This window comes from Chenopodium album, chromosome 19, assembly GCF_948465745.1.
Source record: "Chenopodium album chromosome 19, dcCheAlbu1.1, whole genome shotgun sequence".
NCBI classification, from domain to species: domain Eukaryota; kingdom Viridiplantae; phylum Streptophyta; class Magnoliopsida; order Caryophyllales; family Amaranthaceae; genus Chenopodium; species Chenopodium album.
The window spans coordinates 25,432,754-25,504,842 of record NC_137852.1 but is presented as its reverse complement, the minus strand read 5'-3'; positions in this window follow the sequence as shown (position 1 = coordinate 25,504,842).

Genomic DNA, 72,089 nt, shown 5'->3' with positions numbered 1-72,089 from the left:
TCAAAGCTTTTTGAATCAAATTAAAGTCAAATGCATTCAACAAAGCTAATTGAGTCAAATGAAAGTCAAACACTTTCAACAAAGCTAATTGAGTCAAATGAAAGTCAAACACATTCAAACAAAGCTTTTTGATTCTAATGAAAGTCAAATGCATTCAACAAAGCTAATTGAGTTAAATGAAAGTCAAAAACTTTCAACAAAGCTTTTAGAATCAAACGAAAATCAAATGAATTCAACAAAGCTAATTGAGTCAAATGAAAATCAAACACTTTCATCAAAGCTTTTAGAATAAAATGAATGTTAAATACATTCAAACAAAGCTTTTTGAATCAAATCAAAGTCAATTGCATTCCACAATGCTAATTGAGTCAAATGAAAGTCAAACACATTCAACGAAGCTAATTGAGTCAAATGAAAGTCAAACACATTCAAACAAAGCTTTTTGAATCAAATGAATGTCAAATGCATTCAACAAAGCCAATTGAGTCATATCAAAGTCAAACACATTCAAATAAAGCTTCTTGATTCAAATGAAAGTCAAATGCATTCAACAAAGCTAATTGAGTCAAATGAAAGTCAAACACATTCAAACAAAGCTTTTTGAATCAAATGAAAGTCAAATGCATTCAACAAAGCTAATTGAGTCAAATGAAACTCAAACACTTTCAACAAAGCGTTTAGAATCAAATGAAAGTCAAATACATTCAATCAAAGCTTTTTGAATCAAATAAAAGTCAATTGCATTCCACAAAGCTAATTAAGTCAAATGAAAGTCAAACACATTCAACAAAGCTAATTGAGTCAAAAGAAAGTCAAACACATTCAAACAAAGCTTTTTGAATCAAATGAAAGTCAAATGCATTCAACAAAGCTAATTGAGTCAAATGAAAGTCAAACACTTTAAACAAAGCTAATTGAGTCAAATGAAAGTCAAACACATTCAAACAAAGCTTTTTGAATCAAATGAAAGTCAAATCAACAAAGCTAATTGAATCAAATGAAAGTCAAACACTTTCAACAAAGCTAATTGAGTCAAATGAAAGTCAAACACATTCAAACAAAGCTTTTTTATTCTAATGAAAGTCAAATGCATTAAACAAAGCTAATTGATTTAAATGAAAGTCAAAAACTTTCAACAAAGCTTTTAGAATCAAACGAAAATCAAATGAATTCAACAAAGCTAATTAAGTCAAACGAAAGTCAAACACTTTCAACAAAGCTAATTGAGTCAAATGAAAGTCAAACACATTCAAACAAAGCTTTTTGATTCTAATGAAAGTCAAATGCATAAAACAAAGCTTATTGATTTAAATGAAAGTCAAAAACTTTCAACAAAGCTTTTAGAATCAAACGAAAATCAAATGAATTCAACAAAGCAAATTAAGTCAAATGAAAGTCAAACACTTTCATCAAAGCTTTTAGAATAAAATGAAAGTCAAATACATTCAAACAAAGCTTTTTGAATCAAATCGAAGTCAATTGCATTCCGCAAAGCTAATTGAGTCAAATGAAAGTCAAACACATTCAACAAAGCTAATTGAGTCAAATGAAAGTCAAACCCATTCAAACTAAGCTTTTTGAATCAAATGAAAGTCAAATGCATTCAACAAAGGTAATTGAGTCAAATGAAAGTCAAACACATTCAAATAAAGCTTCTTGATTCAAATGAAAGTCAAATGCATTCAACAAAGCTAATTGAGTCAAATGAAAGTCAAACACTTTCAACAAAGCGTTTAGAATCAAATGAAAGTCAAATACATTCAATCAAAGCTTTTTGAATCAATTGAAAGTCAATTGCATTCCACAATGCTAATTGAGTCAAATGAAAGTCAAACACATTCAACAAAGCTAATTGAGTCTAAATAAAGTCAAACACATTCAAACAAAGCTTTTTGAATCAAATGAAAGTAAAATGCATTCAACAAAGCTAATTGAGTCAAATGAAAGTCAAACACTTTCAACAAAGCTAACTGAGTCAAATGAAAGTCAAAACACATTCAAACAAAGCTTTTTGATTCAAATGAAAGTCAAATGCATTCAACAAAGCTAATTGAGTTAAATGAAAGTCAAACACTTTCAACAAAGCTTTTAGAATCAAATGAATGTCAAATACATTCAAACAAAGCTTTTTGAATCAAACGAAAATCAAATGAATTCAACAAAGCAAATTGAGTCAAATGAAAGTCAAACACTTTCATCAAAGCTTTTAGAATAAAATGAAAGTCAAATACATTCAAACATAGCTTTTTGAATCAAATCGAAGTCAATTGCGTTCCGCAAAGCTAATTGAGTCAAATGAAAGTCAAACACATTCAACGAAGCTAATTGAGTCAAATGAAAGTCAAACACATTCAAACAAAGCTTTTTGAATCAAATGAAAGTCAAATGCATTCAACATACCCAATTGAGTCAAATCAAAGTCAATTACATTCAAATAAAGCTTCTTGATTCAAATGAAAGTCAAATGCATTCAACAAAGCTAATTGAGTTAAATGAAAGTCAAAAACATTCAAACAAAGCTTTTTGAATTAAATGAAAGTCAAACACATTCAAACAAAGCTGTTTGAATCAAATGAAAATCAAATGAATTCAACAAAGCTAATTGAGTAAAATGAAAGTCGAACACTTTCAACAAAGCTAATTGAGTCAAATGAAAGTTAAACACGTTCAAACAAAGCTTTTTTATTCTAAAGAAAGTCAAATGCATTCAACAAAGCTAATTGAGTTAAATGAAAGTCAAAAACTTTCAACAAAGCTTTTAGAATCAAACGAAAATCAAATGAATTCAACAAAGCAAATTAAGTCAAATGAAAGTCAAACACTTTCATCAAAGCTTTTAGAATAAAATGAAAGTCAAATACATTCAAACAAAGCTTTTTGAATCAAATCGAAGTCAATTGCATTCCGCAAAGCTAATTGAGTCAAATGAAAGTCAAACACATTCAACAAAGCTAATTGAGTCAAATGAAAGTCAAACACATTCAAACTAAGCTTTTTGAATCAAATGAAAGTCAAATGCATTCAACAAAGGTAATTGAGTCAAATGAAAGTCAAACACATTCAAATAAAGCTTCTTGATTCAAATGAAAGTCAAATGCATTCAACAAAGCTAATTGTGTCAAATGAAAGTCAAACACTTTCAACAAAGCTTTTAGAATCAAATGAAAGTCAAACACATTCAAACAAAGCTGTTTGAATCAAATGAAAATCAAACCAATTCAACAAAGCTAATTGAGTCAAATGAAAGTCAAACACTTTCAACAAAGCGTTTAGAATCAAATGAAAGTCAAATACATTCAATCAAAGCTTTTTGAATCAATTGAAAGTCAATTGCATTCCACAATGCTAATTGAGTCAAATGAAAGTCAAACACATTCAACAAAGCTAATTGAGTCTAAATAAAGTCAAACACATTCAAACAAAGCTTTTTGAATCAAATGAAAGTAAAATGCATTCAACAAAGCTAATTGAGTCAAATGAAAGTCAAACACTTTCAACAAAGCTAACTGAGTCAAATGAAAGTCAAAACACATTCAAACAAAGCTTTTTGATTCAAATGAAAGTCAAATGCATTCAACAAAGCTAATTGAGTTAAATGAAAGTCAAACACTTTCAACAAAGCTTTTAGAATCAAATGAATGTCAAATACATTCAAACAAAGCTTTTTGAATCAAACGAAAATCAAATGAATTCAACAAAGTTAATTGAGTCAAATGAAAGTCAAACACTTTCATCAAAGCTTTTAGAATAAAATGAAAGTCCAATACGTTCAAACAAAGCTTTTTGAATCAAATTGAAGTCAATTGCATTCCACAATGCTAATTGAGTCAAATGAAGGTCAAACACATTCAACAAAGCTAATTGAGTCAAATGAAAGTCAAACACATTCAAACAAAGCTTTTTGAATAAAATGAAAGTCAAATGCATTCAACAAAGCTAATTCAGTCAAATGAAAGTCAAACACTTTCAAACAAAGCTTTTTGAATCAAATGAAAGTCAAATGCATTCAACAAATCCAATTGAGTCAAATGAAAGTCAAACACTTTCAAACAATGCTTTTTGATTCAAATGAAAGTCAAATGCATTCAACAAAGCTAATTGAGTCAAATGAAAGTCAAACACTTTAAACAAAGCGTTTTGAATCAAATGAAAGTAAAAAACATTCAATCAAAGCTTTTTGAATCAAATTAAAGTCAAATGCATTCAACAAAGCTAATTGAGTCAAATGAAAGTCAAACACTTTCAACAAAGCTAATTGAGTCAAATGAAAGTCAAACACATTCAAACAAAGCTTTTTGATTCTAATGAAAGTCAAATGCATTCAACAAAGCTAATTGAGTTAAATGAAAGTCAAAAACTTTCAACAAAGCTTTTAGAATCAAACGAAAATCAAATGAATTCAACAAAGCTAATTGAGTCAAATGAAAATCAAACACTTTCATCAAAGCTTTTAGAATAAAATGAATGTTAAATACATTCAAACAAAGCTTTTTGAATCAAATCAAAGTCAATTGCATTCCACAATGCTAATTGAGTCAAATGAAAGTCAAACACATTCAACGAAGCTAATTGAGTCAAATGAAAGTCAAACACATTCAAACAAAGCTTTTTGAATCAAATGAATGTCAAATGCATTCAACAAAGCCAATTGAGTCATATCAAAGTCAAACACATTCAAATAAAGCTTCTTGATTCAAATGAAAGTCAAATGCATTCAACAAAGCTAATTGAGTCAAATGAAAGTCAAACACATTCAAACAAAGCTTTTTGAATCAAATGAAAGTCAAATGCATTCAACAAAGCTAATTGAGTCAAATGAAACTCAAACACTTTCAACAAAGCGTTTAGAATCAAATGAAAGTCAAATACATTCAATCAAAGCTTTTTGAATCAAATAAAAGTCAATTGCATTCCACAAAGCTAATTAAGTCAAATGAAAGTCAAACACATTCAACAAAGCTAATTGAGTCAAAAGAAAGTCAAACACATTCAAACAAAGCTTTTTGAATCAAATGAAAGTCAAATGCATTCAACAAAGCTAATTGAGTCAAATGAAAGTCAAACACTTTAAACAAAGCTAATTGAGTCAAATGAAAGTCAAACACATTCAAACAAAGCTTTTTGAATCAAATGAAAGTCAAATCAACAAAGCTAATTGAATCAAATGAAAGTCAAACACTTTCAACAAAGCTAATTGAGTCAAATGAAAGTCAAACACATTCAAACAAAGCTTTTTTATTCTAATGAAAGTCAAATGCATTAAACAAAGCTAATTGATTTAAATGAAAGTCAAAAACTTTCAACAAAGCTTTTAGAATCAAACGAAAATCAAATGAATTCAACAAAGCTAATTAAGTCAAACGAAAGTCAAACACTTTCAACAAAGCTAATTGAGTCAAATGAAAGTCAAACACATTCAAACAAAGCTTTTTGATTCTAATGAAAGTCAAATGCATAAAACAAAGCTTATTGATTTAAATGAAAGTCAAAAACTTTCAACAAAGCTTTTAGAATCAAACGAAAATCAAATGAATTCAACAAAGCTAATTGAGTCAAATGAAAGTCAAACACTTTCATCAAAGCTTTTAGAATAAAATGAAAGTCAAATACATTCAAACAAAGCTTTTTGAATCAAATCGAAGTCAATTGCATTCCACAATGCTAATTGAGTCAAATGAAAGTCAAACACATTCAACGAAGCTAATTGAGTCAAATGAAACTCAAACACATTCAAACAAAGCTTTTTGAATCAAATGAAAATCAAATGAATTCAACAAAGCTAATTGAGTCAAATGAAAGTCAAACACTTTCGTCAAAGCTTTTAGAATCAAATTAAAGTCAAATATATTCAAACAAAGCTTTTTGAATCAAATGAAAGTCAATTGCATTCCACAATGCTAATTGAGTCAAATGAAGGTCAAACACATTCAACGAAGCTAATTGAGTCAAAAGAAAGCCAAACACATTCAAACAAAGCTTTTTGAATCAAATGAAAGTCAAATGCATTCAACAAAGCCAATTGAGTCAAATGAAAGTCAAACACTTTCGACAAAGTTAATTGAGTCAAATGAAAGTCAAACACATTCAAACAAAGCTTTTAGAATCAAACGAAAATCAAATGAATTCAACAAAGCTAATTGAGTCAAATGAAAGTCAAACACTTTCATCAAAGCTTTTAGAATAAAATGAAAGTCAAATACATTCAAACAAAGCTTTTTGAATCAAATCGAAGTCAATTGCATTCCACAATGCTAATTGAGTCAAATGAAAGTCAAACACATTCAACGAAGCTAATTGAGTCAAATGAAACTCAAACACATTCAAACAAAGCTTTTTGAATCAAACGAAAATCAAATGAATTCAACAAAGCTAATTAAGTCAAATGAAAGTCAAACACTTTCAACAAAGCTAATTGAGTCAAATGAAAGTCAAACACATTCAAACAAAGCTTTTTGATTCTAATGAAAGTCAAATACATTAAACAAAGCTAATTGATTTAAATGAATGTCAAAAACTTTCAACAAAGCTTTTAGAATCAAACGAAAATCAAATGAATTCAACAAAGCTAATTGAGTCAAATGAAAGTCAAACACTTTCATCAAAGCTTTTAGAATAAAATGAAAGTCAAATACATTCAAACAAAGCTTTTTGAATCAAATCGAAGTCAATTGCATTCCACAATGCTAATTGAGTCAAATGAAAGTCAAACACATTCAACGAAGCTAATTGAGTCAAATGAAAGTCAAACACATTCAAACAAAGCTTTTTGAATCAAATGAATGTCAAAAGCATTCAACAAAGCCAATTGAGTCATATCAAAGTCAAACACATTCAAATAAAGCTTCTTGATTCAAATGAAAGTCAAATGCATTCAACAAAGCTAATTGAGTCAAATGAAAGTCAAACACATTCAAACAAAGCTTTTTGAATCAAATGAAAGTCAAATGCATTCAACAAAGCTAATTGAGTCAAATGAAACTCAAACACTTTCAACAAAGCGTTTAGAATCAAATGAAAGTCAAATACATTCAATCAAAGCTTTTTGAATCAAATAAAAGTCAATTGCATTCCACAAAGCTAATTAAGTCAAATGAAAGTCAAACACATTCAACAAAGCTAATTGAGTCAAAAGAAAGTCAAACACATTCAAACAAAGCTTTTTGAATCAAATGAAAGTCAAATGCATTCAACAAAGCTAATTGAGTCAAATGAAAGTCAAACACTTTAAACAAAGATAATTGAGTCAAATGAAAGTCAAACACATTCAAACAAAGCTTTTTGAATCAAATGAAAGTCAAATCAACAAAGCTAATTGAATCAAATGAAAGTCAAACACTTTCAACAAAGCTAATTGAGTCAAATGAAAGTCAAACACATTCAAACAAAGCTTTTTTATTCTAATGAAAGTCAAATGCATTAAACAAAGCTAATTGATTTAAATGAAAGTCAAAAACTTTCAACAAAGCTTTTAGAATCAAACGAAAATCAAATGAATTCAACAAAGCTAATTAAGTCAAACGAAAGTCAAACACTTTCAACAAAGCTAATTGAGTCAAATGAAAGTCAAACACATTCAAACAAAGCTTTTTGATTCTAATGAAAGTCAAATGCATAAAACAAAGCTTATTGATTTAAATGAAAGTCAAAAACTTTCAACAAAGCTTTTAGAATCAAACGAAAATCAAATGAATTCAACAAAGCTAATTGAGTCAAATGAAAGTCAAACACTTTCATCAAAGCTTTTAGAATAAAATGAAAGTCAAATACATTCAAACAAAGCTTTTTGAATCAAATCGAAGTCAATTGCATTCCACAATGCTAATTGAGTCAAATGAAAGTCAAACACATTCAACGAAGCTAATTGAGTCAAATGAAACTCAAACACATTCAAACAAAGCTTTTTGAATCAAATGAAAATCAAATGAATTCAACAAAGCTAATTGAGTCAAATGAAAGTCAAACACTTTCGTCAAAGCTTTTAGAATCAAATTAAAGTCAAATATATTCAAACAAAGCTTTTTGAATCAAATGAAAGTCAATTGCATTCCACAATGCTAATTGAGTCAAATGAAGGTCAAACACATTCAACGAAGCTAATTGAGTCAAAAGAAAGCCAAACACATTCAAACAAAGCTTTTTGAATCAAATGAAAGTCAAATGCATTCAACAAAGCCAATTGAGTCAAATGAAAGTCAAACACTTTCAACAAAGTTAATTGAGTCAAATGAAAGTCAAACACATTCAAACAAAGCTTTTTGATTCTAATGAAAGTCAAATTCATTAAACAAAGCTAATTGATTTAAATGAATGTCAAAAACTTTCAACAAAGCTTTTAGAATCAAACGAAAATCAAATGAATTCAACAAAGCTAATTGAGTCAAATGAAAGTCAAACACTTTCATCAAAGCTTTTAGAATAAAATTAAAGTCAAATATATTCAAACAAAGCTTTTTGAATCAAATGAAAGTCAATTGCATTCCACAATGCTAATTGAGTCAAATGAAGGTCAAACACATTCAACGAAGCTAATTGAGTCAAAAGAAAGCCAAACACATTCAAACAAAGCTTTTTGAATCAAATGAAAGTCAAATGCATTCAACAAAGCCAATTGAGTCAAATGAAAGTCAAACACTTTCGACAAAGTTAATTGAGTCAAATGAAAGTCAAACACATTCAAACAAAGCTTTTTGATTCTAATGAAAGTCAAATTCATTAAACAAAGCTAATTGATTTAAATGAATGTCAAAAACTTTCAACAAAGCTTTTAGAATCAAACGAAAATCAAATGAATTCAACAAAGCTAATTGAGTCAAATGAAAGTCAAACACTTTCATCAAAGCTTTTAGAATAAAATGAAAGTCAAATACATTCAAACAAAGCTTTTTGAATCAAATCGAAGTCAATTGCATTCCACAATGCTAATTGAGTCAAATGAAAGTCAAACACATTCAACGAAGCTAATTGAGTCAAATGAAACTCAAACACATTCAAACAAAGCTTTTTGAATCAAACGAAAATCAAATGAATTCAACAAAGCTAATTAAGTCAAATGAAAGTCAAACACTTTCAACAAAGCTAATTGAGTCAAATGAAAGTCAAACACATTCAAACAAAGCTTTTTGATTCTAATGAAAGTCAAATACATTAAACAAAGCTAATTGATTTAAATGAATGTCAAAAACTTTCAACAAAGCTTTTAGAATCAAACGAAAATCAAATGAATTCAACAAAGCTAATTGAGTCAAATGAAAGTCAAACACTTTCATCAAAGCTTTTAGAATAAAATGAAAGTCAAATACATTCAAACAAAGCTTTTTGAATCAAATCGAAGTCAATTGCATTCCACAATGCTAATTGAGTCAAATGAAAGTCAAACACATTCAACGAAGCTAATTGAGTCAAATGAAAGTCAAACACATTCAAACAAAGCTTTTTGAATCAAATGAATGTCAAATGCATTCAACAAAGCCAATTGAGTCATATCAAAGTCAAACACATTCAAATAAAGCTTCTTGATTCAAATGAAAGTCAAATGCATTCAACAAAGCTAATTGAGTCAAATGAAAGTCAAACACATTCAAACAAAGCTTTTTGAATCAAATGAAAGTCAAATGCATTCAACAAAGCTAATTGAGTCAAATGAAACTCAAACACTTTCAACAAAGCGTTTAGAATCAAATGAAAGTCAAATACATTCAATCAAAGCTTTTTGAATCAAATAAAAGTCAATTGCATTCCACAAAGCTAATTAAGTCAAATGAAAGTCAAACACATTCAACAAAGCTAATTGAGTCAAAAGAAAGTCAAACACATTCAAACAAAGCTTTTTGAATCAAATGAAAGTCAAATGCATTCAACAAAGCTAATTGAGTCAAATGAAAGTCAAACACTTTAAACAAAGCTAATTGAGTCAAATGAAAGTCAAACACATTCAAACAAAGCTTTTTGAATCAAATGAAAGTCAAATCAACAAAGCTAATTGAATCAAATGAAAGTCAAACACTTTCAACAAAGCTAATTGAGTCAAATGAAAGTCAAACACATTCAAACAAAGCTTTTTTATTCTAATGAAAGTCAAATGCATTAAACAAAGCTAATTGATTTAAATGAAAGTCAAAAACTTTCAACAAAGCTTTTAGAATCAAACGAAAATCAAATGAATTCAACAAAGCTAATTAAGTCAAACGAAAGTCAAACACTTTCAACAAAGCTAATTGAGTCAAATGAAAGTCAAACACATTCAAACAAAGCTTTTTGATTCTAATGAAAGTCAAATGCATAAAACAAAGCTTATTGATTTAAATGAAAGTCAAAAACTTTCAACAAAGCTTTTAGAATCAAACGAAAATCAAATGAATTCAACAAAGCTAATTGAGTCAAATGAAAGTCAAACACTTTCATCAAAGCTTTTAGAATAAAATGAAAGTCAAATACATTCAAACAAAGCTTTTTGAATCAAATCGAAGTCAATTGCATTCCACAATGCTAATTGAGTCAAATGAAAGTCAAACACATTCAACGAAGCTAATTGAGTCAAATGAAACTCAAACACATTCAAACAAAGCTTTTTGAATCAAATGAAAATCAAATGAATTCAACAAAGCTAATTGAGTCAAATGAAAGTCAAACACTTTCGTCAAAGCTTTTAGAATCAAATTAAAGTCAAATATATTCAAACAAAGCTTTTTGAATCAAATGAAAGTCAATTGCATTCCACAATGCTAATTGAGTCAAATGAAGGTCAAACACATTCAACGAAGCTAATTGAGTCAAAAGAAAGCCAAACACATTCAAACAAAGCTTTTTGAATCAAATGAAAGTCAAATGCATTCAACAAAGCCAATTGAGTCAAATGAAAGTCAAACACTTTCAACAAAGTTAATTGAGTCAAATGAAAGTCAAACACATTCAAACAAAGCTTTTTGATTCTAATGAAAGTCAAATTCATTAAACAAAGCTAATTGATTTAAATGAATGTCAAAAACTTTCAACAAAGCTTTTAGAATCAAACGAAAATCAAATGAATTCAACAAAGCTAATTGAGTCAAATGAAAGTCAAACACTTTCATCAAAGCTTTTAGAATAAAATGAAAGTCAAATACATTCAAACAAAGCTTTTTGAATCAAATCGAAGTCAATTGCATTCCACAATGCTAATTGAGTCAAATGAAAGTCAAACACATTCAACGAAGCTAATTGAGTCAAATGAAACTCAAACACATTCAAACAAAGCTTTTTGAATCAAACGAAAATCAAATGAATTCAACAAAGCTAATTAAGTCAAATGAAAGTCAAACACTTTCAACAAAGCTAATTGAGTCAAATGAAAGTCAAACACATTCAAACAAAGCTTTTTGATTCTAATGAAAGTCAAATACATTAAACAAAGCTAATTGATTTAAATGAATGTCAAAAACTTTCAACAAAGCTTTTAGAATCAAACGAAAATCAAATGAATTCAACAAAGCTAATTGAGTCAAATGAAAGTCAAACACTTTCATCAAAGCTTTTAGAATAAAATGAAAGTCAAATACATTCAAACAAAGCTTTTTGAATCAAATCGAAGTCAATTGCATTCCACAATGCTAATTGAGTCAAATGAAAGTCAAACACATTCAACGAAGCTAATTGAGTCAAATGAAACTCAAACACATTCAAACAAAGCTTTTTGAATCAAATGAAAATCAAATGAATTCAACAAAGCTAATTGAGTCAAATGAAAGTCAAACACTTTCGTCAAAGCTTTTAGAATCAAATTAAAGTCAAATATATTCAAACAAAGCTTTTTGAATCAAATGAAAGTCAATTGCATTCCACAATGCTAATTGAGTCAAATGAAGGTCAAACACATTCAACGAAGCTAATTGAGTCAAAAGAAAGCCAAACACATTCAAACAAAGCTTTTTGAATCAAATGAAAGTCAAATGCATTCAACAAAGCCAATTGAGTCAAATGAAAGTCAAACACTTTCGACAAAGTTAATTGAGTCAAATGAAAGTCAAACACATTCAAACAAAGCTTTTTGATTCTAATGAAAGTCAAATTCATTAAACAAAGCTAATTGATTTAAATGAATGTCAAAAACTTTCAACAAAGCTTTTAGAATCAAACGAAAATCAAATGAATTCAACAAAGCTAATTGAGTCAAATGAAAGTCAAACACTTTCATCAAAGCTTTTAGAATAAAATGAAAGTCAAATACATTCAAACAAAGCTTTTTGAATCAAATCGAAGTCAATTGCATTCCACAATGCTAATTGAGTCAAATGAAAGTCAAACACATTCAACGAAGCTAATTGAGTCAAATGAAACTCAAACACATTCAAACAAAGCTTTTTGAATCAAATGAAAATCAAATGAATTCAACAAAGCTAATTGAGTCAAATGAAAGTCAAACACTTTCAACAAAGCTAATTGAGTCAAATGAAAGTCAAACACATTCAAACAAAGCTTTTTGATTCTAATGAAAGTCAAATACATTAAACAAAGCTAATTGATTTAAATGAATGTCAAAAACTTTCAACAAAGCTTTTAGAATCAAACGAAAATCAAATGAATTCAACAAAGCTAATTGAGTCAAATGAAAGTCAAACACTTTCATCAAAGCTTTTAGAATAAAATGAAAGTCAAATACATTCAAACAAAGCTTTTTGAATCAAATCGAAGTCAATTGCATTCCACAATGCTAATTGAGTCAAATGAAAGTCAAACACATTCAACGAAGCTAATTGAGTCAAATGAAACTCAAACACATTCAAACAAAGCTTTTTGAATCAAATGAAAATCAAATGAATTCAACAAAGCTAATTGAGTCAAATGAAAGTCAAACACTTTCGTCAAAGCTTTTAGAATCAAATTAAAGTCAAATATATTCAAACAAAGCTTTTTGAATCAAATGAAAGTCAATTGCATTCCACAATGCTAATAGAGTCAAATGAAGGTCAAACACATTCAACGAAGCTAATTGAGTCAAAAGAAAGCCAAACACATTCAAACAAAGCTTTTTGAATCAAATGAAAGTCAAATGCATTCAACAAAGCCAATTGAGTCAAATGAAAGTCAAACACTTTCGACAAAGTTAATTGAGTCAAATGAAAGTCAAACACATTCAAACAAAGCTTTTTGATTCTAATGAAAGTCAAATTCATTAAACAAAGCTAATTGATTTAAATGAATGTCAAAAACTTTCAACAAAGCTTTTAGAATCAAACGAAAATCAAATGAATTCAACAAAGCTAATTGAGTCAAATGAAAGTCAAACACTTTCATCAAAGCTTTTAGAATAAAATGAAAGTCAAATACATTCAAACAAAGCTTTTTGAATCAAATCGAAGTCAATTGCATTCCACAATGCTAATTGAGTCAAATGAAAGTCAAACACATTCAACGAAGCTAATTGAGTCAAATGAAACTCAAACACATTCAAACAAAGCTTTTTGAATCAAATGAAAATCAAATGAATTCAACAAAGCTAATTGAGTCAAATGAAAGTCAAACACTTTCGTCAAAGCTTTTAGAATCAAATTAAAGTCAAATATATTCAAACAAAGCTTTTTGAATCAAATGAAAGTCAATTGCATTCCACAATGCTAATAGAGTCAAATGAAGGTCAAACACATTCAACGAAGCTAATTGAGTCAAAAGAAAGCCAAACACATTCAAACAAAGCTTTTTGAATCAAATGAAAGTCAAATGCATTCAACAAAGCCAATTGAGTCAAATGAAAGTCAAACACTTTCGACAAAGTTAATTGAGTCAAATGAAAGTCAAACACATTCAAACAAAGCTTTTTGATTCTAATGAAAGTCAAATACATTAAACAAAGCTAATTGATTTAAATGAATGTCAAAAACTTTCAACAAAGCTTTTGGAATCAAACGAAAATCAAATGAATTCAACAAAGCTAATTGAGTCAAATGAAAGTCAAACACTTTCATCAAAGCTTTTAGAATAAAATGAAAGTCAAATACATTCAAACAAAGCTTTTTGAATCAAATCGAAGTCAATTGCATTCCACAATGCTAATTGAGTCAAATGAAAGTCAAACACATTCAACGATGCTAATTGAGTCAAATGAAAGTCAAACACATTCAAACAAAGCTTTTTGAATCAAATGAAAGTCAAATGCATTCAACAAAGCTAATTGAATCAAATGAAAGTCAAACACTTTTAACAAAGCGTTTAGAATCAAATGAAAGTCAATTGCATTCCACAATGCTAATTGAGTCAAATGAAGGTCAAACACATTCAACGAAGCTAATTGAGTCAAATAAAATCAAACACATTCAAACAAAGCTTTTTGAATCAAATGAAAGTAAAATGCATTCAACAAAGCTAATTGAGTCAAATGAAAGTCAAACACTTTCAACAAAGGTAATTGAGTCAAATGAAAGTCAAACACATTCAAACAAAGCTAATTGAGTCAAATGAAAGTCAAACACTTTCAACAAAGCTAATTGAGTCAAATGAAAGTCAAACACTTTCGTCAACGCTTTTAGAATCAAATTAAAGTCAAATATATTCAAACAAAGCTTTTTGAATCAAATGAAAGTTAATTGCATTCCACAATGCTAATTGAGTCAAATGAAGGTCAAACACATTCAACGAAGCTAATTGAGTCAAATGAAAGTCAAACACATTCAAACAAAGCTTTTTGAATCAAATGAAAGTCAAATGCATTCAACAAAGCTAATTGAGTCAAATGAAAGTCAAACACATTCAAATAAAGCTTCTTGATTCAAATGAAAGACAAATGCATTCAAAAAAGCTAATTGAGTCAAATGAAAGTCAAACACATTGAAAGAAAGCTTTTTGAATCAAATGAAAGTCAAATGCATTCAACAAAGCTAATTGAATCAAATGAAAGTCAAACACTTTCAACAAAGCGTTTAGAATCAAATGAAAGTCAATTGCATTCCACAATGCTAATTGAGTCAAATGAAAGTCAAACACATTCAACAAAGCTAATTGAGTCAAAATAAAGTCAAACACATTCAAACAAAGCTTTTTGAATCAAGTGAAAGTAAAATACATTCAACAAAGCTAATTGAGTCAAATGAAAGTCAAACACTTTCAACAAAGCTAATTGAGTCAAATGAAAGTCAAACACATTCAAACAAAGCTAATTGAGTCAAATGAAAGTCAAACACTTTCAACAAAGCTAATTGAGTCAAATGAAAGTTAAACACTTTCAACAAAGCTTTTAGAATCAAATGAAAGTCAAACACATTCTAACAAAGCTTTTTGAATCAAATGAAAATCAAATGAATTCAACAAAGCTATTTAAGTCAAATGAAAGTCAAACACTTTCATCAAAGCTTTTAGAATAAAATGAAAGTCAAATACATTCAAACAAAGCTTTTTGAATCAATGAAAGTTAATTGCATTCCACAATGCTAATTGAGTCAAATGAAGGTCAAACACATTCAACGAAGCTAATTTAGTCAAATGAAAGTCAAACACATTCAAACAAAGCTTTTTGAATCAAATGAAAGTCAAATGCATTCAACAAAGCCAATTGAGTCAAATGAAAGTCAAACACATTCAAATAAAGCTTCTTGATTCAAATGAAAGACAAATGCATTCAACAAAGCTAATTGAGTCAAATGAAAGTCAAACACATTGAAACAAAGCTTTTTGAATCAAATGAAAGTCAAATGCATTCAACAAAGCTAATTGAATCAAATGAAAGTCAAACACTTTCAACAAAGCGTTTAGAATCAAATGAAAGTCAATTGCATTCCACTATGCTAATTGAGTCAAATGAAAGTCAAACACATTCAACAAAGCTAATTGAGTCAAAATAAAGTCAAACACATTCAAACAAAGCTTTTTGAATCAAATGAAAGTAAAATACATTCAACAAAGCTAATTGAGTCAAATGAAAGTCAAACACTTTCAACAAAGCTAATTGAGTCAAATGAAAGTCAAACACATTCAAACAAAGCTAATTGAGTCAAATGAAAGTCAAACACTTTAAACAAAGCTAATTGAGTCAAATGAAAGTTAAACACTTTCAACAAAGCTTTTAGAATCAAATGAAAGTCAAACACATTCTCACAAAGCTTTTTGAATCAAATGAAAATCAAATGAATTCAACAAAGCTAATTGAGTCAAATGAAAGTCAAACACTTTCAACAAATCTTTTAGAATCAAATGAAAGTAAAACACATTCAAACAAAGCTTTTTGAATCAAATGAATGTCAAATGCGTTCAACAAAGCTAATTGAGTTAATGAAAGTCAAACACATTCAACAAAGCTAATTGAGGTAAAAGAAAGTCAAACACATTCAAACAAAGCATTTTGAATCAAATGAAAGTCAAATGCATTCAACAAAGCCAATTGAGTCAAATGAAAGTCAAACACATTCAAATAAAGCTTCTTGATTCAAATGAAAGTGAAATGCATTCAACAAAGCTAATTGAGTGAATGAAAGTCAAATGCATTCAACAAAGCCAATTGAGTCAAATGAAAGTCAACCACATTCAAATAAAGCTTCTTGATTCAAATGAAAGTCAAATGCATTCAACAAAGCTTTTAGAATGGAACAAAGCTAATTGAGTCATTCAGGGTTTTGCTTGCGTTGACTTTCTGTTGACTTTCTCTCTAGGCGATTTCCATGGCGATTTGAGCAGCTAGGTAGGGATCTTCATCTGGCTTCTTCACCATCATGGCACGAAAGAAGAAAACTTCAACTCCACTCCCGCAAAACCCTAATCATGCTCCTTCTGATAAAATCTTAAATACCCAAAAGAAATCTGGGATTTCTTCAACTGGTTCGATTCCTGAAGATGATGAAATGGTAACCCCTCCTGCATATTTGGTGCATCCAACTGCTGGTAAGGTTTCCAGAAAGGATTTGAGGATGCTAGAGAGTATTCATAGGAGTTCGATTGCTCAATCTCAAGCTCAATCCAATAGAACAGTAACTAGGGTTTCTGCGGTTACTGTTCCATTGGTTACAGAGGAAAATCAGGCTTCGATGATTACTCCTAATGGTAATCGTGAAACCTTTAAGGTTTCTGATGATCCAAATTGTGTTTCTGGAGCTTCTGCTGAAGAATGGAAGGATCTATTCAAGGGGAAACTGAATGCAAAAGGAACCTCTCTGTCTTTCATTGCTCCCGAGATAAAGGATGGTAAATCAATTGCTAAACTTAGTTCTGCTGATATTCTTGAAGGCAATAAGAAATGGGGTAATTCTCTCATCTTCTTGTAGTTGGTTACTCACCTACTATTTCTGCGGTTCATAAGTTCATTGCTGATAATTGGAATTTTATAGCTAAACCAGACATTTTTTGGCATGATGAGGGATATTTCATTGTTAATTTGAAATCTGTAGATGATAAGAATGTTGTATTATGTTCTGGTCCCCATATGTTCTTTGGTAAGCCTGCAATTGTGAAAGCTTGGTCTGATAAGTTTGACTTTCATGCTGAAATTTTGAGAGTTATACCTCTATGGATTAGGCTACCTAATCTGCCTTTGAATTGTTGGGGTGATGAAACTCTAAGTAGAATTGGTAGCCTTCTGGGTGTTCCTGTATGTGCTGATGAATGTACATCTAGGCAACTTAGGGTCTCTTTTGCTAGGCTCCTTGTGGAAATTGATATCACTAAACCTCTGCCCAGTTCTGTCTGGGTTGAAAGTCCTGCTGGAGAATTAATTGAAATTAAAGTTTTGTTTGAATGGACACCACCATTCTGCAAAAAATGCAACAAAGTGGGGCATGACTGTACTGTACCTAGGAAGCAAAAACAAAATGATGCTCAGAAAACTGCTCCAGCTCAAGGTAAAAAAGTTTGGGTGCCTAAGAAAGCCAATCCTGCTGATGCAAGTAAAGCTGCTGAACCTGTTAAGGAAGTCTTAGTTCCTCAAGTTCAGAAACCTGAAGAATGGCAGATTCCTGGTAAAACATCCAAGAAAAGAGCTAACAGGCAAATCTCTTTCCCTGCTACTGCTACAAACTCAAACTCTTACCTTCCTTTGGCTAATGATGATGATGCTGTGGTTAATATTGATGAGGAAGCTGGTGATCCTAACGGGGGTGATGGTAATCCCTCTTTAGAAACATGTTAATGTTGTCTTGGAACATAAGGGGTCTTAATGACCCTAGGAAGATAGCTTCTGTCAAGAGGCTACATTCAGAGCAAAATTGTGATGTTGTTTGTCTTCTAGAAACTAAAGTAAAACAGCAAAATAGTGTGAATATTCAGAAGAAATTTGGCTACTCTTGGACTTGGTATTGTAACTACTCTCACTCTCCTAAAGGTAGAATTTGGGTTGGGTGGAAGGCTGACTATCTTACTTTGGATGTCCTTTTTTCTACTGAACAGTTGGTCCATTGTTTACTTAGCACTAAGGATTTGCAGACTCAGATTATGGTTACCTTTGTTTATGGTCTGCACACTATTCATGACAGATTGCAACTATGGGATGGGCTCAAGGGTCTGCCTAGTACTCTCTTGCCTTGGTTATGTACTGGAGACTTCAACTCTATCTTGTCTGCTGATGATAGGTTAAATGGGGCTGCTGTCTCTGATTATGAGACTAGGGATTTTCAGCAGTGTATTGATGATTTAGCTCTTGTTGAAATCAAGAGTAAGGGCTCTTATTTCTCTTGGTGTAACAAAGCTCATGAAGGCCCTAGAACCTTTTCTAGGATTGATAGGGGATTTGTTAATCAAGAGTGGATTAATTGTTATGGTCAAGTTGAAGCTGTTTACTTACCTCCCCACCTTTCTGATCATAACCCTATGGCTTATGACATCTTTCATGCTTTACCTGGGAAAGGGAGACCTTTTAGGTTTCTCAATTATCTTGCTGAACATGATAGTTTCTTGTCTATAGTGGAAACTGCTTGGCAAAACACTGATTCTAATGCTGCCATAGATGACATTTGGTGTAAGCTTAAGCATGTTAAGGCTTCTCTGAAAAATTTGAACATTCAGAAGTTTGGTGATATCAGTGCAAGGCTTGATTCTGCTCAAAACTATCTTTCTGATATTCAACAACAGATCTCTAATGATGTTACTAATGCTGCTTTATATGCTCTAGAGATGGAAGCTATTGCAAATGTTAAATATTGGTTCAGTATCCAGGAAAGTGTTTATAGGCAGAAATCTAGGATTGACTGGATGAAGCTTGGTGATGGGAATAATCATTATTTTTTCTCAGTCATGAAGCAAAGACAAAGAAGGAATAGGATTGATACTATCTACAATGAGCATGGTGTTCTGCTGAAAACTCCTGCTGCTATTGAAAATGAAATTACATATTTCTACAAGAAACTGCTGGGTTCTAGAGCTCATGTTCTTCCTGGGGTTGATTTGAATATAATGAGAAAAGGTAGACAATTATCTAAGTCTGCTCAAGATTCCCTTATTGCTCCTGTTACTACTGCTGAGATTGATTTGGCTCTTAAGGGTATTGACAATACTAAGGCTCCTGGGATAGATGGGTTCAATTCCTTTTTCTTTAAAAAGGTCTGGAATATTGTGAAAGCTGATGTTTATGCTAGTGTTATGCTTTTCTTTAATACTGGTAATATGAGGAGGCACTGGAATTGCACTACTGTTACCTTAGTTCCTAAGGTGCAGAGCCCTTCCTATGCTAAGGATTACAGGCCAATTGCTTGCTGTACTGTCCTGTATAAGCTGGTTTCTAAGATTCTGACTGCTAGATTGGCTGCTGTTTTGCATGAGATTATTGATAATGCTCAAGCTGGGTTTATTCCTGGTAAGCATATAGGGGATAATATTTTGCTTGCAACTGAGTTAATTAAAGGTTACACTCACAAATACATCACCCCAAGGTGTATGCTCAAGGTTGACCTTAAAAAAGCTTATGATTCAGTTGAATGGAGTTTCCTTGAAATTGTTATGGCTCAGCTCAGTTTTCCTGCTCAGTTTATCAATTGGGTTAAAAGTTGTCTTTCTACTGTTACTTTCTCCATCTTGATCAATGGTGTTCCTGCCAAACCTTTTCCAGCTAGGAAGGGTCTTAGACAAGGTGACCCTATGTCCCCATTTCTTTTTGCAATTGGGATGGAATATCTGTCAAGATGTCTTTTTGAGCTGAATCAGGACCCTGACTTTAACTATCACCCCAGGTGTGAAAGAATGAACCTGACTCATCTCATGTTTGCTGATGATTTACTTATGTTCTGCAGAGCAGATGCTGGTTCTGTCTCTCTTCTTTTCCAGGCTTTCACCAAGTTCTCTGAAGCTTCAGGGCTTTCTGCAAATCTGGATAAGAGTGAGATCTATTTTGGTGGTTTAGCTGAGGATGATCAAGCTTATCTCAGATCTTTGGTGGGTGTTGCTCCTGGGGTCATCCCCTTTAGATACCTAGGGGTTCCTCTATCTTCAAAGAAACTCACAATTGGTCAATGTAAACCCTTGATAGATAAGGTGACTGCTAGAATCAATGGGTGGACTGCAAGGTTTCTCTCCTATGCTGGTAGGTTGCAACTAATCAAAAGTGTTCTTTTTGGTGTTCAAACCTATTGGGCTCAAATTTTTGTTCTTCCCAAGAAGATTCTAAAAGAAATTGAATCAAGATTTAGGGTCTTTCTTTGGACTGGGAAAGCCAATCCCTCAAAGAAATCCTTAGTCTCTTGGTCTCAAGTTTGTCTTTCTAAGGTCTGTGGAGGATGGAATGTCATTTCCCTTCCTGAGTGGAATCTTGCTGCTATTACTAAGCTTCTCTGGGATTTGGCTCATAAAGCTGACAGCCTTTGGGTCAAATGGGTTCACACTTATTATTTCAAAGAGAAGCCTTGGTGGGGCTTGCCTGCTCCCAAGAAATGTTCTTGGGTTCTCAAAAGAATTCTCAAATGCAGGAATATTATTGATAATATTGGTAATTGGGATTCTATTATGCATGGTGGCAAGGTTAAGATCAAGAAGATTTACCAGTGCATTACCAGTCAGGTCCAAAAAGTGGCTTGGAGAAGGATTATTTGCAATAACATGGCTACTCCAAGAAGTTTGTTTATTACCTGGCTTGCTGTCAGGAATAGACTAATTACTAAAGATAGATTGCAAAGCTGGAACATTCAATGTGATCCTGTCTGCTTTTTGTGTAATCAGAGTTGGGAATCAGTGCAACACCTTTTCTTTGAGTGCTCTTTCAGCAGAAGTATTTGGGAACAAGTTCTTAATGTCTTTGGCTATGACAGACCTGCCAAACATTTTGATGGTGAATTGGAATGGATTTCAAGGATCTGCAGGAAACCTAGGCCTAAGAACAGGTTGCTGGGAATGTGTTTTGCTAAAGCTGTGTATCAGATTTGGCTGCAAAGAAATGCTGTGATGTTTACAGGAAGCTGCAAGACTATTGCTGGTGTTTTTAGAGAAGTTATTTTTTCTGTAGCCTGTAGATGTCCTGTCTCTGACAGACAGTTACTTGTACTTTAATTGCCTATTTTCTTTGGTTTTGTTGTTTTGGCCTTTTGTCTAGTCCAGTTGTTTGGTTTGTCCTGCAAACTGAGTCTAGGATGGGTTTGTTTGTTGTTCTCTGTCTGCTTTTTCTTGCACCCTTCATAGAAGGTGGCTGGGAAAGTATTGGCAGGGCCTGCTCCCTTTTTCCCTGGTGAACCCTTCCTAGAAGGTGGCACTATGGGATTTAGGGACAGCTTGGGGTTTGTTTGCCTGTTTCAGGCTAGTGCAGTTTGGGGTTACAACTTTGTTTTTGAAAGTTGTAATTTTCTTCTTTTGGTAATAATAATTTCCATTTACCAAAAAAAAAAGCTTTTAGAATGAAATGAAAGTCAAACACATTCAAACAAAGCTTTTTGAATCAAATGAAAATCAAATGAATTCTACAAAGCTAATGAGTCAAATGAAAGTCAAACACTTTCGTCAAAGCTTTTAGAATCAAATTAAAGTCAAATATATTCAAACAAAGCTTTTTGAATCAAATGAAAGTCAATTGCATTCCACAATGCTAATTGAGTCAAACGAAGGTCAAACACATTCAACGAAGCTAATTGAGTCAAATGAAAGTCAAACACATTCAAACAAAGCTTTTTGAATCAAATGAAAGTAAAATGCATTCAACAAAGCTAATTGAGTCAAATGAAAGTCAAACACTTTCAACAAAGCTAATTGAGTCAAATGAAAGTCAAACACATTCAAACAAAGCTAATTGAGTCAAATGAAAGTCAAACACATTCAACAAAGCTAATTGAGTCAAATGAAAGTCAAACACTTTCAACCAAGCTTTTAGAATCAAATGAAAGTCAAACACATTTTAACAAAGCTTTTTGAATCAAATGAAAATCAAATGAATTCAACAAAGCTAATTGAGTCAAATGAAAGTCAAACACTTTCATCAAAGCTTTTAAAATCAAATGAAAGTCAAATACATTCTAACAAAGCGTTTTGAATAAAATGAAAGTGAATTGCATTCCACAATGCTAATTGAGTCAAATGAATGTCAAACACATTCAAACAAAGCTTTTTGAATCAAATGAAATTCAAATGCATTCAACAAAGCCAATTGAGTCAAATGAAAGTCAAACACATTCAAACATAGCTTCTTGATTCAAATAAAAGTCAAATGCATTCAACAAAGCTAATTGAGTCAAATGAAAGTCAAACACTTTCAACAAAGCTTTTAGAATCAAATGAAAGTAAAACACATTCAAACAAAGCTTTTTGAATCAAATGAATGTCAAATGCATTCAACAAAGCTAATTGAGTCAAATGAAAGTCAAACACATTCAACAAAGATAATTGAGGTAAAAGAAAGTCAAACACATTCAAACAAAGCTTTTTGAATCAAATGAAAGTCAAATGCATTCAACAAAGCCAATTGAGTCAAATAAAAGTCAAACACATTCAAATAAAGCTTCTTGATTCAAATGAAAGTCAAATGCATTCAACAAAGCTAATTGAGTGAAATGAAAGTCAAATGCATTCAACAAAGCCAATTGAGTCAAATGAAAGTCAAACACATTCAAATAAAGCTTCTTGATTCAAATGAAAGTCAAATGCATTCAACAAAGGTAATTGAGTCAAATGAAAGTCAAACACTTTCAACAAAGCGTTTAGAATCAAATGAAAGTCAAATACATTCAATCAAAGCTTTTTGAATCAAATGTAAGTCAAATGCATTCAACAAAGCTAATTAAGTCAAACGAAAGTCAAACACTTTCAACAAAGCTAACTGAGTCAAATGAAAGTCAAACACTTTCAAACAAAGCTTTTTGATTCAAATGAAAGTCAAATGCATTCAACAAAGCTAAATGATTCAAATGAAAGTGGAACACTTTCAACAAAGCTTTAAGAATCAAATGAAAGTTAAACACATTCAAACAAAGCTTTTTGAATCAAATGAAAATCAAATGAATTCTACATAGCTAATGAGTCAAATGAAAGTCAAACACTTTCGTCAAAGCTTTTAGAATCAAATTAAAGTCAAATATATTCAAACAAAGCTTTTTGAATCAAATGAAAGTCAATTGCATTCAACAATGCTAATTGAGTCAAATGAAGATCAAACACATTCAACGAAGCTAATTGAGTCAAATGAAAGTCAAACACATTCAAACAAAGCTTTTTGAATCAAATGAAAGTCAAATGCATTTAACAAAGCTAATTGAGTCAAATGAAAGTCAAACACTTTCAACAAAGCTAATTGAGTCAAATGAAAGTCAAACACATTCAAACAAAGCTTTTTGATTCTAATGAAAGTCAAATGCATTAAACAATGCTAATTGAGTTAAATGAAAGTCAAAAACTTTCAAAAGCTTTTAGAATCAAACGAAAATCAAATGAATTCAACAAAGCTAATTGAGTCAAATGAAAGTCAAACACTTTCATCAAAGCTTTTAGAGTAAAATGAAAGTCAAATACATTCAAACAAAGCTTTTCAAATCAAATCGAAGTCAATTGCATTCCACAATGCTAATTGAGTCAAATGAAAGTCAAACACATTCAACGAAGCTAATTGAGTCAAATAAAAGTCAAACACATTCAAACAAAGCTTTTTGAATCAAATGAAAGTTAAATGAATTCAACAAAGCCAATTGAGTCAAATGAATGTTAAACACAGTCAAATAAAGCTTCTTGATTCAAATGAAACTCAAATGCATTCAACAAAGCTAATTGCGTCAAATGAAAGTTAAACACATTCAAACAAAGCTTTTTGAATTAAATGAAAGTCAAATGCATTCAACAAAGCTAATTGAATCAAATGAAAGTCAAATGCATTCAACAAAGCTAATTGAGTTAATGAAAGTCAAACACATTCAACAAAGCTAATAAAGGTAAAACAAAGCCAAACACATTCAAACAAAGCTTTTTGAATCAAATGAAAGTCAAATGCATTCAACAAAGCCAATTGAGTCAAATGAAAGTCAAACACATTCAAATAAAGGTTCTTGATTCAAATGAAAGTCAAATGCATTCAACAAAGCTAATTGAGTGAAATGAAAGTCAAATGCATTCAACAAAGCCAATTGAGTCAAATGAAAGTCAAACACATTCAAATAAAGCTTCTTGATTCAAATGAAAGTCAAATGCATTCAACAAAGCTAATTGAGTCAAATAAAAGTCAAACACTTTCAACAAAGCGTTTAGTATCAAATGAAAGTCAAATACATTCAATCAAAGCTTTTTGAATCAAATGAAAGTCAAATACATTCAACAAAGCTAATTAAGTCAAACGAAAGTCAAACACTTTCAACAAAGCTAACTGAGTCAAATGAAAGTTAAACACATTCAAACAAAGCTTTTTGATTCAAATGAAAGTCAAACGCATTCAACAAAGCTAATTGAATCAAATGAAAGTCAAACACTTTCAACAAAGCGTTTAGAATCAAATGAAAGTCAATTGCATTCCACAATGCTAATTGAGTCAAATGAAAGTCAAACACATTCAACAAAGCTAATTGAGTCAAAATAAAGTCAAACACATTCAAACAAAGCTTTTTGAATCAAATGAAAGTAAAATACATTCAACAAAGCTAATTGAGTCAAATGAAAGTCAAACACTTTCAACAAAGCTAATTGAGTCAAATGAAAGTCAAACACATTCAAACAAAGCTAATTGAGTCAAATGAAAGTCAAACCCTTTCAACAAAGCTAATTGAGTCAAATGAAAGTCAAACACTTTCAACAAAGCTTTTAGAATCAAATGAAAGTCAAACACATTCTAACAAAGCTTTTTGAATCAAATGAAAATCAAATGAATTCAACAAAGCTAATTGAGTCAAATAAAAGTCAAACACTTTCATCAAAGCTTTTAGAATCAAATGAAAATCAAATACATTCCAACAAAGCTTTTTGAATCAAATGAAAGTGAATTGCATTCCACAATGCTAATTGAGTCAAATGAAAGTCAAACACATTCAAACAAAGCTTTTTGAATCAAATGAAATTCAAATGCATTCAACAAAGCCAATTGAGTCAAATGAAAGTCAAACACATTCAAACATAGCTTCTTGATTCAAATAAAAGTCAAATGCAATCAACAAAGCTAATTGAGTCAAATGAAAGTCAAACACTTTCAACAAAGCTTTTAGAATCAAATGAAAGTAAAACACATTCAAACAAAGCTTTTTGAATCAAATGAATGTCAAATGCATTCAACAAAGCTAATTGAGTCAAATGAAAGTGAAACACATTCAACAAAGCTAAGTAAAGTAAAAGAAAGTCAAACACATTCAAACAAAGCTTTTTGAATCAAATGAAAGTCAAATGCATTCAACAAAGCCAATTGAGTCAAATGAAAGTCAAACACATTCAAATAAAGCTTCTTGATTCAAATGAAAGTCAAATGCATTCAACAAAGCTAATGGAGTGAAATGAAAGTCAAATGCATTCAACAAAGCCAATTGAGTCAAATGAAAGTCAAACACATTCAAATAAAGATTCTTGATTCAAACGAAAGTCAAATGCATTCAACAAAGCTAATTGAGTCAAATGAAAGTCAAACACTTTCAACAACGCGTTTAGAATCAAATTAAAGTCAAATATATTCAAACAAAGCTTTTTGAATCAAATGAAAGTCAATTGCATTCCACAATGCTAATTGAGTCAAATGAAGGTCAAACACATTCAACGAAGCTAACTGAGTCAAATGAAAGTCAAACATATTCAAACAAAGCTTTTTGAATCAAATGAAAGTAAAATGCATTCAACAAAGCTAATTGAGTCAAATGAAAGTCAAACACTTTCAACAAAGCTAATTGAGTCAAATGAAAGTCAAACACATTTTAACAAAGCTAATAGAGTCAAATGAAAGTCAAACACTTTCAACAAAGCTAATTGAGTCAAATGAAAGTCAAACACTTTCAACAAAGCTTTTAGAATCAAATGAAAGTCAAACACATACTAACAAAGCTTTTTGAATCAAATGAAAATCAAATGAAATTCAAATGCATTCAACAAAGCCAATTGAGTCAAATGAAAGTCAAACACATTCAAACATAGCTTCTTGATTCAAATAAAAGTCAAATGCATTCAACAAAGCTAATTGAGTCAAATGAAAGTCAAACACTTTCAACAAAGCTTTTAGAATCAAATTGATTTGGGTAAAAATACCCAAGGCCAGTTGGCCCACTCAGAGTCCGCCACGTGTCACTGAAAGGGGCGCCGCCATGGACCAATCAGGGAAAGACACGTGGCAGACAGATAAAAGGATCTGGGATTGGCGGCTTTTAGGCCCAAATCCTGAGGTCTGCTAAGCTGCACGAAACCCTAGTAAGTGCACGTTTTTCGAGAAGCCTATAAGTAGGGGTTGACCTCCTCATTTAAGGGGTTCGGATACACACACACCTTTTTTACCCGTTGACGTTGACATTGACGTTTTACACTTTATACTCAGTGATTACCAATCATTGTTAGAACTGTCACCCCCAAGGGTACAGTACACTTGAGCTCGGAATCCGAGCAGACATCCTTTACGTTCCGCACCTTATTCTTCGAACTTTGACTAACTTAAGCTTCGGAGGCGGACCACCGACCATTCGGTGCTCCGTTGTTTTGCAGGTACAGGCATCCAAGTGAGCGACCAGTCTTAGTGTTGTAACTCTCCCGAGGGACTCAAAAAACCCCGAAACATTTGGCGCCGTCTGTGGGGAGAGTACCTCTAAGATGGTCACTTCGGAAACTGTACCAATTGATGTAACCAATCGGCCTCCGGAAACCAATCGGCCTCCGGAGACCAAACAGCTACCAGAGACCAATCGGTCCCTGGACGAAGTGTTGGTCCAGACGGACCATGATTCAGGTGACGACGGTGACGTCGAAACTTATACTGCTAGAGATGGGTCTCTCATCTCCAGGCGCATCCGCAGCAAAGAAAAGCGGGAACGCCCTCACTCTCAGAATGCTCCGGGCAAACCAGTCGGACATTCAAAAAAGCCGTCTGATTCTACCCATGCGGAAGGGTCAGACCCAGTAACTAGAGATGAGCTCATGAAGCTTGTGAGCACTCTCCGTGGTGAGATAAAACAACTCACCAACAAGAAGTCGGCTACTCCTTCCAAGGAGCAGTCGGCCAAGAAGTCAGCCCAATTGGGCAAGCACAAGTCGATCAGGGACCGACAGCCGACTCCTCATCCCAAGGACACGGCTCGGCCTCAGTTTGACCTTTCGAGACTCCGTTTCCCAGAAACAGTTGCAAGAAAAGCCATTCGGCATGTTCAGACGGATGGTAACAAGAAAACATTCTCTGATGCTCGGCATTACATCGAGCAGAAAAGAAATGAGCTTTCAGAGTCGGCCTCAACATCGACTTATCACGAAAGCACTCAGCATACCTCATTAAGGTATTCACAATCTGTGCATGAGACTCCAATAAGCAGCCCCCTGGTTCAAGTTGGACCTCATGTCATCCAGCCGGCCCAGTACATGGCTCAGCCAATGTACCAATCGCCAGCTCAACCATACATTCGGCCTGCCTTTTATGGAGGACAGGCGGCATGCGGCTATCAGCCCATGGACTGGCAGCTTAGGCTGCAACTTCTTGGAGTCCAACCCACTGCTTTCTCCAAGGAAATTACCGACGCCGAACAGCCAGCCAAGGTTAAAAATGTGTTGGTAGGAGCCTATGATGGGACCACCAACCCTGAAGACCACCTGCTAGCATACACCCACCTCATGTATTTACAAGGGTTGGATGATGCCGCATGGTGTCGCTGCTTTCCAGCCACCCTGAAGGGTATAGCCTAGCAGTGGTTCGGCAACTTGCCGGCTGGTTGCGTCAATAGCTTCAAGACGCTTGCGTTCTTGTTTGCTTCCAACTTCTCCATGAATATCCCTGCCAAAAAGACAAGCCTTGATCTTGGCAATGTACAGCAGGGAGATAGAGAAGGTTTGCGTTCCTATGTCAGGCGGTTCAATTTGGTACGAATTCAGATCCATGGACTATCTGACGAGGTCGCCTTCATAGACTTTTTCAAGGGTCTGAAGGACGGTTCTACTTTCTAGTATGAACTGGTCCGAAAGCAAATTTTCACTCTGCAGGGAGCACTATAAGAGGCGGAAGCCTATATACAGGCAACCGAACTCTGCTCCTCCACCAAGCAGTCGGACTCTAAGAAGTTCGATCGACAGCAGGAGAGTCGGCCTGCTCAGTCGGCTCCCAAGACAGAAGAAAGCAAAAAGAAAAAACAAGTCTGGGTCGTTGATAACTCTGATCAGCCGGCCCAGAAGAAAAAGAAAGAGTGGAAACCGTATGTTCCAAGGTACGAATTCCACAAAGACTGTTGTTCCGTCTTCATGGAAATAAAGGACCGGCTGACTTTTGAGAAGCCGACTCCAATGAGTGGTTCCGTTGAACATCGGAACAAAAATAAACACTGCCATTTTCATGAGGACATCGGCCATGACACCAACGACTGTTTCGCTCTCAAACGAGAACTTGACCGTCTGGCCGACAAAGGACAACTAATGTCCTATGTGAAGTCCAAAGTGACTTCAAAGGCGAAGCAGGGGCAGTCCAAAAAGACAGCTCCCCAGCCGATTGTTAGTACCGACACCGATGAAGAATCCGGTATAAACTATAGCAGGCGGATTCGCCGGGGGTGGCCCGACCATTCGGGGCACAAAGGATCATCTGAAAAAGATGATCCATTCTGTTGAAGAGGGAGAGGCGGCAGGAACATCCGCCTTCCCTGAAGTCATCATCACCGAAAAGGACAGAGGCAAAGTCCGTCGGCCGCATGATGACCCTGTGGTCATTGAATGTAAAGTGGCCAACCAACTGGTTGGTCGAATATTGATCGACACATGCAGTTCCTCTGACCTCATCAGCCTCAAATGCTTGTCAAATCTCAAGTACAAGCCGGACAGTATGATGGAGGTTTCTCACACCCTTGTAGGGTTTGGGGGAGGACTTGTACACCCGGTCGGCCGAATAGATCTGCCCATCCGGCTGGGGCAAAAAGGAAACAGTCGGCATATGACCATCCGGTTCCTCGTGGTTGAAGAGCTTTCTGCCTACAACCTCATCTTTGGTCGACCTACTCTTAACGAATGCAAAGCCGTCATCATCCCTGCTCTCATGCTTGTAAAGTATGAAAGGGATGATGGCACAGTCGGTTCCCTTAATGGGGACCAAAAAACAGCCCGGGAATGTTATCTCTCGGACATTAAGCCCGCGGTCGCGGCAACCTTCCGGGGCAAACAAACAGTCGACCTTGATGATATCAGGGAAGACAAGGCGGCCCCACCAGCTGAGAAAAAGAGGAAAATGGCTCAGCTGGTGGCGGTCAAAAAAGAAAGGCAATAGCAGTCACTGACTGGGGAACGGCCGGATGATCTCCGTCCCCAGCCGGCTGGTGAACACATCGATATCCCCCTGGACGACGCTCGGCCAGAGCGGACTGTTAAAGTAGGGACGATTGCTTTTGCCAAGCTAGGTAACAGTTTGCACCAGCTCCTGAGAGAATTCAAAGACATCTTTGCCTTTGAAGTAGAAGAGATGCCTGGCATAAGCCCGGATCTTGCTGTTCACAAACTCTCCGTGGATCCCAAAAAGAAGCCCATGCGGCAAAAGAAAAGAAATCACGGCGAAGAAAGAAGTCAGGCGGCAGCCGCTGAAGTTCAAAAGCTGTTGAATGCTAAGTTCATTCGGCCATGCAATTTCCCTGATTGGGTAGCCAACGTTGTGTTGGTAAAAAAGCCGAATGGTACTTGGCGAATGTGTGTTGACTACACCGATTTGAGCAAGGCATGTCCGAAGGATAGTTATCCATTGCCAAAAATCGACAGTCTGGTCGATTCAACAGCCGGCCATGCCCTGATGAGCTTTATGGACGCCTATTCAGGCTTCCACCAGATACCCTTGTGGAAAAAAGATCAAGAGAAGACTGCTTTTGTCACTGATCAGGGGTTGTTTTGTTATACAGTGATGCCGTTTGGTTTGAAGAATGCGCCTGCTACCTTCCAACGAATGATTAACATAGTTTTCATTCGTCAGATTGGGAGAAATGTGGAAGCATACATTGACGACATGATAGTCAAATCCAAACTTCAGGCGGATCACCTTGCTGATCTCCGAGAAACATTCGCCACACTCAGGCGGCACAAGGTCATGCTAAATCCAAAAAAGTGCGTCTTTGGTGTTGAGTCTGGGAAGTTTCTCGGATTCCTGATTGATCAAAGAGGAATAGAGGCCAACCCGGAGAAAATACAGGCGGTCATCGACATGCAGTCGCCCCGTACTGTGAAAGAGGTTCAAAAGCTTACAGGTTGTCTGGCGGCCTTGGGGAGATTCCTCAGTCGGTCAGGCGATAAGTGTCTCTACTTTTTCCAAGCAATCAGGAAGAAGACTAACTTTGAATGGGGTGATGATGCAGAGGCGGCCTTCCAAAAGTTAAAAACTCACCTACACTCTTTGCCAAGGCTGGTTAGCCCTTTGCCCAAAGAGACGCTCTTCATGTATCTGGCTGTCTCCGATCATGCCCTCAGCGCTGTTCTCTTAGCTGAAAGAGACGGCACTCAGCTCCCGGTCTATTTCATCAGTCATGTTCTCAGGAACGCTGAGCTTCGGTATCCCATGGTTGAAAAGTGTGGTCTTGCTCTCTACATGGCCATCAAAAAGTTGAAACCTTACTTCTTGGCACATGCGGTAGTGGTCTATACTGACCAACCGATCAAGCGGCCTCTGACAACCTTGGAGTCTTCTGGCCGAATGCTCAAATGGGCAATTGAAATGCAAGGACTGGAAATCACTTACGAACCCAGAAAAGCAATAAAGGGGCAAGCATTCGCCGATTTTATTGTAGAAATGACAAGGCCGGTTGCTCCGGATGATACTAGTCAGGTTTGGAAAGTGTATGTGGACGGGAGCTCCACTGTGAACGGCTGTGGTGCAGGGATTATCTGTCAGTCTCCTGAAGGGGACAAATATGAATATGCACTACGCTTCAAGTTCCAGGTCTCTAATAATGAGGCCGAATATGAAGCCCTGCTTGCTGGCATTCGGTACTGTAAGGCAGCAGGGGCAAAGAAGGTTGACGCCTGCTCAGATTCTCAACTGGTCGTACTCCAAGTCAATGGAACGTACGAGGCCACACATCCGGCCATGATAAAATACCTGCAGGCGGTCAAGACTGAAGTTGGGACACTAGAAGAGTTTACTCTAAGTCAGGTGCCCAGGTCTTCCAACAATCAGGCGGATGCTCTGTCCAAATTGGCATCATCCGCCTCTTGTGAAACACCTCGGTCAGTCTTCTGGGAAGTCATGGAAAAGAGGAGTATCTCTGAAGAAGACCCCATTGGAGTTCTTGATCGAAGCACAACCTGGATGGACAGCATCCGGACTTACCTTACAGACGGTACGCTTCCTGATTCACCACAGGAGGCGGCTGTTTTGAAAAAACGAGCGGCTAACTTCGAGTTACGACAAGGAGAACTCTTCAGGGCTGGTTTTCTGAAGCCTCTGCTGAAGTGTGTTACCCCTGAGAAGGGTAAGGAAGTCCTCGAAGAGTTTCATGCAGGATTCTGGGCCTCTCATATAGGGGGCAGATCCCTTGCAGCCAAAGCCAGGCGGCTTTACTTCTGGCCTACACTGGAGTCGGATGCAATGGAATTGGTGAAAAAATGCGACAAGTGTCAGAAATTTGGCAAGCTCATTCATCGTCCGGCTACCGACCTGTCGGCCATCCACAGCCCAATACCCTTTGCCAAATGGGGCATGGACATTCTTGGGCCCTATACAGCCGCACCAGGCGGCAGGCGCTACATACTGGTGACTGTTGACTACTTTACTAAATGGGTAGAGGCGTAGGCAGTCAAAAACATTAAGACTAAAGATGTCATTTCCTTCATTTGGAAAAACATAATCACTCGGTTTGGGGTGCCCATGTCCATGGTGTTTGACAATGGTCCTCAATTCGAAACGCCTCAGCTCAAGGTTTGGCTGAGAGACCAAGGGATCTCCAGTTTCTTCGCATCAGTCGGCCGTCCCCAAGCAAACGCCCAGGTTGAGGCTTTTAACAAGTTAATCTCGGATGGGATTAAAAAGAAAATTGAGCGAACAGGTGGCCTTTGGGCGGATGAACTACCACACGTCCTCTGGTCCATCAGGACGACTGCTAAAGGGGCAACTGGAGAAACCCCATTTCTTATGGTGTATGGTGCGGAAGCTGTTTTGCCCATTGAGCACTATGAGCCGACTCTTCGAATCATGTTGTATGATGAGGAGGCGAATTGGGAGGCCATGCGTCTAGCATTGGACTCACTACCAGAGCGCAGGGGCAATGCTGCCCTGCGCCATGAGATATACCGTCTGAGAATGACTCGGGCTTACAACAAAAGAGTACACAAGCGTCCTCTCAAAGTGGGGGACTTTGTGCTACGAAAAATGGAAGTAGTCGGTAGGGCGAATGAGCAGGGAAAGCTAACCCCAAATTGGGAAGGCCCCTACCGAATCTACGAAGAAATAAGAGACGGCACCTACCGCCTGGAAGAACCAGACGGCAGGCGGCTGCCCAGAACTTGGAATGTAGACAACTTGAAAAAGTACTACTTCTAAGTACGAGTGTAAATACTCCAAATTTTGTTATCTATAAATTATTAATGAGAAGGTACTTCCCTTTTTCAAATTTGTTATTTTCATCACCGCCTGTACCGGTTACAGACGGCCATATATTTGTAAGGTGATTGTCTCAACAGCAGACGTCCCAACCAATTGAAGGATCCGATTGTTCTGAACAGTCGTTCCTATGAAAAACTTTGTTAAGTTTATACTTAATAAAGAATGAGGCCTAAGGCCAGATAAAAAGAGACCGAATGGTCACAGTCTACTCCAACATGAGTCAGATAACCGGCGACGTCCATTCGGGCGAATTCGTCGAGGAGAGCATCTCCCATTTGGGAGGCACATTTCTCTACTAAAACATCAAACAGCCCTACCGAATGCTGAGGCAGCACTCGCAGTTGTTTGACTTAATCTAAACATGAAATCTAAAAAGCATAAGTTTTCCAACTGTTCTAGTACGAATGGAAAACAGCTACTGTTTCGTGATTAGAGGCTAACGAGGCCAATGGCCGGATAATGAACTAAGTTGGATACTTAGTAGATAAACTAACGTCCCAGTGACGTGAGGCCAATGGCCGGATATTATTACCGAAAGGTCACAGTCTGCTCCAACATGAGTATGGCCGTCTGCTCCAACATGAGTCAGATAACCGGCGACGTCCATTCGGGCGAATTCGTCGAGGAGGGCATCTCCCATTTGGGTGGTACATTGCTCTACGAATATATCAAGCGGCCCTACCGAATGCTATGATAGCACTCGCAGTCGTTTGTTTTAATCGAAAGTGGAATCTAAAAGGCCAAAATTTTCTATCTGTTCAAACACAGTTCAGAAATGGTCACTGTTTAATAAGTAGAGGCTAACTGAGGCATCAAGCCGGATGCGCCTGTTTTAGCTCAAGGGTAAAACAGGCGGAACGATTTAATAAAATCCGTTAAGCTAATTACTTGGCCACTATTTGAGGCTATTAGCCGGATGCCGCCTGATCCTACCCTATGGGGCAAGACAGGCGGATGAATTGTTTTAAACGATAAAAAGTTAAGTCCCAAGACTTACCACTTTAATCTCAATGAGGCCAATGGCCGGATGCGCCTGCTTTTGCCTATGGGGCAGAACAGGCAGGGATTTTTCCTTAGCAAATCAGCTAAGTTGGAAATTTGAGTTCTGTTCAGCCAAATGGCCGAATGAACACTTACTGTTGCTCAACTCTGGATGGACGTCTGCCGCGTGGTTTGGGGCAATCACCATAGTGATTGATTGACTTAGAAACCATAAATACTCTTCTAAGTATCAATAATTTCCAAGTCAATCAATCTCATAAACCGAAACCACTCGACATCCGTCCAGGGGCAATAACATTCGCATGATATACAGGTTATAATACTTGGTAAAAAAAAAAAAAAAAAAAAAAAAAGAATCAAGTGTTAGAAACATGAGACATGTGAAGACAAGAAAAATAACATGTGGCATACTAAACAGACTGCCGACTACCTCTCGGCATCTCAGTGCTTAGCCCACAAGCGGCCAAGAATGTCCCTTCCTCAAACCATTTGTACAAAGGGAGATAGCTTTGGGGGGTGACTATTTTGTCCCCCTCATCATTCGTCCTCACGGACACGGTAAACAAACCCGCATCCATGATCTCCTCCTTTGCTCGTCTAGGAAGAGCTGGCAATGCACTCTTGCCTGCTAGGAGAGGTGGATCCTTGTTCCACCTGTTATACTTTTGGTTCAGGCGGCAGTCGGCAGCTTTGACTATAAAGAACTTAGTTCTCCAGTCTTTCCACTTGTTCTCTTTGCCGACAGCCATCATGTACCCCTTGCAAGTAGTCAAGGTGTACCAGCCCTCGCCACCCCTAGCAGGCGCCCTGCTAAGATAATGCATATGGGCGAATGCTTCAAAGCTCGCCTCTACCTCCAGCATCTCACAGGCGGCAACGTACCCCAGAATGTTTATCCAGGAATCGGGTACAAGTTGCCAGATACCAAATTGGTATCCATCCAAAATTCTCTCCACAGCCGGATGGAGAGGGAAGTGCAAGCCAGCCTGAAAGGCCGCCTCAAAACAACCGAATGCTCGGTCTTGGTAGCTGGCCATGCTCGGCCATGTAATAGTGTCCTCCTTGTTAGGGACACATAAAGTGAAGCCATGGCCCAGCACAACCTTGCGTCTAAAATTTGCAAGGCCGTTTGCCATGGTGTTCCGCCTGCTCTGCGGAACATGATGATAATAGGGGGCTTTCTCCAACCGCCTGGAAGCGCTCGGCTCGGCCCAAGATTCCCCCTTCTCAGCTGTCAGGGATTCCCTGGCATCATTTAATTTTGACCTTGCCTCCCCTGAAGAGGCAGGAGCGTTATCTGAAGAAGATGACGAGGCCGACCCGTCATCAGAATTGTCATCAGAGCTAAGGGACTGCCAAATAGGGCCGGCAGGGTCCTCCCTTAGACTCTCTTCCGGCGCCTGTCCAGAAGGCCCGGCTGCATAAGTTTCATCCGCCTCCTCCAGTATCCTATCACTAGGAGTACCGCTTGAAGTGGACGAATGGTAGTAGGTGGGGGTAGGGGGAAGATAAGAAGGGCTATCAGGGTGTTCTGACACCTCACTTCGAGGCACCCTCATGAAGCCGTCAGAATAAAGAGTTGATCCGTCCGACGGGAAAAAAGATCTGTCAGAGTCGGATAAATCTAGCTGTTCTTTTTGTTCTGGCCATTGTGTCCTGCACAGACACGAAACCAGTCGGATTCGGAGAAGTTCGCAAAGTACAGTCGCTGGCCAAGCAGTCGGCACTGCAAGTTCTAGATTCAGCCGTCCCCGGTGACTGGCTGATCACTATCCTATACTGTGCCGCATGCGATTGGGAAACCATTTTTTCGACAACAAAGAAAAAATGAAAAATAAAAGAAGAAACAGGCGTTACCTTTAGAAGAAGGGTAAGAGACGCTTGGTCGACTGAAGAACGGTCGGACAAGTAGGCCGAGTGTCGGATGCTTGAAAGATGAATACTTGGGGAATTTTGAGATTCTTAAAGTCAAAAGTCAGAGATTCTCCAAAGATTCGCAACGGTGTAACAATTCCAGGGGGGTGAAAACTTTCTATTTATAGAAGGGTTAAAAACCCTAAAATTTTCCCTCCTCAGTAATTTTTTGAATCCGACCAGCCGGATGCTGACACCTGTCACAGGCAGCACGTGGCAAGCTCGTGTTACCTGTGAGGGGCAAATGATTTGGGTAAAAATACCCAAGGCCAGTTGGCCCACTCAGAGTCCGCCACGTGTCACTGAAAGGGGCGCCGCCATGGACCAATCAGGGAAAGACACGTGGCAGACAGATAAAAGGATCTGGGATTGGCGGCTTTTAGGCCCAAATCCCGAGGTCTGCTAAGCTGCACGAAACCCTAGTAAGTGCACGTTTTACGAGAAGCCTATAAGTAGGGGTTGACCTCCTCATTTAAGGGGTTCGGATACACACACACACCTTTTTTACCCGTTGACGTTGACATTGACGTTTTACACTTTATACTCAGTGATTACCAATCATTGTTAGAACTGTCACCCCAAAGGATACAGTACACTTGAGCTCGGAATCCGAGCAGATATCCTTTACGTTCCGCACCTTATTCTTCGAACTTTGACTAACTTAAGCTTCGGAGGCGGACCACCGACCATTCGGTGCTCCGTTGTTTTGCAGGTACAGGCATCCAAGTGAGCGACCAGTCTTAGTGTTGTAACTCTCCCGAGGGACTCAAAAAACCCCGAAACACAAATGAAAGTAAAACACATTCAAACAAAGCTTTTTGAATCAAATGAATGTCAAATGCATTCAACAAATCTAATTGAGTCAAATGAAAGTCAAACACATTCAACAAAGCTAAATGAGGTAAAAGAAAGTCAAACACATTCAAACAAAGCTTTTTGAATCAAATGAAAGTCAAATGCATTCAACAAAGCCAATTGAGTCAAATGAAAGTCAAACACATTCGAATAAAGCTTCTTGATTCAAATGAAAGTCAAATGCATTGAACAAAGCTAATTGAGTGAAATGAAAGTCAAATGCATTCAACAAAGCCAATTGAGTCAAATGAAAGTCAAACACATTCAAATAAAGCTTTTTGATTCAAATGAAAGTCAAATGCATTCAACAAAGCTAATTGAGTCAAATGAAAGTCAAACACTTTCAACAAAGCGTTTAGAATCAAATGAAAGTCAAATACATTCAATCAAAGCTTTTTGAATCAAATGTAAGTCAAATGCATTCAACAAAGCTAATTAAGTCAAACGAAAGTCAAACACTTTCAACAAAGCTAACTGAGTCAAATGAAAGTCAAACACATTCAAACAAAGCTTTTTGATTCAAATGAAAGTCAAATGCATTCAACAAAGCTAATTGATTCAAATGAAAGTCGAACACTTTCAACAAAACTTTTAGAATCAAATGAAAGTCAAACACATTCAAACAAAGCTTTTTGAATCAAATGAAAATCAAATGAATTCTACAAAGCTAATGAGTCAAATGAAAGTCAAACACTTTCGTCAAAGCTTTTAGAATCAAATTAAAGTCAAATATATTCTAACAAAGCTTTTTGAATCAAATGAAAGTAAATTGCATTCAACAATGCTAATTGAGTCAAATGAAGATCAAACACATTCAACGAAGCTAATTGAGTCAAATGAAAGTCAAACACATTCAAACAAAGCTTTTTGAATCAAATGAAAGTCAAATGCATTTAACAAAGCTAATTGAGTCAAATGAAAGTCAAACACTTTCAACAAAGCTAATTGAGTCAAATGAAAGTCAAACACATTCAAACAAAGCTTTTTGATTCTAATGAAAGTCAAATGCATTAAACAATGCTAATTGAGTTAAATGAAAGTCAAAAACTTTCAACAAAGCTTTTAGAATCAAACTAAAATCAAATGAATTCAACAAAGCTAGTTGAGTCAAATGAAAGTCAAACACTTTCATCAAAGCTTTTAGAATAAAATGAAAGTCAAATACATTCAAACAAAGCTTTTTGAATCAAATCGAAGTCAATTGCATTCCACAATGCTAATTGAGTCAAATGAAAGTCAAACACATTCAACGAAGCTAATTGAGTCAAATAAAAGTCAAACACATTCAAACAAAGCTTTTTGAATCAAATGAAAGTTAAATGCATTCAACAAAGCCAATTGAGTCAAATGAAAGTCAAACACATTCAAATAAAGCTTCTTGATTCAAATGAAACTCAAATGCATTCAACAAAGCTAATTGCGTCAAATGAAAGTTAAACACATTCAAACAAAGCTTTTTGAATCAAATGAAAGTCAAATGCATTCAACAAAGCTAATTGAATCAAATGAAAGTCAAACACTTTCAACAAAGCGTTTAGAATCAAATGAAAGTCAATTGCATTCCACAATGCTAATTGATTCAAATGAAAGTCAAACACATTCAACAAAGCTAAGTAAAGTAAAAGAAAGTCAAACACATTCAAACAAAGCTTTTTGAATCAAATGAAAGTCAAATGCATTCAACAAAGCCAATTGAGTCAAATGAAAGTCAAACACATTCAAATAAAGCTTCTTGATTCAAATGAAAGTCAAATGCATTCAACAAAGCTAATGGAGTGAAATGAAAGTTGCTTTGGGGTTTTTTGTCCCTCGGGAGAGTTACAACTCGAAGACTGGTCCTGCTGGCTCTGTACCTGCAAAATCAACGGAGACACCAGTTTGGTGGTGCTCCGCCTCCAACGCTCAAGTTAGTAACTTGAAGGAGAGTAAAAGGTGCGGAAATTAAGGTGGGGATCTGCTTGGATTCCAAGCTCGGTTGTCTCTATCAAAGGGACAGTTTTTCGTGAATGAATTAACCTTGTATCAAAAAGGACCTGCCCTCCAAAAGAGGGAAATCTCCCTATTTATAGGGTCCTTGGGAATTGTGCCCCTGATTAGGGTATCGAACCCTAATCATTGGTGGGCTGCGCCGTTTTACGGCTTTCTCGGGATTTGGGCCTGAAGACCGACATTTTCCCAAATATCTGGGATGACACGTGTCGAGCGGGGATAGGTCCACTTTGGACTATTCTTGGGCTGACACGTGTCGCCCTCTGATTAGGCCACATGGCGGGGTAAAATTACCCTAAACATTTGCCCCTCACAGATGTGACGTGGCACGCCGCGTGGCATCTGTGACACGTGTCACTCGATGAATGGTGGTAATTTTACCGCCAAAATTTACTGTTCACCTTCTGGGTAAATTACGGGAATACCCTTCATTTACCCTCTTTATATAGCCGTTTTACCCTCATAATTTTGCTACGCCTTGCAAAAGTTTCAGAGTTAACTTAGAATCTTGAAAGAGAGAACAGAAGTCATCCGTCTGAGTCAGGGGCAAATTCGAAGAAACTCAGCCGCACCAACACAGGCGGAACCGTCTACCTTCAGATATCAAATCTAAAGGTACCGTCTCTGACTCTTTCAGCTCTTTTTTCATTTTTCCGTTTGTATATATTCCTTGCAATAAATGGATTCATCACCAACACACACGGCACAACCTAGGGTAGAATCCAGCCGTTCACCAGGGACGGCTGAGTCTAGGACTGGTAGTGCCGTCTCTGGGTGTTGGGACCACCCTCATGCTTGGATTCCGACCATCTGCGCGTCTGTGCAGGACACAATGGCTCGGATTAAGCAGACGGCACGAGATCCGAATTACAGAAGCGATGACTCAGGCGATCAAACGTCTGAGGGGGAGACGTCTGGCTCTGGACACCAGCCGGCTCCGGAGAGATCCCCTCCGCGTGGCCCCCCAACTCCTCCTGATTCCTTTTTGTAGGAGTGTGACCAAAGCGGGGAAGAGGACAATAACCAAGGCGGTGAGGAGGCCGCCTCAGCTTCTATTTCTTTGTCAGGGGAGGAGACGAGAGATATTCTTAACGTCTCCTCTTCTGAAAGCAGTGATGATCTTCCCCCGCTTGACGATAGTGAGGAAGAAGAGAGGAAGACGTGGAAAGAGAAAGATGACCCCTTTAGAATCCACGTCTCCTCAAAAGACATTGACCTTATGGAGAAGGGTCTCAAAATTTTCTTGAAAGCCCACCCAATGGGAGACGGGTGGAAAATAAGGGTGCCTCCCCCAGACGGCACCATTTCCTGGGAAGACTCTGAACGCAATGCAAACGGCTACTTCGGCTGTTACGAAGCGACGTTCAAGGCGGGTCTTCGCTTCCCCCTTCACCAGGCGGTGAAGGCAATCTTGAGAGGCTATGGCCTCGGAGTCTGGCAACTTACCCCCAACTCTTGGGCAAATATTCTGGGGTATGTTGCCGCCTGCGAATTCCAAGGGGTTCACCCCGGCTGGGAAGCATTCGCCAAGATGCACTATCTCAGTCGCAACCTAGGCGGGTATAGAGCGTGGTACACTCTGACCACGTTTCCCCAATACATGATGACCTTGGATAAGGTCTCCAAATTTGACGGCTGGAAGCACAGGTTCTACCTGTGCACGGCTCCTACCAGGCGGGAGAACTATGAGCTCCGCCTGTACAATAAGAAGCCCGATCTTATGGGTCGGAAGTGCTGTCTTCCACGAATCCCGGATGAGGATTTTGAAAAGATAATTGAGGCTGATCTCTTTGGCCTCACAGACGCAACCCTGTCAACCGGGGAAATAATAAAAGTTCCGAAGAACTGGATCCCCAAGAGCGCCTGGCTAAGGGACGAGTGCTTCCTAGCCGCCTGCTGGCTAGGGCACATGTTTGATAGACGTATGCGCCTGACTCACTTCCGTCTGTAGTACTTTTGTATCGGAAATGAATTTCTTGATAATGTTCTAACTGCTTTCCCGTCTGATCTTGCAGAAGAAGCATTAAACATGTTTCCTGAAGAGAAGACACCCAGACGGTCTTCAGCGCAGATCCGCCGTGACTTGGCGGAGGCCCAGGCGCGAGACCTCAGGGCCAAGGTAACCGCCTGACCTACTTTGTGAGAACTTTCAAACTTTCCTCATTCCGTCTGCTGACATTAAGTTGTCATTTTTTCAGGGAGGCAAGGTGGACAAGACGTTTGAGAGGAACCTCAAACGGACTAGGGAGGAGACCCCTGTCTCTAACCCCATCAAGTCCTCCAAGAAGGCCGCCTCCTCTGCTACTCCTACTGCCCCGCCTGGGAGGCAAATGAGGATTGGAGGAAGGAAGGAGCAAGTGTCAGGCTCCATTGGCCTTGACATGGCCCACCCTCTTCCTGCAACCGGGGGGCTCTCAACGGCTGCCAGCGGCTCCCGCCTGGCCGGTTCTGCAGGTAAGAACCCCTTTGAATCCCCGCCTGAGCTGGGATGGCCGCTGCGAGTGAAATCACACTCCCAGCAAACGTCATCCTCAGACGGTCGGAACCAGATAGGCGCTGCTTTAGTAACTCAGTCTGATGCTGATTGTGATGCAGATCAATCACCTCGCTGGCCAGACGTCCAGAAGCATGCCAGGGCCATGCTAGACGCTGTAGGCAAACGGGATAAGGATGCTATCCCTGGGATTGAGACGTTCAATCTTGAACGTATCCTATCCCTTCTGGCTGAAGTAATATACTTAACCATTTTCAATAGCTTTTCTGTTTTCTACTCCGCCTGCATCCTTAACCTTGTTTATTTTTGCAGGCCTTGCTGCGGGTAGACGGGCTCAAGCGTCCTTACACCCGCAAACGGGAAGAGGTAAGATGGGCCAAGCAGTCCGCCTCAGTTGCCAATGATGTGTATATGCATTCCTCCATACTTAACGAACTTGAAACTAAAGCAACCCAAATGACACAGGCGGCTAAGATTCAAGAACTGGAGGCAGAGCTGCAGGCGGCCAAGGAGAGGGCTGAGGCTGCAGAGACGGCCCAGAAGCAGGCGGAGGTGGATCTCCCTAAACTTAGGGAGGACCTCCAGAAGGCCCAAGAAAGCCTCCAGGCTCTTCAAGGAGTCTCTTCAGAGAATGCTGATCTGAAGACCAAAGTGGCCAAGATGGAGGAGGCGGCGGCCAAAGCTCAAGAGAACTTTCGAGCAACCCTCCAGGCGGAGCAAAACCGTCTGGTTGCTGAGATGGCCGCCGATAATGAGGCTATGATGAAGATCGCCTGGGATGCCTTGAATCCTGGAAAGGATTATGGCGTCTGGGCCTGGCTCACAAGTATGCAGACGAGGTCGTCTACTTGAGAGAGAAAGGTGAGCCAGAGCCGGAGTCCTTCCTCGCCTGGGCTGAGACGGAACAACCTGAGCCTGAAGATCCAGAGGCTCCAGAGGTTGAAATCATGGAGGATGGCGAGGGGAACCAGGAAGGGCCGCCTGGAGGCCAGTGAATTCAGCGGCTGAGTGCCAATTCTTTTTTACTTTTTTCTGCGGCTGTATGCCAAACAATTTGCTTTTCCGGCCTGCGTGCCGAGTACTCTTGTTTCTTTACCGGCTGGGGAGCCGTGTTTTTTCAAACAATTGATCCATCACAGCCGTTTGGCTGGGTGGACATTTCAATGAATGCACCGACTGAGTCGGTTTTATTACTTTGCGTATGTGTTTGCACTTGAAAATTTTTGCATTTGTAATTTTCTCTGCCTAACTTATCAAAAGTATGCGGCTGACTTACTTATCAAAAGTATGCGGCTGACCTTGCCCCTGGACGGCTGTGTGGTTGGTTTCAAGTGGAGTTGGTTGATTGACTTGGGGACATCTGATGCTGTAAAGAGCATGATACGTCTGTAAGTCAATCAATCACAGTAGTGATTGCCCCAAACCAAGTACACAGCCGTACATTAACAGGCGTTTCAGCGTCTAGCTAGACGGTGTTTTCCGTCTAAGTAGAATTCATATAGCCATTGTACAACTCTTTTGCCCCGAATGAGGATGTGTACAATTTAAAAATAAAAACGCTAAGTAAGAAATGCAGCCGGTCTCCGACTGATGTCCTTAGACATCCGGGTTCCGAAACTTGCTCTTTTTCTTACTGTTCAGGTCAGACGGCTATGGATGGCTGATTCAGCCGTCCATTGGTGGCCGTCTGCATTGATAGGGTAGGGAAGCAAATAGGGCCGCCTGACCCTTCATGGAGCAGGAAGGCAAATGCCGCCTGGGGGCAGGAGGCAAATGGCCGCCTGACCCTTCATGGAGCAGGAAGGCAAAGGCCGCCTGGGGGCAGGAGGCAAATAGCCGCCTGACCCTTCATGGAGCAGGAAGGCAAATGCCGCCTGGGGGCAGGAGGCAAATGGCCGCCCGACCCTTCATGGAGCAGGAAGGCAAAGGCCGCCTGGGGGCAGGAGGCAAATAGCCGCCTGACCCTTCATGGTGCAGGAAGGCAAATGCCGCCTGGAGGCAGGAGGCAAATAGCCGCCTGACCCTTCATGGTGCAGGAAGGCAAATGCCGCCTGGAGGCAGGAGGCAAAGCCGCCTGGAGGCAGGAGGCAAAGCCGCCTGGAGGCAGGAGGCAAAGCCGCCTGGAGGCAGGAGGCAAAGCCGCCTGGGGTGTTTGTAATCCAATTATACTTTCAATGTCCTTCTACCCCATTGGGAGGACTTGTATAATTTCAAAAAGTAATCTAAGTAGGAACTTCAGTCGGTCACCGGCTGATGTCCTTTGGACATCCGGTGGTCGAAACTTGGTCGTTCCTTAGATTGCTCAGGTCAGACGGCTATGGATGGCTGATTCAGCCGTCCAATTGTGGCCGCCTGCATAGGTACGTAGAGTAAGCAGGTTGGCTTCTCTCTGCGACGATTGCACCCGGAGGGGTGTCGCCGGACGCCTTTGTCCATGTTGGGACAGGCGAATTTAGGTCAAAGTAGCCATCCGGCCATTGGCCTCTGGTCTTGTTATAGACCGGCTGTATAGCCACTAAGCGTTTCTGTGCTTAGCTTACTTATCTGGCCATTGGCCTCTTCGTCAATCAGACGTTAATTCAATTTCCAAGTGTCAAACTCAGAAAAACAAACAAGTGACCGTCTGGGTTCAGACGGGTAACAAAACATGATAACAAAAAGGCATTTCTCATTAATGTACTTCTTGTTTACAAAATTTACAGAATCTCAGAAGTAGTATTTTTTCAAATTATCTACATTCCAAGTTCTTGGCAGGCGCCTACCGTCTGGAGTTTCCAGGCGGTAGGTGCCGTCTCTTACTTCTTCATAAATCCGGTAGGGGCCTTCCCAATTAGGGGTTAGCTTTCCAAGCTCATTGGCCCTACCGGTTGCCTCCATTTTCCGTAACACTAGGTCGTCCACTTTCAAAGGACGCCTGTGTACTCTCTTGTTGTAGGCTCTTGTCATTCTCAGACGGTAAATCTCATGACGCAAGGCGGCATTGCCCCTACGTTCTGGAAGTGAATCCAATGCCAGGCGCATTGCCTCCCAGTTTGCCTCTTCATCATATAACATGACTCTGAGAGTCTGCTCATAGTGTTCAATGGGCAAGACGGCTTCAGCACCGTAAACCATGAGAAATGGGGTTTCTCCGGTTGCCCCCTTTGCTGTTGTCCGGATGGCCCATAGGACATGGATTAATTCCTCAGCCCATAAGCCACCGGCTCTTTCAATTTTCTTCTTTATGCCGTCTGAGATCAGCTTGTTGAAGGCTTTTACTTGGCCGTTTGCTTGGGGACGGCCGACTGATGCGAAACAGGTTGAGATCCCTTGATCTCCCAACCAAGTTTTTAGCTGAGACGTCTCAAACTGAGGGCCATTATCAAACACCATGGACATAGGTACTCCATACCGGGTGATGACATTCTTCCAGATGAAGGAAATGACGTCTGATGTCTTGATATTCTTTACCGCCTCAGCCTCTACCCACTTGGTAAAGTAATCCACAACCACCAAGATATAACGCTTACCGCCTGGTGCAGGCGTGTAAGGACCTAAAATGTCCATGCCCCATTTTGCAAACGGGATTGGGCTGTGGATGGCCGTTAGATCAGTAGCCGGACAGTGAATAAGTTTGCCAAATTTCTGGCACTTGTCACATTTTCTCACCAATTCCTTGGCGTCTGCCTCTAGAGTAGGCCAAAAGTATTGCCGTCTGGCTCTGACGGCTAGAGATCTGCCGCCTATGTGGGAGGCGCAGAACCCCGAGTGCAAGTCTTCGAGAACTTCCTTCCCCTTCTCTGGGGTTACACACTTCAATAGAGGCTTAAGAAACCCCGCCTTGAAGAGTTCTCCATTTCTCAACTCAAAGCTTGCGGCTCGCTTTTTCAGAACGGCTGCCTCCTGTGGCGAATCAGGGAGCGTGCCGTCTGAGAGGTATGCCCGGATGCCATCCATCCAGGTGGAGCTTCGGTCTAGGACTCCAATGGGATCTTCAAAGATGCTTCTTTTTTCAAGTACTTCCCAGAAGACTGACCGAGGCGTATCATGGCAGGCGGAAGATGCAAGCTTTGACAGCGCATCCGCCTGGTTATTGTCAGACCTGGGCACTTGATTCAGCCAGAACTCCTCAAGTGACCCAGCCTCTTCTTTGACCGCCTGAAGATATTTGATCATAGCCGGGTGAGTTGCCTCATATGTTCCCTGATATTGGCTAACGACCAACTGCGAATCTGAGTAGGCGTCAATTTTTGTTGCCCCTGCCGCCTTACACATACGGATTCTGGCTAGCAGGGCTTCGTATTCCGCCTCATTGTTTGAGGCCTGAAAATTGAACCGTAGTGCATACTCATATCTGTCCCCTTCAGGAGACTCATAAATTACGCCTGCACCACAGCCGTTCTTTGTAGAACTCCCGTCTACATACACTTTCCAAACCAGATCAAGATTATCCGGAGCCACCGGACGGGTCATTTCCACAATGAAGTCGGCAAACGCCTGACCTTTCACAGCCTTTCTTGGTTCGTAAGTGATTTCAAGACTTTGCATTTCAATAGCCCATTTCAACATTCTGCCGGATGAGTCCAAGGTAGACATTGGCCGCTTGAGTGGCTGGTCGGTGTAAATCACCACCGGATGAGCCAGAAAGTAAGGCTTCAATTTTTTGAATGCCATGTACAGAGCAAGGCCAAATTTCTCAACCATGGGGTACCGGAGCTCAGCATTTTTAAGAACATGGCTAATGAAGTATACCGGGAGCTGGACGCCGTCTCGCTCAGCAAGGAGAACGGCACTGAGAGCATGATCTGAGACGGCCAAATACATATACAACGTCTCCCTAGGTAGAGGACTGACCAACCTAGGCAGAGAGTGAAGATGCTCTTTTAGCTTCTGGAATGCCGTCTCAGCATCGTCTCCCCATTCAAACCTGGTCTTCTTCCTGATCGCTTGGAAGAAGTAAAGGCATTTGTCACCTGACCGGCTGAGGAACCTCCCCAAGGCGGCCAGGCAACCAGTCAGCCTCTGGACTTCCTTGACAGAACGGGGTGACTTCATGTCAATCACCGCCTGTATCTTTTCGGGGTTAGCCTCTATTCCCCTTTGATCAATCAGGAATCCGAGAAACTTCCCAGACTCAACACCAAAGACGCATTTCTTTGGGTTTAACATGACCTTATGCCGCCTGAGGGTGGTGAATGTTTCTCGGAGATCAGCAAGGTGATCCGCCTGTTGCTTGGATTTGACTATCATGTCATCAATGTACGCCTCCACATTCCTCCCAAGTTGATTGATGAAGACCGTATTAATCATCCGTTGGAAGGTGGCAGGCGCATTCTTCAAGCCAAACGGCATCACAGTATAACAGAATAACCCCAAATCAGTGACGAAGGCCGTCTTCTCTTGATCTTTTTTCCAGAGGGGTATCTGATGGAAGTCGGAGTAGGCATCCATGAAGCTCATCAAGGCGTGACCGGCTGTAGAGTCGACCAGACTGTCGATCTTTGGAAGCGGGTAACTGTCCTTTGGACACGCCTTGTTGAGGTCTGTGTAATCAACACACATGCGCCAGGTCCCATTCGGTTTCTTAACAAGGACCACATTGGCCACCCAGTCGGGGAAATTGCAGGGCCGAATGAACCTGGCGTCTAGCAGCTTTTTGACTTCGGCAGCTGCCGCCTGGCTTCTTTCCTCGCCATGGTTTCTTTTCTTTTGCCGGATGGGCTTCTTTTTGGGATCCACGGCGAGTTTGTGGACAGCGAGATCCGGGCTGACGCCTGGCATCTCTTCCACTTCAAAGGCAAAGATGTATTTGAATTCTTTCAGCAGAAGGTGCAAGTCTGCACCCAGAGCAGCATTAGCAGCCGTCCCAACCTTCACCGTCCGCTTTGGACGGCTGTCGTCCAGAACGAGATCAATGTGTTCTCCAGCCGGTTGGGGACGGAGCTCGTCTGACCGTTCACCGGCCAGTGATTGCTATTTTTTCTCTTTTTTCACCTCCACCAGCAGAGGCGCTTTTCTCTTCTTACCAACGGCTGGTGGGGCAGGGTTGGCATCCTTGACAGCGTCAAGGTCTATTGGTTCCTTCCCTTGGCCGTCTGAGGCCACAGTATCTTTAACGGCTGAGAGGTAACACTCCCGAGCCGTCTTCTGATCCCCGTTCAGGGAACCAACAGAGCCATCATCCCGCTCATACTTGACAAGCATGAGAGACGGGATGATCACCGCCTTGGTTTCGTTGAGGGTTGGCCTACCAAGGATGATATTGTAGGCGGTCAACTCCTCCACGACCAAGAACCTGACGACAACATGCCGTCCCTGGCCTTTTTCTCCCAGCCGGACGGGCAAATCAATTCTGCCGGCTAAGTAGACCATCCCACCCCCAAAACCAACCAAGGGGTGGGTGACCGGATGCATGCTGCTGGAGTTGTACTTCAGCTTCTGCAAGCACCGGAGGCTGATGATGTCCGACGAGCTGCCGGTGTCAATAAGGATCCGTCCAACCAGCTGGTTGGCAACCTTACATTCAATGACGACCGGGTCGTCATGCGGACGGCGGACGCTGCCCCTGTCCTTCTCAGTTATGAGGACGTCTGGGAAGGTGGAGGAGGCAGACGCCTGCTCATCATCATCCTTGTCCATCTTTCGAAGATGGCTCTTGGTGCCCCGGATGGTAGGGCCACCACATGAAAATCTGCCTGCTATAGTGTAGACCGGATCCTTATCTGTATCCGAACTACTAGCCGGCTGGGTAGCCTTGGAGGACTGACCCTTGTTCTTCTTCTTTGCCCCGGCTGGGGACTTAGAGATGTAGGACTTTAGAAGCCCTTTGTCAGCCAGACGGTCCAACGTCCGCTGCAAACTGAAGCAGTCGTTGGTGTCATGGCCAACCTCCTCATGGAACTGGCAATATTTATTTTTGTTCCGTGACTGGACGGAACTCTTCATTGGATTCGGCTTCTCAATGGACAGCCGGTCCTTTACCTCCATGAGGATGGAGTTGCAGTCTTTGTTAAACTCGTACTTGGGGACGTACGGTTTAAACTCTTTCTTCTTCTTCTGGGACGGCTGCTCAGAATCGCTGACCGCCCAGACTTCTTTTCTCTTTCCGCTCTTTTCTTTTTTATTACCCGGCTGAGCTGGCCGACTGTCTCTCTGTTTGTCAGACTTCTTGGAGTCTGACTGGCTACCAGGCGTGCAGAGGTCGGTAGCCTGTATATAGCTTTCCGCCTCCCTCAGGGTCGCCTGTAGCGTAAATGCCCCTTTTCTGACAAGGTCGAACTTAAAAGCCGACCCGTCTCTCAGACCCTTGAAAAAGTCTGTGAACGCTACCTCGTCAGACAGCCCCTGGATCTGTATTCTAACCAGGTTGAACCGCCTGACATAGTCGCGTAGCCCTTCTCTCTCACCCTGCCTAACGGTGCTCAAATCAAGGCTCGTTTTCTTGGCAGGGATGTTCATGGAGAAGTTGGTAGCAAACAAGAAGGCTAGCCTCTTGAAGCTATCAATAGAACCGGCTGGCAAGTTGCCAAACCACTGCTGGGCAATGCCCTTTAGTGTAGCCGGGAAACAACGACACCAAGTGGCATCGTCCCACCCCTGTAAGCACATGAGGTTGGTATATGCCATCAGGTGGTCTTCTGGGTTGGTGGTTCCATCATAGGTGCCCACCAACACATTCTTAACCTTGGCCGGCTGAGCCGCCTCGGTTATATTGGCTGCAAAGGCAGACGGCTGTTCGCCTAGCCTCATCAGCCGAAGCTGCCAGTCCAGAGGCTGGGCAGGAATATATGCCGCCTGACCTCCAAAAGGAGGTGGCTGCATGAACTGGAGGCCATATTGCCCATACTGCGCCTGAGGTGCGTATGGCATGGACCCTATCATCAGCTGAGGTTCGGTGTTGACGGTTTTACCGCCTGTCCGACTCTCATCCAAGGACATAGAGTTCCTTGCAGAAGCTTGCTTGAAGCTGTCTGGAAAGCTCGAGGTAGAAGCTGACTCAGACTGCTGCTGCCTCCTTCGATTGATGACTTGTCGTGCATCGAAGGTAGACGCATTTTGGGCCTCCGGCTGGGGTCGCCGGGGCATCAGAATCTTAGACCAGTCAAGTGTTGTGGCTGCCTTCTCCTTTGGATGAGGAGTTGGCTGCCTGTCCTTGACCGGCTTCTTCTGCTTCCCAGAATTGGGAGTCTTTTTAGCCGGCTGACTCTTGCTAGAGCCTGCCTTGTTTTTGTTGATCATAGCCTTGATTTCACCTTTGAAAGAGGTCATGAATCTCATGAGCTCATCTCGGGTGACTGGGGCTTGACCTTTGGCCTTCTGGGTTTCCCCTTCTGGCCTTCCAGGTGGGCGCCTGCTTGGGCCCGCCTGGTCTTCATTTCGCTCAAGTTGATCCCTGGAACGAATAGATTTAGAGATGAGAGAACCATCCCTAGAGATGTAAGTCTCAACATCATTGTCTTCTTCCTCATCCTCCTCCTCAGTGAATACCTCTGGCTGAGGCTGAGGTGGAGGCTGGGGGATTTCGAACCCGACCGGCTGAATAACCGGTTGCAAGTCATCCAAGTTACCCGCCTGGGTACCCGGACGTAGAGAGGTAGAATTGAGAATCGGTACCGAGTTCTGAACCATCTTGAGGTACTCTCCCCACAGACGGCGCCAAATGTTTTGGGGTTTTTTGTCCCTCGGGAGAGTTACAACTCGAAGACTGGTCCTGCTGGCTCTGTACCTGCAAAATCAACGGAGACACCAGTTTGGTGGTGCTCCGCCTCCAACGCTCAAGTTAGTAAGTTGAAGGAGAGTAAAAGGTGCGGAAATTAAGGTGGGGATCTGCTTGGATTCCAAGCTCGGTTGTCTCTATCAAAGGGACAGTTTTTAGTGAATGAATTAACCTTGTATCAAAAAGGACCTGCCCTCCAAAAGAGGGGAATCTCCCTATTTATAGGGTACTTGGGAATTGTGCCCCTGATTAGGATATCGAACCCTAATCATTGGTGGGCTGCGCCGTTTTACGGCTTTCTCGGGATTTGGGACTGAAGACCGACATTTTCCCAAATATCTGGGATGACACGTGTCGAGCGGGGATAGGTCCACTTTGGACTATTCTTGGGCTGACACGTGTCGCCCTCTGATTAGGCCACATGGCGGGGTAAAATTACCCTAAACAAAAGTCAAATGCATTCAACAAAGCCAATTGAGTCAAATGAAAGTCAAACACATTCAAATAAAGATTCTTGATTCAAACGAAAGTCAAATGCATTCAACAAAGCTAATTGAGTCAAATGAAAGTCAAACACTTTCAACAACGCGTTTAGAATCAAATGAAAGTCAAATACATTCAATCAAAGCTTTTTGAATCAAATGTAAGTCAAATGCATTCAACAAAGCTAATTAAGTCAAACGAAAGTCAAACACTTTCAACAAAGCTAACTGAGTCAAATGAAAGTCAAACACATTCAAACAAAGCTTTTTGATTCAAATGAAAGTGAAATGCATTCAACAAAGCTAATTGATTCAAATGAAAGTCGAACACTTTCAACAAAGCTTTTAGAATGAAATGAAAGTAAAACACATTCAAACAAAGCTTTTTGAATCAAATGAAAATCAAATGAATTCTACAAAGCTAATGAGTCAAATGAAAGTCAAACACTTTCGTCAAAGCTTTTAGAATCAAATTAATGTCAAATATATTCAAACAAAGCTTTTTGAATCAAATGAAAGTCAATTGCATTCCACAATGCTAATTGAGTCAAATGAAGGTCAAACACATTCAACGAATCTAATTGAGTCAAATGAAAGTCAAACACATTCAAACAAAGCTTTTTGAATCAAATGAAAGTAAAATGCATTCAACAAAGCTAATTGAGTCAAATGAAAGTCAAACACTTTCAACAAAGCTAATTGAGTCAAATGAAAGTCAAACACATTTTAACAAAGCTAATTGAGTCAAATGAAAGTCAAACACTTTCAACAAAGCTAATTGAGTCAAATGAAAGTCAAACACTTTCAACAAAGCTTTTAGAATCAAATGAAAGTCAAACACATACTAACAAAGCTTTTTGAATCAAATGAAAATCAAATGAATTCAACAAAGCTAATTGAGTCAAATGATAGTCAAACACTTTCATCAAAGCTATTAGAATCAAATGAAAGTCAAATACATTCCAACAAAGCTTTTTGAATCAAATGAAAGTGAATTGCATTCCACAATGCTAATTGACTCAAATGAAAGTCAAACACATTCAAACAAAGCTTTTTGAATCAAATGAAATTCAAATGCATTCAACAAAGCCAATTGAGTCAAATGAAAGTCAAACACATTCAAACATAGCTTCTTGATTCAAATAAAAGTCAAATGCATTCAACAAAGCTAATTGAGTCAAATGAAAGTCAAACACTTTCAACAAAGCTTTTAGAATCAAATGAAAGTAAAACACATTCAAACAAAGCTTTTTGAATCAAATGAATGTCAAATGCATTCAACAAATCTAATTGAGTCAAATGAAAGTCAAACACATTCAACAAAGTTAATTGAGGTAAAAGAAAGTCAAACACATTCAAACAAAGCTTTTTGAATCAAATGAAAGTCAAAAGCATTCAACAAAGCCAATTGAGTCAAATGAAAGTCAAACACATTCAAATAAAGCTTCTTGATTCAAATGAAAGTCAAATGCATTCAACAAAGCTAATTGAGTGAAATGAAAGTCAAATGCATTCAACAAAGCCAATTGAGTCAAATGAAAGTCAAACACATTCAAATAAAGCTTCTTGATTCAAATGAAAGTCAAATGCATTCAACAAAGCTAATTGAGTCAAATGAAAGTCAAACACTTTCAACAAAGCGTTTAGAATCAAATGAAAGTCAAATACATTCAATCAAAGCTTTTTGAATCAAATGTAAGTCAAATGCATTCAACAAAGCTAATTAAGTCAAACGAAAGTCAAACACTTTCAACAAAGCTAACTGAGTCAAATGAAAGTCAAACACATTCAAACAAAGCTTTTTGATTCAAATGAAAGTCAAATGCATTCAACAAAGCTAATTGATTCAAATGAAAGTCGAACACTTTCAACAAAACTTTTAGAATCAAATGAAAGTCAAACACATTCAAACAAAGCTTTTTGAATCAAATGAAAATCAAATGAATTCTACAAAGCTAATGAGTCAAATGAAAGTCAAACACTTTCGTCAAAGCTTTTAGAATCAAATTAAAGTCAAATATATCCAAACAAAGATTTTTGAATCAAATGAAAGTCAATTGCATTCAACAATGCTAATTGAGTCAAATGAAGATCAAACACATTCAACGAAGCTAATTGAGTCAAATGAAAGTCAAACACATTCAAACAAAGCTTTTTGAATCAAATGAAAGTCAAATGCATTTAACAAAGCTAATTGAGTCAAATGAAAGTCAAACACTTTCAACAAAGCTAATTGAGTCAAATGAAAGTCAAACACATTCAAACAAAGCTTTTTGATTCTAATGAAAGTCAAATGCATTAAACAATGCTAATTGAGTTAAATGAAAGTCAAAATTTTTCAACAAATCTTTTAGAATCAAACGAAAATCAAATGAATTCAACAAAGCTAGTTGAGTCAAATGAAAGTCAAACACTTTCATCAAAGCTTTTAGAATAAAATGAAAGTCAAATACATTCAAACAAAGCTTTTTGAATCAAATCGAAGTCAATTGCATTCCACAATGCTAATTGAGTCAAATGAAAGTCAAACACATTCAACGAAGCTAATTGAGTCAAATAAAAGTCAAACACATTCAAACAAAGCTTTTTGAATCAAATGAAAGTTAAATGCATTCAACAAAGCCAATTGAGTCAAATGAAAGTCAAACACATTCAAATAAAGCTTCTTGATTCAAATGAAACTCAAATGCATTCAACAAAGCTAATTGCGTCAAATGAAAGTTAAACACATTCAAACAAAGCTTTTTGAATCAAATGAAAGTCAAATGCATTCAACAAAGCTAATTGAATCAAATGAAAGTCAAACACTTTCAACAAAGCGTTTAGTATCAAATGAAAGTCAATTGCATTCCACAATGCTAATTGATTCAAATGAAAGTCAAACACATTCAACAAAGCTAATTGAGTCAAAATAAATTCAAACACATTCAAACAAAGCTTTTTGAATCAAATGAAAGTAAAATGCATTCAACAAAGCTAATTGAGTCAAATAAAGGTCAAACACTTTCAACAAAGCTAATTGAGTCAAATGAAAGTCAAACACATTCAAACAAAGCTAATTGAGTCAAATGAAAGTCAAACACTTTCAACAAAGCTAATTGAGTCAAATGAAAGTCAAACACTTTCAACAAAGCTTTTAGAATTAAATGAAAGTCAAACACATTCAAACAAAGCTTTTTGAATCAAATGAAAATCAAATGAATTCAACAAAGCTAATTGAGTCAAATGAAAGTCAAACACTTTTATCAAAGCTTTTAGATTCAAATGAAAGTCAAATACATTCAAACAAAGCTTTTTAAATCAAATGAAAGTCAATTGCATTCCACAATGCTAATTGAGTCAAATGAAAGTCAAACACATTTAACGAAGCTAATTGAGTCAAATGAAAGTCAAACACATTCAAACAAAGCTTTTTGAATCAAATGAAAGTCAATTTCATTCACAAAGCCAATTGAGTCAAATGAAAGTCAAACACATTCAAACATAGCTTCTTGATTCAAATGAAAGTCAAATGCATTCAACAAAGCTAATTGAGTCAAATGAAAGTCAAACACTTTCAACAAAGATTTTAGAATCAAATGAAAGTAAAACACATTAAAACAAAGCTTTTTGAATCAAATGAATGTCAAATGTATTCAACAAAGCTAATTAAGTCAAATGAAAGTCAAACACATTCAACAAAGCTAATTGAGTTAAAAGAAAGTCAAACACATTTAAACAAAGCTTTTTGAATCAAATGAAAGTCAAATGCATTCAACAAAGCCAATTGAGTCAAATGAAAGTCAAACACATTCAAATAAAGCTTCTTAATTCAAATGAAAGTCAAATGCATTCAACAAAGCTAATTGAGTCAAATGAAAGTCAAATACATTCAAACAATGCTTTTTGAATCAAATGAAAGTAAAATGCATTCAACAAAGCTAATTGAGTCAAATGAAAGTCAATCACTTTCAACAAAGCTAATTAAGTCAAATAAAAGTCAAAACACATTCAAACAAAGCCTTTTGATTCAAATGAAAGTCAAATGCATTCAACAAAGCTAATTGAGTCAAATGAAAGTCAAACACTTTCATCAAAGCTTTTAGAATCAAATGAAAGTCAAATACATTCCAACAAAGCTTTTTGAATCAAATGAAAGTGAATTGCATTCCACAATGCTAATTGAGTCAAATGAAAGTCAAACACATTCAAACAAAGCTTTTTGAATCAAATGAAATTCAAATGCATTCAACAAAGCCAATTGAGTCAAATGAAAGTCAAACACATTCAAACATAGCTTCTTGATTCAAATAAAAGTCAAATGCATTCAACAAAGCTAATTGAGTCAAATGAAAGTCCAACACTTTCAACAAAGCTTTTAGAATCAGATGAAAGTAAAACACATTCAAACAAAGCTTTTTGAATCAAATGAATGTCAAATGCATTCAACAAATCTAATTAAGTCAAATGAAAGTCAAACACATTCAACAAAGCTAATTGAGGTAAAAGAAAGTCAAACACATTCAAACAAAGCTTTTTGAATCAAATGAAAGTCAAATGCATTCAACAAAGCCAATTGAGTCAAATGAAAGTCAAACACATTCAAATAAAGCTTCTTGATTCAAATGAAAGTCAAATGCATTCAACAAAGCTAATTGAGTGAAATGAAAGTCAAATGCATTCAACAAAGCCAATTGAGTCTAAAGAAAGTCAAAAACATTCAAATAAAGCTTCTTGATTCAAATGAAAGTCAAATGCATTCAACAAAGCTAATTGAGTCAAATGAAAGTCAAACACTTTCAACAAAGCGTTTAGAATCAAATGAAAGTCAAATACATTCAATCAAAGCTTTTTGAATCAAATGTAAGTCAAATGCATTCAACAAAGCTAATTAAGTCAAACGAAAGTCAAACACTTTCAACAATGCTAACTGAGTCAAATGAAAGTCAAACACATTCAAACAAAGCTTTTTGATTCAAATGAAAGTCAAATGCATTCAACAAAGCTAATTGATTCAAATGAAAGTCGAACACTTTCAACAAAACTTTTAGAATCAAATGAAAGTCAAACACATTCAAACAAAGCTTTTTGAATCAAATGAAAATCAAATGAATTTTACAAAGCTAATGAGTCAAATGAAAGTCAAACACTTTCGTCAAAGCTTTTAGAATCAAATTAAAGTCAAATATATTCAAACAAAGCTTTTTGAATCAAATGAAAGTCAATTGCATCCAACAATGCTAATTGAGTCAAATGAAGATCAAACACATTCAATGAAGCTAATTGAGTCAAATGAAAGTCAAACACATTCAAACAAAGCTTTTTGAATCAAATGAAAGTCAAATGCATTTAACAAAGCTAATTGAGTCAAATGAAAGTCAAACACTTTCAACAAAGCTAATTGAGTCAAATGAAAGTCAAACACATTCAAACAAAGCTTTTTGATTCTAATGAAAGTCAAATGCATTAAACAATGCTAATTGAGTTAAATGAAAGTCAAAATTTTTCAACAAAGCTTTTAGAATCAAACGAAAATCAAATGAATTCAACAAAGCTAGTTGAGTCAAATGAAAGTCAAACACTTTCATCAAAGCTTTTAGAATAAAATGAAGGTCAAATACATTCAAACAAAGCTTTTTGAATCAAATCGAAGTCAATTGCATTCCACAATGCTAATTGAGTCAAATGAAAGTCAAACACATTCAACGAAGCTAATTGAGTCAAATAAAAGTCAAACACATTCAAACAAAGCTTTTTGAATCAAATGAAAGTTAAATGCATTCAACAAAGCCAATTGAGTCAAATGAAAGTCAAACACATTCAAATAAAGCTTCTTGATTCAAATGAAACTCAAATGCATTCAACAAAGCTAATTGCGTCAAATGAAAGTTAAACACATTCAAACAAAGCTTTTTGAATCAAATGAAAGTCAAATGCATTCAACAAAGCTAATTGAATCAAATGAAAGTCAAACACTTTCAACAAAGCGTTTAGAATCAAATGAAAGTCAATTGCATTCCACAATGCTAATTGATTCAAATGAAAGTCAAACACATTCAACAAAGCTAATTGAGTCAAAATAAATTCAAACACATTCAAACAAAGCTTTTTGAATCAAATGAAAGTAAAATGCATTCAACAAAGCTAATTGAGTCAAATAAAGGTCAAACACTTTCAACAAAGCTAATTGAGTCAAATGAAAGTCAAACACATTCAAACAAAGCTAATTGAGTCAAATGAAAGTCAAACACTTTCAACAAAGCTAATTGAGTCAAATGAAAGTCAAAAACTTTCAACAAAGCTTTTAGAATTAAATGAAAGTCAAACACATTCAAACAAAGCTTTTTAAATCAAATGAAAATCAAATGAATTCAACAAAGCTAATTGAGTCAAATGAAAGTCAAACACTTTTATCAAAGCTTTTAGATTCAAATGAAAGTCAAATACGTTCAAACAAAGCTTTTTAAATCAAATGAAAGTCAATTGCATTCCACAATGCTAATTGAGTCAAATGAAAGTCAAACACATTTAACGAAGCTAATTGAGTCAAATGAAAGTCAAACACATTCAAACAAAGCTTTTTGAATCAAATGAAAGTCAATTTCATTCACAAAGCCAATTGAGTCAAATGAAAGTCAAACACATTCAAACATAGCTTCTTGATTCAAATGAAAGTCAAATGCATTCAACAAAGCTAATTGAGTCAAATGAAAGTCAAACACTTTCAACAAAGATTTTAGAATCAAATGAAAGTAAAACACATTAAAACAAAGCTTTTTGAATCAAATGAATGTCAAATGTATTCAACAAAGCTAATTAAGTCAAATGAAAGTCAAACACATTCAACAAAGCTAATTGAGTTAAAAGAAAGTCAAACACATTCAAACAAAGCTTTTTGAATCAAATGAAAGTCAAATGCATTCAACAAAGCCAATTGAGTCAAATGAAAGTCAAACACATTCAAATAAAGCTTCTTAATTCAAATGAAAGTCAAATGCATTCAACAAAGCTAACTGAGTCAAATGAAAGTCAAATACATTCAAACAATGCTTTTTGAATCAAATGAAAGTAAAATGCATTCAACAAAGCTAATTGAGTCAAATGAAAGTCAATCACTTTCAACAAAGCTAATTAAGTCAAATAAAAGTCAAAACACATTCAAACAAAGCCTTTTGATTCAAATGAAAGTCAAATGCATTCAACAAAGCTAATTGAGTCAAATGAAAGTCAAACACTTTCATCAAAGCTTTTAGAATCAAATGAAAGTCAAATACATTCCAACAAAGCTTTTTGAATCAAATGAAAGTGAATTGCATTCCACAATGCTAATTGAGTCAAATGAAAGTCAAACACATTCAAACAAAGCTTTTTGAATCAAATGAAATTCAAATGCATTCAACAAAGCCAATTGAGTCAAATGAAAGTCAAACACATTCAAACATAGCTTCTTGATTCAAATAAAAGTCAAATGCATTCAACAAAGCTAATTGAGTCAAATGAAAGTCCAACACATTCAACAAAGCTTTTAGAATCAGATGAAAGTAAAACACATTCAAACAAAGCTTTTTGAATCAAATGAATGTCAAATGCATTCAACAAATCTAATTAAGTCAAATGAAAGTCAAACACATTCAACAAAGCTAATTGAGGTAAAAGAAAGTCAAACACATTCAAACAAAGCTTTTTGAATCAAATGAAAGTCAAATGCATTCAACAAAGCCAATTGAGTCAAATGAAAGTCAAACACATTCAAATAAAGCTTCTTGATTCAAATGAAAGTCAAATGCATTCAACAAAGCTAATTGAGTGAAATGAAAGTCAAATGCATTCAACAAAGCCAATTGAGTCTAAAGAAAGTCAAAAACATTCAAATAAAGCTTCTTGATTCAAATGAAAGTCAAATGCATTCAACAAAGCTAATTGAGTCAAATGAAAGTCAAACACTTTCAACAAAGCGTTTAGAATCAAATGAAAGTCAAATACATTCAATCAAAGCTTTTTGAATCAAATGTAAGTCAAATGCATTCAACAAAGCTAATTAAGTCAAACGAAAGTCAAACACTTTCAACAAAGCTAACTGAGTCAAATGAAAGTCAAACACATTCAAACAAAGCTTTTTGATTCAAATGAAAGTCAAATGCATTCATCAAAGCTAATTGATTCAAATGAAAGTCGAACACTTTCAACAAAACTTTTATAATCAAATGAAAGTCAAACACATTCAAACAAAGCTTTTTGAATCAAATGAAAATCAAATGAATTTTACAAAGCTAATGAGTCAAATGAAAGTCAAACACTTTCGTCAATGCTTTTAGAATCAAATTAAAGTCAAATATATTCAAACAAAGCTTTTTGAATCAAATGAAAGTCAATTGCATCCAACAATGCTAATTGAGTCAAATGAAGATCAAACACATTCAATGAAGCTAATTGAGTCAAATGAAAGTCAAACACATTCAAACAAAGCTTTTTGAATCAAATGAAAGTCAAATGCATTTAACAAAGCTAATTGAGTCAAATGAAAGTCAAACACTTTCAACAAAGCTAATTGAGTCAAATGAAAGTCAAACACATTCAAACAAAGCTTTTTGATTCTAATGAAAGTCAAATGCATTAAACAATGCTAATTGAGTTAAATGAAAGTCAAAAACTTTCAACAAAGCTTTTAGAATCAAACGAAAATCAAATGAATTCAACAAAGCTAATTGAGTCAAATGAAAGTCAAACACTTTCATCAAAGCTTTTAGAATAAAATGAAAGTCAAATACATTCAAACAAAGCTTTTTGAATCAAATCGAAGTCAATTGCATTCCACAATGCTAATTGAGTCAAATGAAAGTCAAACACATTCAACGAAGCTAATTGAGTCAAATAAAAGTCAAACACATTCAAACAAAGCTTTTTGAATCAAATGAAAGTTAAATGCATTCAACAAAGCCAATTGAGTCAAATGAAAGTCAAACACATTCAAATAAAGCTTCTTGATTCAAATGAAACTCAAATGCATTCAACAAAGCTAATTGCGTCAAATGAAAGTTAAACACATTCAAACAAAGCTTTTTGAATCAAATGAAAGTCAAATGCATTCAACAAAGCTAATTGAATCAAATGAAAGTCAAACACTTTCAACAAAGCGTTTAGAATCAAATGAAAGTCAATTGCATTCCACAATGCTAATTGATTCAAATGAAAGTCAAACACATTCAACAAAGCTAATTGAGTCAAAATAAAGTCAAACACATTCAAACAAAGCTTTTTGAATCAAATGAAAGTAAAATGCATTCAACAAAGCTAATTGAGTCAAATGAAAGTCAAACACTTTCAACAAAGCTTTTAGAATAAAATTAAAGTCAAACACATTTAAACAAAGCTTTTTGATTCAAATGAAAGTCAAATGCATTCAACAAAGCTAATTGAGTCAAATGAAAGTCAAACACATTCAAACAAAGCTAATTGAGTCAAATGAAAGTCAAACACTTTCAACAAAGCTAATTCAGTCAAATGAAAGTCAAACAATTTCAACAAAGCTTTTAGAATCAAATGAAAGTCAAACACATTCAAACAAAGCTTTTTGAATAAAATGAAAATCAAATGAATTCAACAAAGCTAATTGAGTCAAATGAAAGTCAAACACTTTTATCAAAGCTTTTAGATTCAAATGAAAGTCAAACACATTCAAACAAAGCTTTTTGAATCAAATGAAATTCAATTGCATTCCACAATGCTAATTGAGTCAAATGAAAGTCAAACACATTTAACGAAGCTAATTGAGTCAAATGAAAGTCAAACACATTCAAACAAAGCTTTTTGAATCAAATGAAAGTCAATTTCATTCACAAAGCCAATTGAGTCAAATGAAAGTCAAACACATTCAAACATAGCTTCTTGTTTCAAATGAAAGTCAAATGCATTCAACAAAGCTAATTGAGTCTAATGAAAGTCAAACACTTTCAATAAAGATTTTAGAATCAAATGAAAGTAAAACACATTAAAACAAAGCTTTTTGAATCAAATGAATGTCTAATGTATTCAACAAAGCTAATTAAGTCAAATGAAAGTCAAACACATTCAACAAAGCTAATTGAGTTAAAAGAAAGTCAAACACATTCAAACAAAGCTTTTTGAATCAAAAGAAAGTCAAATGCATTCAACAAAGCCAATTGAGTCAAATAAAAGTCAAACACATTCAAATAAAGCTTCTTAATTCAAATGAAAGTCAAATGCATTAACAAAGCTAATTGAGTCATATGAAAGTCAAATACTTTCAACAAAGCTTTTAGAATCAAATGAAAGTAAAACACATTCAAACAAAGCTTTTTGAATCAAATGAAAGTCAAATGCATTCAACAAAGCTAATTGAGTCAAATGAATGTCAAACACATTCAACAAAGCTAATTGAGTTAAAAGAAAGTCAAACACTTTTAAACAAAGCTTTTTGAATCAAAAGAAAGTCAAATGCATTCAACAAGGCAATTGAGTCAAATGAAAGTCAAACACATTCAAACACATTAAATGCATTAAGTGAGAGAAAGTTAGAGAGAGAAGCTCTGGTTTTTCTTTTTTTTTGTGCGATTTTCATGGTGATTGGATCTGAAACTGGTTTTCTCTTTCAGCTCTGATTTCCATGGCAAAGAAGAAGAAACAAGCTACTCCACTTCCTCGATCCCCTGCTTTTGGATCTCTCACCCCTGCTGATTTTAATCGATTGAAGAACTTGAATATGAACACTATCCCGGAGGTTGAAGATGGAAATGAGTTGGTTTCTCCACCAGCTCATCTTGTTTACCCTTCAGGAGGTAGAGTCACTAGAGCTGAGTTGAAAATTCTCGAAGAATCGTTTGCTGCTACTCAATTGCAGAAATCAAATGAAGTGGTACCTAGGGTTTTCCCGGTTACTGTTCCATTGGCTGAAGGTGCGGCTGAGCATCCAAATGATGTAAGTCCGGTTGTTTCTGGGTCTGCTTGTCACCCTGAACACCCAGGATCATCAACTCAACCCAAGAATTCTGAGAATTGGGCGAATTTGTTTCGAGGTAAACTTACTGCTAAGGGTGCTGCTCTGAATTTTGTGGCGCCTATTTTGAAGAGTGGCAAGCCTGTAGCTCAGATCCAGGCAGATGAAATTGCAGCAGGTAACTCTAAATGGTGCAATGCAATTATATTCTATGTTGTTGGTTTTTATCCCACAATTGCTGCTGTGCATAAATTCATTGCTCAAAACTGGAGTAATTTTGCTAAACCTGAGATATTTTGGCATGATGATGGTTATTTTATAATCAATCTGTGTTCAAATGATGATAAGAATGCTGTTCTGAGCTCAGGACCTCATATGTTTAATAATAAGCCTGCTATTGTTAAACCATGGACTGATAAGTTCAATTTTCAAGCTGAGATACTTAGAACAGTACCTCTATGGGTTAGATTTCCTAATCTGCCTTTGAATTGCTGGGGTACTGAAACGCTAAGCAGGATTGGTAGTACAATTGGAGTGCCTTTGTATGCTGATGAATGTACTACTAGACAACTCAGAGTTTCATTTGCTAGGGTACTTATAGAAGTTGATATAACTAGACCTCTCCCAGCTAGTATTACTGTTGAAAGCCCTATGGGGGAAACACTTGAGTTGAAAGTGCTCTTTGAATGGTCCCCACCTTATTGTAAGAAGTGTGATAAAGTGGGACATGACTGTTCTGCTCCTAAAGTTAAGCCTAAACAGGCTGTGTCTCAGCCAGCTAAACCACAAGAGAAGATTTGGGTTCAGAAGCAGCCTGCTCCAGTTCCATCTGTAGCTCCTGCTCAGGCTCAAAGAAAGGATCAACATGATGCTCATCTTACCCCTGCTCATACTTCTTTTGCTGCTTACTCTGATGCTGATTGGAGAGTGGTAAGCAAAAGAGCTAGGTCTCATGTTGCTGATACTCATCAAAATTTACCTAGAACTAACAATGCTTATTCTGCTCTATTGGAAGATGAAATTGCTGAGGTAATTCCTATTGGGGGTGATGGTAATCCCCCTCTAGTGTCATGATTATTGCATCTTGGAACATAAGGGGTCTTAATGATCCCAATAAAGTGACTGCTGTTAAGCAGTTACTTAGAGATCACTCTATTGATGTTATGGCTATTCTTGAAACTAAGGTTAAACTCAAGAAATTTGAAGCTATAAAAAAGAAATTTGGAAGAGCTTGGGAGTGGGTTAGCAATTACTTTTACTCTCCCAAGGGTAGGATCTGGGTTGGCTGGAAACCAGATGCTGTAGCTTTGGATGTTATTGTTGTTACAGAACAGTTTATTCATTCTGTCATATCTACTAAGGATTTCCAGCATCAAATTGCCTGTACCTTTGTCTATGGGCTGCACTCTATTCAACATAGAGTACCCCTTTGGAGTGGTATCAAAGGTTTGGGTAGTATCCAACTGCCTTGGCTTTGTATTGGGGATTTCAATTCTGTCTTGTATTCTCAAGATAGGCTTAATGGGAATCCAGTTACAGACTATGAGGTTAAGGATTTCCAGGAATTGATTCATGACTTGGATCTTGTTGAAATAAAAAGTAAGGGTCTTTTCTACTCTTGGAATAATAAAGGTCATGGGCTGGATAGAATTGCTACCAGGATTGATAGGGGTATGGTAAATGAGGCTTGGTTGATGGCTTATGGTCATACTGAGGCTATCTATCTATCCCCATCTCTGTCAGATCACAGTCCTATTTTGGTGGATTTGATTCCTTTTGTTGCTGGCAAGGGTAAACCCTTTAGATTTTTGAATTGCCTTGCTTCTCATAAGGATTTCCAGGAAGTTGTGGCTTCTTACTGGAATGTCAATGTTTCTGGTAACTCTATGATGCAAGTTTGGAAGAAATTGAAATCTGTCAAGTGTGGCCTTAAGATGTTAAACACTAATCATTTCACTAAAATCACTGACAAATTGGAAGCTGCTAAGTATCATCTTGCTGAAGTTCAAACTCAGTTGGCTGCAGACTTTACTAATGTTGCTCTTCAGAATCAGGAAGCTGCTGGAATTGAAAAAGTGAAGTATTGGATGGATACTTATGAAAGTATCTTAAAGCAAAAGTCAAGGGTTGACTGGATCAAGCTTGGTGATTCTAACACTCATTATTTCTTTTCTATGCTTAAGCACAGACAGAGCAGGAACAGAATTGACTCTATCTATAATACTGCTGATGTTTTGTTGAAGGATCCAGATTTGGTTCAAGGTGAAATTCTCAGATTCTATCAGAATCTTTTAGGTTCTGCTGCCAATACTCTTCCAGCTGTTGATGTTGCTATTGTTAGGGCAGGGAAGCAGCTTGCTGCTGATGATATTGATGTTCTATCTGCTCCTGTTACCTATGCTGAAATTGACCAGGCTTTAGCCAACATTGGAGAGGACAAAGCTCCTGGAATTGATGGGTTTAATGCTGTTTTCTTCAAACAGGCTTGGAACAAGGTGAAATTTGATGTGTATAAGGCTGTTCTAGAATTCTTTGATACTGGTATTCTAGAGAGAGCATGGAGTTTTACAACTATTACTTTGGTTCCAAAGGTTTCTAATCCTTCTTATGTTAAGGATTACAGGCCTATTGCTTGCTGCACCCTAGTCTATAAACTGATTGCTAAGGTTATAACTGCTAGGCTGGCAAGAGTGGTGGGTTCTGTTGTTAATGATGCTCAGGCTGGGTTCATCCCTGGTAAACATATTGGAGACAACATTTTGCTTGCTACTGAGTTGATCAAGGGGTATACTCACAAGTTTGTTACTCCTAGATGTATGTTGAAAATTGACCTCAGGAAAGCTTATGACTCAGTTGAATGGGGGTTTCTTGAGACTATGCTTGGTGAGTTGGGTTTTCCCCACAAGGTAATAACTTGGATTATGGCTTGTATAACTTCTGTCTCTTATTCAGTCATGATCAATGGATACCCTTCAGTTCCTTTTCAAGCAAAGAAAGGATTGAGACAAGGTGATCCTATGTCTCCCTTCCTTTTTGCTTTGGGTATGGAGTATCTGTCTAGATGTCTGCAGAATATGGGTAAGAATCCAGACTTTAATTTTCATCCTAGGTGTGAGAAACTTGGGATTACTCATTTGATGTTTGCAGATGACCTGCTATTATTTGCTAGAGCTGACTTAGGCTCAGTGAAGCTTTTGTTTGAGGCTTTTCAGAAGTTTTCTAGAGCTTCTGGTCTAGCTGCAAATTTGGATAAGAGTGATGCTTATTTTGGGGGTATTTCTGATCATGATAGGTGTGAACTTCAGGGTGTTTTGGGAATGGCCAATGGTACTCTCCCCTTTAAATACCTTGGTGTGCCTCTCTCCTCCAAGAAGCTTACCATTGCTGATTGCAGGCCCTTGATTGATAAGATTACTAGCAGAATTGACACTTGGGCTGCTAAACATCTATCTTATGCTGGTAGATTACAGGTAATTAAAAGTGTTCTGTTTGGGATTCAAGCTTTCTGGGCCCAGATCTTTGTTCTCCCAAAGAAAATCATTAGAGAAATGGATTCTAGGTTCAGATGTTTCTTATGGACTGGAAAAGGCAACCCCACAAAGAAAGCTCTTGTTGCTTGGAACTTTATGTGCCTTCCCAAATCATGTGGAGGTTGGAATTTAGTTTCCTTAGCAGACTGGAACAAAGCAGCTATTACTAAAGTGCTTTGGGACCTTGCTAACAAATCTGACACACTATGGGTTAAATGGGTTCACACTTATTATTTTGCAGGCAAGTCTTTTTGGACTGCTGCTATTCCTAACAAGGCTTCTTGGATTTTGAAAAAGATCCTTGGATGTAGAGAGATTGTGAATAATATTGGAGGGTGGGATACTGTTACTGTCAATGGCAAGATGCAAATTAAGAGACTTTACAGTATCATTAAGCCTCAGGGTTCTAGAGTTCCCTGGAAGAGAATCACTTGCAACAATCAAGCTTCACCAAAGAGTATTTTCATCACCTGGCTTGCTATTCTGGGTAGACTGGTTACTAAGGACAGGCTATTAGTATGGCAGATTCCTTGTGACCCTTGCTGTTTCTTTTGTGCTGGTGCAAATGAAAATGTGAACCATTTGTTCTTTGAATGCAGTTACTCAAATGAAATCTGGATTTCAATGCTGCAAAAATTGGGTTTCTCTAGGCAGATTTCTAGCTTTGCTGGTGAGCTGCAATGGATTGCAAAATGCTGCAGGAAAACTGATGTTAGGAGCAAACTTATTGTGATGTGCTTTTCTGAAACTGTCTATAATATATGGCTGCAGAGGAATGCTTTGATGTTTACAGGAAGCTGCAAATCATCTTCTGATTTAGTTAAGGATATTATTTTTCTTGTTGCTTGCAGATGTAATAGCTCTGACAGATATATGCTGTATTCTGTTTAATTTTGTTGTCCTGGTCCTTGTACTTAGTACCCTTCCTAGAAGGTGCCTAAGTTCCTGAGTCCAGTAGGTGGTTATGTTTCTCCCTGGAACCCTTCCTAGAAGGTGGCTAGGCTTGAACTATAACCTGTTTGCTTTTTCTGTGGTGTTGGTTTGGCCTTGGGTCATTTGGTGTTTTTGGGTGTTACACCTTAGCTTTATTGTAAGTTGTAATTTTCTCTTTGGTAATAAAATCTTTATTTACCAAAAAAAAAAAAAAAAAAAAAAGTCAAACACATTCAAATAAAGCTTCTTGATTCAAATGAATGTCAAATGCATTCAACAAAGCTAATTGAGTCAAATGAAAGTTAAACACTTTCAACAAAGCTTATTGAGTCAAATGAAAGTCAAACACATTCAAACAAAGCTTTTTGAATCAAATGAAAGTCAAATGCATTCAACAAAGCTAATTGAGTCAAATGAAAGTCAAACACTTTCAACAAAGCGTTTAGAATCAAATAAAAAGTCAAAAACATTCAATCAAAGCTTTTTGAATCAAATGAAAGTCAAATGCATTCAACAAAGCTAATTGAGTCAAATGAAAGTCAAACACTTTCAACAAAGCGTTTTGAATCAACTGAAAATCAAAAACATTCAATCAAAGCTTTTTGAATCAAATGAAAGTCAATTGCATTCCACAATGCTAATTGAGTCAAATAAAAAGACAAACACATTCAACAAAGCTAATTGAGTCAAACGAAAGTCAAACACATTCAAACAATGCTTTTTGAATCAAATGAAAGTAAAATGCATTCAACAAAGCTAATTGAGTCAAATGAAAGTCAAACACTTTCAACAAAGCTAATTAAGTCAAATAAAAGTAAAAACACATTCAAACAAAGCTTTTTGATTCAAATGAAAGTCAAATGCATTCAACAAAGCTAATTGAGTCAAATGAAAGTCAAACATTTTCAACAAAGCTTTTAGAATCAAATGAAAGTCAAACACATTCAAACAAAGCTTTTTGAATCGAATGAAAATCAAATGAATTCAACAAAGCTAATTGAGTCAAATGAAAGTCAAGCACTTTCAAGAAAGCTAATTGAGTCAAATGAAAGTCAAACACATTCAAACAAATCTTCTTGATTCAAATGAAAGTCAAATGCATTCAACAAAGCTAATTGAGTCAAATGAAAGTCAAACACTTTCAACAAAGCGTTTAGAATCAAATGAAAGTCAAATACATTCAATCAAAGCTTTTTGAATCAAATGAAAGTCAATTGCATTCCACAATGCTAATTAAGTCAAATGAAAGTCAAACACATTCAACAAAGCTAATTGAGTCAAAAGAAAGCCAAACACATTCAAACAAAACTTTTTGAATCAAATGAAAGTCAAATGCATTCAGCAAAGCTAATTGAGTCAAATGAAAGTCAAACACTTTCAACAAAGCTAATTGAGTTAAATGAAAGTCAAACACATTCAAACAAAGCTTTTTGATTCTAATGAAAGTTAAATGCATTCAACAAAGCTAATTGAGTTAAATGAAAGTCAAAAACTTTCAACAAAGCTTTTAGAATCAAACGAAAATCAAGTGAATTCAACAAAGCTAATTGAGTCAAATGAAAGTCAAACACATTCAAACAAAGCTTTTTGAATCAAATGAAAGTCAAATGCATTCCAAAATGCTAATTGAGTCAAATAAAAAGACAAACACATTCAACAAAGCTAATTGAGTCAAACGAAAGTCAAACACATTCAAACAATGCTTTTTGAATCAAATGAAAGTAAAATGCATTCAACAAAGCTAATTGAGTCAAATGAAAGTCAAACACTTTCAACAAAGCTAATTAAGTCAAATAAAAGTCAAAACACATTCAAACAAAGCTTTTTGATTCAAATGAAAGTCAAATGCATTCAACAAAGCTAATTGAGTCAAATGAAAGTCAAACACTTTCAACAAAGCTTTTAGAATCAAATGAAAGTCAAACACATTCAAACAAAGCTTTTTGAATTGAATGAAAATCAAATGAATTCAACAAAGCTAATTGAGTCAAATGAAAGTCAAACACTTTCAAGAAAGCTAGTTGAGTCAAATGAAAGTCAAACACATTCAAACAAATCTTCTTGATTCAAATGAAAGTCAAATGCATTCAACAAAGCTAATTGAGTCAAATGAAAGTCAAACACTTTCAACAAAGCGTTTAGAATCAAATGAAAGTCAAATACATTCAATCAAAGCTTTTTGAATCAAATGAAAGTCAATTGCATTCCACAATGCTAATTAAGTCAAATGAAAGTCAAACACATTCAACAAAGCTAATTGAGTCAAAAGAAAGCCAAACACATTCAAACAAAACTTTTTGAATTAAATGAAAGTCAAATGCATTCAACAAAGCTAATTGAGTCAAATGAAAGTCAAACACTTTCAACAAAGCTAATTGAGTTAAATGAAAGTCAAACACATTCAAACAAAGCTTTTTGATTCTAATGAAAGTCAAATGCATTCAACAAAGCTAATTGAGTTAAATGAAAGTCAAAAACTTTCAACAAAGCTTTTAGAATCAAACGAAAATCAAATGAATTCAATAAAGCTAATTGAGTCAAATGAAAGTCAAACACATTCAAACAAAGCTTTTTGAATCAAATGAAAGTCAAATGCATTCGACAAAGCTAATTGAATCAAATGAAAGTCAAACACTTTCAACAAAGCGTTTAGAATCAATTGAAAGTCAAATGCATTCCACAATGCTAATTGAGTCAAATCAAAGTCAAACACATTCAACAAAGCTAATTGAGTCAAAATAAAGTCAAGCACATTCAAACAAAGCTTTTTGAATCAAATGAAAGTAAAATGCATTGAACAAAGCTAATTGAGTCAAATGAAAGTCAAACACATTCAAACAAAGTTTCTTGATACAAATGAAAGTCAAATGCATTCAACAAAGCTAATTGTGTCAAATAAAAGTCAAACACTTTCAACAAAGCTTTTAGAATCAAATGAAAGTCAAACACATTCAAACAAAGCTTTTTGAATCAAATTAAAGTCAAATGCATTCAACAAAGCTAATTGAGTCAAATGAAAGTCAAACACTTTCAACAAAGCGTTTTGAATCAAATGAAAGTCAAAAACATTCAATCAAAGCTTTTTGAATCAAATTAAAGTCAATTGCATTCCACAATGCTAATTGAATCAAATGAAAGTCAAACACATTCAACAAAGCTAATTGAGTCAAAAGAAAGTCAAACACATTCTAACAAACCTTTTTGAATCAAATGAAAGTAAAATGCATTCAACAAAGCTAATTGAGTCAAATGAAAGTCAAACACTTTCAACAAAGCTAATTGAGTCAAATGAAAGTCAAACACATTCAAACAAAGCTTTTTGATTCAAATGAAAGTCAAATGCAATCAACAAAGCTAATTGAGTCAAATGAAAGTCAAACACTTTCATCAAAGCTTTTAGAATCAAGTGAAAGTCAAATACATTCAAACAAAGCTTTTTGAATCAAATGAAAGTCAATTGCATTCCACAATGCTAATTGAGTCAAATGAAAGTCCAACACATTCAACGAAGCTAATTGAGTCAAATGAAAGTCTAACACATTCAAACAAAGCTTTTTGAATCAAATGAAAGTCAAATGCATTCAACAAAGCCAATTGAGTCAAATGAAAGTCAAACACATTCAAACATAGCTACTTGATTCAAATGAAAGTCAAATGCATTCAACAAAGCTAATTGAGTCAAATGAATGTCAAACGCTTTCAACAAAGCTTTTAGAATCAAATGAAAGTAAAACACATTCAAACAAAGCTTTTTGAATCAAATGAAAGTCAATTGCATTCCACAATGCTAATTGAGTCAAATAAAAAGACAAACACATTCAACAAAGCTAATTGAGTCAAACGAAAGTCAAACACATTCAAACAATGCTTTTTGAATCAAATGAAAGTAAAACGCATTCAACAAAGCTAATTGAGTCAAATGAAAGTCAAACACTTTCAACAAAGCTAATTAAGTCAAATAAAAGTCAAAACACATTCAAACAAAGCTTTTTGATTCAAATGAAAGTCAAATGCATTCAACAAAGCTAATTGAGTCCAATGAAAGTCAAATACTTTCAACAAAGCTTTTAGAATCAAATGAAAGTCAAACACATTCAAACAAAGCTTTTTGAATCGAATGAAAATCAAATGAATTCAACAAAGCTAATTGAGTCAAATGAAAGTCAAACACTTTCAAGAAAGCTAATTGAGTCAAATGAAAGTCAAACACATTCAACAAAGCGTTTAGAATCAAATGAAAGTCAAATACATTCAATCAAAGCTTTTTGAATCAAATGAAAGTCACTTGCATTCCACAATGCTAATTAAGTCAAATGAAAGTCAAACACATTCAACAAAGCTAATTGAGTCAAAAGAAAGCCAAACACATTCAAACAAAACTTTTTGAATCAAATGAAAGTCAAATGCATTCAACAAAGCTAATTGAGTTAAATGAAAGTCAAACACTTTCAACAAAGCTAATTGAGTTAAATGAAAGTCAAACACATTCAAACAAAGCTTTTTGATTCTATTGAAAGTCAAATGCATTCAACAAAGCTAATTGAGTTAAATGAAAGTCAAAAACTTTCAACAAAGCTTTTAGAATCAAACGAAAATCAAATGAATTCAACAAAGCTAATTGAGTCAAATGAAAGTCAAATACATTCAAACAAAGCTTTTTGAATCAAATCGAAGTCAATTGCATTCCACAATGCTATGTGAGTCAAATGAAAGTCAAACACATTCAACGAAGCTAATTGAGTCAAATGAAAGTCAAACACATTCAAACAAAGCTTTTTGAATCAAATGAAAGTCAAATGCATTCAACAAAGCTAATTGAGTCAAATGAAAGTCAAACACTTACAACAAAGCGTTTAGAATCAAATGAAAGTCAATTGCATTCCACAATGCTGATTGAGTTAAAAGAAAGTCAAACACATTCAAACAAAGCTTTTTAAATCAAATGAAAGTCAAATGCATTCAACAAAGCCAATGAGTCAAATGAAAGTCAAACACATTTAAATAAAGCTTCTTGATTCAAATGAAAGTCAAATGCATTCAACAAAGCTAATTGAGTCAAATGAAAGTCAAACACTTTCAACAAAGCGTTTAGAATCAAATGAAAGTCAAATACATTCAATCAAATATTTTTGAATCAAATGAAAGGCAATTGCATTCCACAATGCTAATTGAGTCAAATGAAAGTCAAACACATTCAACAAAGCTAATTGAGTCAAAATAAAGTTAAACACATTCAAACAAAGCTTTTTGAATCAAATGAAAGTAAAATGCATTCAACAAAGCTAATTGAGTCAAATGAAAGTCAAACACTTTCAACAAAGCTAATTGAGTCAAATGAAATTCAAACACATTCAAACAAAGCTTTTTGATTCAAATGAAAGTCAAATGCATTCAACAAAGCTAATTGAGTCAAATGAAAGTCAAACACTTTCAACAAAGCTTTTAAAATAAAATGAAAGTCAAACACATTCTAACAAAGCTTTTTGAATCAAATGAAAGTCAAACACATTCTAACAAAGCTAATTGATAAGGTTTTGAGCTTGCTAAGGGTCTACTCTGTCTTTTATTGCTCCTGAATTGAGAGATGGGAAAGCTGTTGCTAAGCTTAGCTCTGCTGATATTCTTGAGGGCAATAAGAAATGGGGTAACGCTCTTATCTTTTATGTTGTTGGTTATTCTCCAACTATTTCTGCTGTTCATAAGTATATTGCGGATAACTGGAGTAACTTAGCTAAACCAGATATTTTCTGGCATGATGAGGGCTACTTTATTATTAATTTGAAGTCTGGTGAAGATAAGAATGCTATTCTGTATGCTGGACCTCACATGTTCTTTGGTAAACCTGCAATTGTTAAGTCATGGTCTGATAAATTTGATTTTCATGCTGAAATCCTTAGAACCATCCCTCTATGGGTTAAGCTCCAAAATTTGCCATTGAATTGCTGGGGAGCTGATACTCTGAGTAGAATTGGTAGCTTGCTTGGTGTTCCTGTATGTGCAGATGAGTGTACATCAAGACAGCTTAGAGTGTCTTTTGCTAGGCTGTTGGTTGAAATTGATGTTACCAAACCCCTGCCTGCATCTGTATGGGTTGAAAGCCCTGCTGCTGAGATGATTGAGATTAAGGTTCAATATGAGTGGACCCCTCCTTTCTGTAAGAAATGTGATAGGGTTGGACATGATTGTTCCAAGCCTCGGGTCTTT